At 34.8% G+C, this 69,114-nt stretch overlaps 5 protein-coding genes and 1 long non-coding RNA gene across 6 annotated transcripts; 3 read left to right on the top strand and 3 right to left on the bottom strand.

The window, feature by feature from the left end:
• Nucleotides 1-43,922: 43,922 nt before the first annotated feature.
• LOC129760066 (probable ATP-dependent RNA helicase kurz) lies at nucleotides 43,923-48,074 on the top strand. The gene is made up of 4 exons (XM_055757641.1): nucleotides 43,923-44,154; nucleotides 44,212-47,456; nucleotides 47,599-47,801; nucleotides 47,877-48,074. Exons 1-4 carry the CDS (start codon nucleotides 44,080-44,082, stop codon nucleotides 47,954-47,956), a joined length of 3,603 nt encoding a protein of 1,200 aa, XP_055613616.1. The 5' UTR covers nucleotides 43,923-44,079; the 3' UTR covers nucleotides 47,957-48,074.
• On the bottom strand, nucleotides 48,001-50,085 carry LOC129760067 (5'-AMP-activated protein kinase catalytic subunit alpha-2). Its single transcript, XM_055757643.1, has 3 exons — nucleotides 49,927-50,085; nucleotides 49,382-49,868; nucleotides 48,001-49,263 (listed from the first exon to the last, which is right to left on the bottom strand). Exons 2-3 carry the CDS (start codon nucleotides 49,841-49,843, stop codon nucleotides 48,097-48,099), a joined length of 1,629 nt encoding a protein of 542 aa, XP_055613618.1. The 5' UTR covers nucleotides 49,844-49,868; nucleotides 49,927-50,085; the 3' UTR covers nucleotides 48,001-48,096.
• Nucleotides 50,086-50,492: 407 nt separating this feature from the next.
• Nucleotides 50,493-52,458, top strand: LOC129760070 (gamma-aminobutyric acid receptor-associated protein). Its single transcript, XM_055757646.1, has 3 exons — nucleotides 50,493-50,716; nucleotides 51,865-52,062; nucleotides 52,134-52,458. The coding sequence occupies exons 1-3, from the start codon at nucleotides 50,627-50,629 to the stop codon at nucleotides 52,200-52,202; spliced, it is 357 nt and encodes a 118-aa protein (XP_055613621.1). The 5' UTR covers nucleotides 50,493-50,626; the 3' UTR covers nucleotides 52,203-52,458.
• LOC129760071 (uncharacterized) lies at nucleotides 52,307-55,096 on the bottom strand. The gene is made up of 3 exons (XR_008740297.1): nucleotides 54,683-55,096; nucleotides 53,599-53,783; nucleotides 52,307-53,495 (listed from the first exon to the last, which is right to left on the bottom strand). It is a non-coding gene; the product is annotated as an uncharacterized LOC129760071 (long non-coding RNA).
• Nucleotides 55,097-61,206: 6,110 nt separating this feature from the next.
• Nucleotides 61,207-64,224, top strand: LOC129760068 (ribosomal RNA processing protein 1 homolog). Its single transcript, XM_055757644.1, has 3 exons — nucleotides 61,207-61,544; nucleotides 61,610-61,833; nucleotides 62,545-64,224. Exons 1-3 carry the CDS (start codon nucleotides 61,283-61,285, stop codon nucleotides 64,102-64,104), a joined length of 2,046 nt encoding a protein of 681 aa, XP_055613619.1. The 5' UTR covers nucleotides 61,207-61,282; the 3' UTR covers nucleotides 64,105-64,224.
• Nucleotides 64,225-65,167: 943 nt separating this feature from the next.
• Nucleotides 65,168-67,960, bottom strand: LOC129760069 (dolichol kinase). Its single transcript, XM_055757645.1, has 4 exons — nucleotides 67,706-67,960; nucleotides 66,745-67,231; nucleotides 66,269-66,658; nucleotides 65,168-66,198 (listed from the first exon to the last, which is right to left on the bottom strand). The coding sequence occupies exons 1-4, from the start codon at nucleotides 67,777-67,779 to the stop codon at nucleotides 65,704-65,706; spliced, it is 1,446 nt and encodes a 481-aa protein (XP_055613620.1). The 5' UTR covers nucleotides 67,780-67,960; the 3' UTR covers nucleotides 65,168-65,703.
• Nucleotides 67,961-69,114: the final 1,154 nt, after the last annotated feature.

Genomic DNA, 69,114 nt, shown 5'->3' with positions numbered 1-69,114 from the left:
AAAAATTCAAGGTTTTTCGCGCGCCCCCCGACCGGAAAAAATCGAAAAAAATGATTTTTTGCCGAAAAATTTTCGAGTTTAAAATTTTGCAAGATTCAAAAAATTCAAGGTTTTTCGCGCGCCCCCCGACCGGAAAAAATCGAAAAAAATGATTTTTTGCCGAAAAATTTTCGAGTTTAAAATTTTGCAAGATTCAAAAAATTCAAGGTTGTTCGCGCGCCCCCCTACCGGAAAAAATCGAAAAAAATGATTTTTTGCCGAAAAATTTTCGAGTTTAAAATTTTGCAAGATTTAAAAAATTCAAGGTTTTTCGCGCGCCCCCCGACCGGAAAAAATCGAAAAAAATTATTTTTTGCCGAAAAATTTTCGAGTTTAAAATTTTGCAAGATTCAAAAAATTCAAGGTTTTTCGCGCGCCCCCCGAACGGAAAAAATCGAAAAAAATGATTTTTTGCCGAAAAATTTTCGAGTTTAAAATTTTGCAAGATTCAAAAAATTCAAGGTTTTTCGCGCGCCCCCCTACCGGAAAAAATCGAAAAAAATGATTTTTTGCCGAAAAATTTTCGAGTTTAAAATTTTGCAAAATTAAAAAAATTCAAGGTTTTTCGCGCGCCCGCCGACCGGAAAAAATCGAAAAAAATGATTTTTTGCCGAAAAATTTTCGAGTTTAAAATTTTGCAAGATTCAAAAAATTCAAGGTTTTTCACGCGCCCGCCGACCGGAAAAAATCGAAAAAAATGATTTTTTGCCGAAAAATTTTCGAGTTTAAAATTTTGCAAGATTCAAAAAATTCAAGGTTTTTCGCGCGCCCCCCGACCGGAAAAAATCGAAAAAAATGATTTTTTGCCGAAAAATTTTCGAGTTTAAAATTTTGCAAGATTCAAAAAATTCAAGGTTGTTCGCGCGCCCCCCTACCGGAAAAAATCGAAAAAAATGATTTTTTGCCGAAAAATTTTCGAGATTAAAATTTTGCAAGATTTAAAAAATTCAAGGTTTTTCGCGCGCCCCCCGACCGGAAAAAATCGAAAAAAATTATTTTTTGCCGAAAAATTTTCGAGTTTAAAATTTTGCAAGATTAAAAAAATTCAAGGTTTTTCGCGCGCCCCCCGAACGGAAAAAATCGAAAAAAGTGATTTTTTGCCGAAAAATTTTCGAGTTTAAAATTTTGCAAGATTCAAAAAATTCAAGGTTTTTCGCGCGCCCCCCGACCGGAAAAAATCGAAAAAAATTATTTTTTGCCGAAAAATTTTCGAGTTTAAAATTTTGCAAGATTCAAAAAATTCAAGGTTTTTCGCGCGCCCCCCGAACGGAAAAAATCGAAAAAAATGATTTTTTGCCGAAAAATTTTCGAGTTTAAAATTTTGCAAGATTCAAAAAATTCAAGGTTTTTCGCGCGCCCCCCTACCGGAAAAAATCGAAAAAAATGATTTTTTGCCGAAAAATTTTCGAGTTTAAAATTTTGCAAAATTAAAAAAATTCAAGGTTTTTCGCGCGCCCGCCGACCGGAAAAAATCGAAAAAAATGATTTTTTGCCGAAAAATTTTCGAGTTTAAAATTTTGCAAGATTCAAAAAATTCAAGGTTTTTCACGCGCCCGCCGACCGGAAAAAATCGAAAAAAATGATTTTTTGCCGAAAAATTTTCGAGTTTAAAATTTTGCAAGATTCAAAAAATTCAAGGTTTTTCGCGCGCCCCCCGACCGGAAAAAATCGAAAAAAATGATTTTTTGCCGAAAAATTTTCGAGTTTAAAATTTTGCAAGATTCAAAAAATTCAAGGTTGTTCGCGCGCCCCCCTACCGGAAAAAATCGAAAAAAATGATTTTTTGCCGAAAAATTTTCGAGTTTAAAATTTTGCAAGATTTAAAAAATTCAAGGTTTTTCGCGCGCCCCCCGACCGGAAAAAATCGAAAAAAATTATTTTTTGCCGAAAAATTTTCGAGTTTAAAATTTTGCAAGATTAAAAAAATTCAAGGTTTTTCGCGCGCCCCCCGAACGGAAAAAATCGAAAAAAATGATTTTTTGCCGAAAAATTTTCGAGTTTAAAATTTTGCAAGATTCAAAAAATTCAAGGTTTTTCGCGCGCCCCCTACCGGAAAAAATCGAAAAAAATGATTTTTTGCCGAAAAATTTTCGAGTTTAAAATTTTGCAAAATTAAAAAAATTCAAGGTTTTTCGCGCGCCCGCCGACCGGAAAAAATCGAAAAAAATGATTTTTTGCCGAAAAATTTTCGAGTTTAAAATTTTGCAAGATTCAAAAAATTCAAGGTTTTTCGCACGCCCCCCGACCGGAAAAAATCGAAAAAAATTATTTTTTGCCGAAAAATTTTCGAGTTTAAAATTTTGCAAGATTCAAAAAATTCAAGGTTTTTCGCGCGCCCCGCGACCGGAAAAAATTGAAAAAATGATTTTTTGCCGAAAAATTTTCGATTTTAAAATTTTGCAAGATTTAAAAAATTCAAGGTTTTTCGCGCGCCCGCCGACCGGAAAAAATCGAAAAAAATGATTTTTTGCCGAAAAATTTTCGAGTTTAAAATTTTGCAAGATTCAAAAAATTCAAGGTTTTTCGCACGCCCCCCGACCGGAAAAAATCGAAAAAAATTATTTTTTGCCGAAAAATTTTCGAGTTTAAAATTTTGCAAGATTCAAAAAATTCAAGGTTTTTCGCGCGCCCCGCGACCGGAAAAAATTGAAAAAATGATTTTTTGCCGAAAAATTTTCGATTTTAAAATTTTGCAAGATTTAAAAAATTCAAGGTTTTTCGCGCGCCCCCCGACCGGAAAAAATCGAAAAAAATGATTTTTTGCCGAAAAATTTTCGAGTTTAAAATTTTGCAAGATTCAAAAAATTCAAGGTTTTTCGCGAGCCCCCCGACCGGAAAAAATCGAAAAAAATGATTTTTTGCCGAAAAATTTTCGAGTTTAAAATTTTGCAAGATTCAAAAAATTCAAGGTTTTTCGCGCGCCCCGCGACCGGAAAAAATTGAAAAAAATGATTTTTTGCCGAAAAATTTTCGAGTTTAAAATTTTGCAAGATTCAAAAAATTCAAGGTTTTTCACGCGCCCCCCGATCGGAAAAAATCGAAAAAAAATGATTTTTTGCCGAAAAATTTTCGAGTTTAAAATTTTGCAAGATTAAAAAAATTCAAGGTTTTTCGCGCGCCCGCCGACCGGAAAAAATCGAAAAATATGATTTTTTGCCGACAAATTTTCGAGTTTAAAATTTTGCAAGATTCAAAAAATTCAAGGTTTTTCGCGCGCCCCCCGACCGGAAAAAATCGAAAAAAAATGATTTTTTGCCGAAAAATTTTCGAGTTTAAAATTTTGCAAGATTCAAAAAATTCAAGGTTTTTCGCGCGCCCCCCTACCGGAAAAAATCGAAAAAAATGATTTTTTGCCGAAAAATTTTCGAGTTTAAAATTTTGCAAAATTAAAAAAATTCAAGGTTTTTCGCGCGCCCGCCGACCGGAAAAAATCGAAAAAAATGATTTTTTGCAGAAAAATTTTCGAGTTTAAAATTTTGCAAGATTCAAAAAATTCAAGGTTTTTCACGCGCCCGCCGACCGGAAAAAATCGAAAAAAATGATTTTTTGCCGAAAAATTTTCGAGTTTAAAATTTTGCAAGATTCAAAAAATTCAAGGTTTTTCGCGCGCCCCCCTACCGGAAAAAATCGAAAAAAATGATTTTTTGCCGAAAAATTTTCGAGTTTAAAATTTTGCAAAATTAAAAAAATTCAAGGTTTTTCGCGCGCCCGCCGACCGGAAAAAATCGAAAAAAATGATTTTTTGCCGAAAAATTTTCGAGTTTAAAATTTTGCAAGATTCAAAAAATTTAAGGTTTTTCGCGCGCCCCCCGACCGGAAAAAATCGAAAAAAATGATTTTTCGCCGAAAAATTTTCGAGTTTAAAATTTTGCAAGATTCAAAAAATTCAAGGTTTTTCGCGCGCCCCGCGACCGGAAAAAATTGAAAAAAATGATTTTTTGCCGAAAAATTTTCGATTTTAAAATTTTGCAAGATTTAAAAAATTCAAGGTTTTCCGCGCGCCCCCCGACCGGAAAAAATCGATAAAAATGATTTTTTTGCCGAAAAATTTTCGAGTTTAAAATTTTGCAAGATTTAAAAAAATCAAGGTTTTTCGCGCGCCCTCGACCAGAAAAAATCGAAAAAAATGATTTTTTGCCGAAAAATTTTCGAGTTTAAAATTTTGCAAGATTCAAAAAATTCAAGGTTTTTCGCGAGCCCCCCGACCGGAAAAAATCGAAAAAAATGATTTTTTGCCGAAAAATTTTCGAGTTTAAAATTTTGCAAGATTCAAAAAATTCAAGGTTTTTCGCGCGCCCCCCGACCGGAAAAAATCGATAAAAATGATTTTTTGCCGAAAAATTTTCGAGTTTAAAATTTTGCAAGATTCAAAAAATTCAAGGTTTTTCGAGCGCCCGCCGACCGGAAAAAATCGAAAAAAATGATTTTTTGCCGAAAAATTTTCGAGTTTAAAATTTTGCAAGATTCAAAAAATTCAAGGTTTTTCGCGCGCCCCCCGACCGGAAAACATCGAAAAAAAAATGATTTTTTGCCGAAAAATTTTCGAGTTTAAAATTTTGCAAGATTCAAAAAATTCAAGATTTTTCGCGCGCCCGCCGACCGGAAAAATCGAAAAAAATCATTTTTTGCCGAAAAATTTTCGAGTTTAAAATTTTGCAAGATTCAAAAAATTCAAGGTTTTTCGCGCGCCCCCCGACCGGAAAAAATTGAAAAAATGATTTTTTGCCGAAAAATTTTCGAGTTTAAAATTTTGCAAGATTCAAAAAATTCAAGGTTTTTCGCGCGCCCCCCGACCGGAAAAAATCGAAAAAAAATGATTTTTTGCCGAAAAATTTTCGAGTTTAAAATTTTGCAAGATTCAAAAAATTCAAGGTTTTTCGCGCGCCCGCCGACCGGAAAAAATCGAAAAAAATGATTTTTTGCCGAAAAATTTTCGAGTTTAAAATTTTGCAAGATTCAAAAAATTCAAGGTTTTTCGCGCGCCCCCCTACCGGAAAAAATCGAAAAAAATGATTTTTTGCCGAAAAATTTTCGAGTTTAAAATTTTGCAAGATTCAAAAAATTCAAGGTTTTTCGCGCGCCCCGCGACCGGAAAAAATTGAAAAAAATGATTTTTTGCCGAAAAATTTTCGAGTTTAAAATTTTGCAAGATTCAAAAAATTCAAGGTTTTTCACGCGCCCCCCGATCGGAAAAAATCGAAAAAAAATGATTTTTTGCCGAAAAATTTTCGAGTTTAAAATTTTGCAAGATTAAAAAAATTCAAGGTTTTTCGCGCGCCCGCCGACCGGAAAAAATCGAAAAATATGATTTTTTGCCGACAAATTTTCGAGTTTAAAATTTTGCAAGATTCAAAAAATTCAAGGTTTTTCGCGCGCCCCCCGACCGGAAAAAATCGAAAAAAAATGATTTTTTGCCGAAAAATTTTCGAGTTTAAAATTTTGCAAGATTCAAAAAATTCAAGGTTTTTCGCGCACCCCCCGACCGGAAAAAATCGAAAAAAATGATTTTTTGCCGAAAAATTTTCGAGTTTAAAATTTTGCAAGATTAAAAAAATTCAAGGTTTTTCGCGCGCCCCCCGACCGGAAAAAATCGAAAAAAATGATTTTTTTGCCGAAAAATTTTCGAGTTTAAAATTTTGCAAGATTTAAAAAAATCAAGGTTTTTCGCGCGCCCCCGACCAGAAAAAATCGAAAAAAATGATTTTTTGCCGAAAAATTTTCGAGTTTAAAATTTTGCAAGATTCAAAAAATTCAAGGTTTTTCGCGTGCCCCCCGACCGGAAAAAATCGAAAAAAATGATTTTTTGCCGAAAAATTTTCGAGTTTAAAATTTTGCAAGATTCAAAAAATTCAAGGTTTTTCGCGCGCCCGCCGACCGGAAAAAATCGAAAAAAATGATTTTTTGCCGAAAAATTTTCGAGTTTAAAAATTTGCAAGATTCAAAAAATTCAAGGTTTTTCGCGCGCCCCCCGACCGGAAAAAATCGAAAAAAATGATTTTTTGCCGAAAAATTTTCGAGTTTAAAATTTTGCAAGATTCAAAAAATTCAAGGTTTTTCGCGCGCCCCCCTACCGGAAAAAATCGAAAAAAATGATTTTTTGCCGAAAAATTTTCGAGTTTAAAATTTTGCAAAATTAAAAAAATTCAAGGTTTTTCGCGCGCCCGCCGACCGGAAAAAATCGAAAAAAATGATTTTTTGCCGAAAAATTTTCGAGTTTAAAATTTTGCAAGATTCAAAAAATTCAAGGTTTTTCGCGCGCCCGCCGACCGGAAAAAATCGAAAAAAATGATTTTTTGCCGAAAAATTTTCGAGTTTAAAAATTTGCAAGATTCAAAAAATTCAAGGTTTTTCGCGCGCCCCCCGACCGGAAAAATTCGAAAAAAAATGATTTTTTGCCGAAAAATTTTCGAGTTTAAAATTTTGCAAGATTCAAAAAATTCAAGGTTTTTCGCGCGCCCTCCGACCGGAAAAAATCGAAAAAAAAAGATTTTTTGCCGAAAAATTTTCGAGTTTACAATTTTGCAAGATTTAAAAAATTCAAGGTTTTTCGCGCGCCCTCCGACCGGAAAAAATCGAAAAAAATGATTTTTTGCCGAAAAATTTTCGAGTTTAAAATTTTGCAAGATTCAAAAAATTCAAGGTTTTTCGCGCGCCCCCCGACCGGAAAAAATCGAAAAAAATGATTTTTTGCCGAAAAATTTTCGAGTTTAAAATTTTGCAAGATTCAAAAAATTCAAGGTTTTTCGCGCGCCCCCCGACCGGAAAAAATCGAAAAAAATGATTTTTTGCCGAAAAATTTTCGAGTTTAAAATTTTGCAAGATTCAAAAAATTCAAGGTTGTTCGCGCGCCCCCCTACCGGAAAAAATCGAAAAAAATGATTTTTTGCCGAAAAATTTTCGAGTTTAAAATTTTGCAAGATTTAAAAAATTCAAGGTTTTTCGCGCGCCCCCCGACCGGAAAAAATCGAAAAAAAATATTTTTTGCCGAAAAATTTTCGAGTTTAAAATTTTGCAAGATTCAAAAAATTCAAGGTTTTTCGCGCGCCCCCCGAACGGAAAAAATCGAAAAAAATGATTTTTTGCCGAAAAATTTTCGAGTTTAAAATTTTGCAAGATTCAAAAAATTCAAGGTTTTTCGCGCGCCCCCCTACCGGAAAAAATCGAAAAAAATGATTTTTTGCCGAAAAATTTTCGAGTTTAAAATTTTGCAAAATTAAAAAAATTCAAGGTTTTTCGCGCGCCCGCCGACCGGAAAAAATCGAAAAAAATGATTTTTTGCCGAAAAATTTTCGAGTTTAAAATTTTGCAAGATTCAAAAAATTCAAGGTTTTTCACGCGCCCGCCGACCGGAAAAAATCGAAAAAAATGATTTTTTGCCGAAAAATTTTCGAGTTTAAAATTTTGCAAGATTCAAAAAATTCAAGGTTTTTCGCGCGCCCCCCTACCGGAAAAAATCGAAAAAAATGATTTTTTGCCGAAAAATTTTCGAGTTTAAAATTTTGCAAAATTAAAAAAATTCAAGGATTTTCGCGCGCCCGCCGACCGGAAAAAATCGAAAAAAATGATTTTTTGCCGAAAAATTTTCGAGTTTAAAATTTTGCAAGATTCAAAAAATTTAAGGTTTTTCGCGCGCCCCCCGACCGGAAAAAATCGAAAAAAATGATTTTTTGCCGAAAAATTTTCGAGTTTAAAATTTTGCAAGATTCAAAAAATTCAAGGTTTTTCGCGCGCCCCGCGACCGGAAAAAATTGAAAAAAATGATTTTTTGCCGAAAAATTTTCGATTTTAAAATTTTGCAAGATTTAAAAAATTCAAGGTTTTCCGCGCGCCCCCCGACCGGAAAAAATCGATAAAAATGATTTTTTTGCCGAAAAATTTTCGAGTTTAAAATTTTGCAAGATTTAAAAAAATCAAGGTTTTTCGCGCGCCCCCCGACCGGAAAAATTCGAAAAAAAATGATTTTTTGCCGAAAAATTTTCGAGTTTAAAATTTTGCAAGATTCAAAAAATTCAAGGTTTTTCGCGCGCCCCCCGACCGGAAAAAATCGATAAAAATGATTTTTTGCCGAAAAATTTTCGAGTTTAAAATTTTGCAAGATTCAAAAAATTCAAGGTTTTTCGAGCGCCCGCCGACCGGAAAAAATCGAAAAAAATGATTTTTTGCCGAAAAATTTTCGAGTTTAAAATTTTGCAAGATTTAAAAAATTCAAGGTTTTTCGCGCGCCCCCCGACCGGAAAAAATCGAAAAAAAATATTTTTTGCCGAAAAATTTTCGAGTTTAAAATTTTGCAAGATTCAAAAAATTCAAGGTTTTTCGCGCGCCCCCCGAACGGAAAAAATCGAAAAAAATGATTTTTTGCCGAAAAATTTTCGAGTTTAAAATTTTGCAAGATTCAAAAAATTCAAGGTTTTTCGCGCGCCCCCCTACCGGAAAAAATCGAAAAAAATGATTTTTTGCCGAAAAATTTTCGAGTTTAAAATTTTGCAAAATTAAAAAAATTCAAGGTTTTTCGCGCGCCCGCCGACCGGAAAAAATCGAAAAAAATGATTTTTTGCCGAAAAATTTTCGAGTTTAAAATTTTGCAAGATTCAAAAAATTCAAGGTTTTTCACGCGCCCGCCGACCGGAAAAAATCGAAAAAAATGATTTTTTGCCGAAAAATTTTCGAGTTTAAAATTTTGCAAGATTCAAAAAATTCAAGGTTTTTCGCGCGCCCCCCTACCGGAAAAAATCGAAAAAAATGATTTTTTGCCGAAAAATTTTCGAGTTTAAAATTTTGCAAGATTCAAAAAATTCAAGGTTTTTCGCGAGCCCCCCGACCGGAAAAAATCGAAAAAAATGATTTTTTGCCGAAAAATTTTCGAGTTTAAAATTTTGCAAGATTCAAAAAATTCAAGGTTTTTCGCGCGCCCCCCGACCGGAAAAAATCGATAAAAATGATTTTTTGCCGAAAAATTTTCGAGTTTAAAATTTTGCAAGATTCAAAAAATTCAAGGTTTTTCGCGCGCCCCCCGACCGGAAAAAATCGAAAAAAATTATTTTTTGCCGAAAAATTTTCGAGTTTAAAATTTTGCAAGATTCAAAAAATTCAAGGTTTTTCGCGCGCCCCCCGACCGGAAAAAATCGAAAAAAATGATTTTTTGCCGAAAAATTTTCGAGTTTAAAATTTTGCAAGATTCAAAAAATTCAAGGTTTTTCGCGCGCCCCCCTACCGGAAAAAATCGAAAAAAAAATGATTTTTTGCCGAAAAATTTTCGAGTTTAAAATTTTGCAAAATTAAAAAAAATTCAAGGTTTTTCGCGCGCCCGCCGACCGGAAAAAATCGAAAAAAATGATTTTTTGCCGAAAAATTTTCGAGTTTAAAATTTTGCAAGATTCAAAAAATTCAAGGTTTTTCGCGCGCCCGCCGACCGGAAAAAATCGAAAAAAATGATTTTTTGCCGAAAAATTTTCGAGTTTAAAAATTTGCAAGATTCAAAAAATTCAAGGTTTTTCGCGCGCCCCCCGACCGGAAAAAATCGAAAAAAATGATTTTTTGCCGAAAAATTTTCGAGTTTAAAATTTTGCAAGATTCAAAAAATTCAAGGTTTTTCGCGCGCCCCCCGACCGGAAAACATCGAAAAAAAAATGATTTTTTGCCGAAAAATTTTCGAGTTTAAAATTTTGCAAGATTCAAAAAATTCAAGATTTTTCGCGCGCCCGCCGACCGGAAAAATCGAAAAAAATCATTTTTTGCCGAAAAATTTTCGAGTTTAAAATTTTGCAAGATTCAAAAAATTCAAGGTTTTTCGCGCGCCCCCCGACCGGAAAAAATTGAAAAAATGATTTTTTGCCGAAAAATTTTCGAGTTTAAAATTTTGCAAGATTCAAAAAATTCAAGGTTTTTCGCGCGCCCCCCGACCGGAAAAAATCGAAAAAAAATGATTTTTTGCCGAAAAATTTTCGAGTTTAAAATTTTGCAAGATTCAAAAAATTCAAGGTTTTTCGCGCTCCCGCCGACCGGAAAAAATCGAAAAAAATGATTTTTTGCCGAAAAATTTTCGAGTTTAAAATTTTGCAAGATTCAAAAAATTCAAGGTTTTTCGCGCGCCTCCCTACCGGAAAAAATCGAAAAAAATGATTTTTTGCCGAAAAATTTTCGAGTTTAAAATTTTGCAAGATTCAAAAAATTCAAGGTTTTTCGCGCGCCCCGCGACCGGAAAAAATTGAAAAAAATGATTTTTTGCCGAAAAATTTTCGAGTTTAAAATTTTGCAAGATTCAAAAAATTCAAGGTTTTTCACGCGCCCCCCGATCGGAAAAAATCGAAAAAAAATGATTTTTTGCCGAAAAATTTTCGAGTTTAAAATTTTGCAAGATTAAAAAAATTCAAGGTTTTTCGCGCGCCCGCCGACCGGAAAAAATCGAAAAATATGATTTTTTGCCGACAAATTTTCGAGTTTAAAATTTTGCAAGATTCAAAAAATTCAAGGTTTTTCGCGTGCCCCCCGACCGGAAAAAATCGAAAAAAAATGATTTTTTGCCGAAAAATTTTCGAGTTTAAAATTTTGCAAGATTCAAAAAATTCAAGGTTTTTCGCGCACCCCCCGACCGGAAAAAATCGAAAAAAATGATTTTTTGCCGAAAAATTTTCGAGTTTAAAATTTTGCAAGATTAAAAAAATTCAAGGTTTTTCGCGCGCCCCCCGACCGGAAAAAATCGAAAAAAATGATTTTTTTGCCGAAAAATTTTCGAGTTTAAAATTTTGCAAGATTTAAAAAAATCAAGGTTTTTCGCGCGCCCCCGACCAGAAAAAATCGAAAAAAATGATTTTTTGCCGAAAAATTTTCGAGTTTAAAATTTTGCAAGATTCAAAAAATTCAAGGTTTTTCGCGTGCCCCCCGACCGGAAAAAATCGAAAAAAATTATTTTTTGCCGAAAAATTTTCGAGTTTAAAATTTTGCAAGATTCAAAAAATTCAAGGTTTTTCGCGCGCCCCGCGACCGGAAAAAATTGAAAAAATGATTTTTTGCCGAAAAATTTTCGATTTTAAAATTTTGCAAGATTTAAAAAATTCAAGGTTTTTCGCGCGCCCCCCGACCGGAAAAAATCGAAAAAAATGATTTTTTGCCGAAAAATTTTCGAGTTTAAAATTTTGCAAGATTCAAAAAATTCAAGGTTTTTCGCGAGCCCCCCGACCGGAAAAAATCGAAAAAAATGATTTTTTGCCGAAAAATTTTCGAGTTTAAAATTTTGCAAGATTCAAAAAATTCAAGGTTTTTCGCGCGCCCCCCGACCGGAAAAAATCGATAAAAATGATTTTTTGCCGAAAAATTTTCGAGTTTAAAATTTTGCAAGATTCAAAAAATTCAAGGTTTTTCGCGCGCCCCCCGACCGGAAAAAATCGAAAAAAATTATTTTTTGCCGAAAAATTTTCGAGTTTAAAATTTTGCAAGATTCAAAAAATTCAAGGTTTTTCGCGCGCCCCCCGACCGGAAAAAATCGAAAAAAATGATTTTTTGCCGAAAAATTTTCGAGTTTAAAATTTTGCAAGATTCAAAAAATTCAAGGTTTTTCGCGCGCCCCCCTACCGGAAAAAATCGAAAAAAAAATGATTTTTTGCCGAAAAATTTTCGAGTTTAAAATTTTGCAAAATTAAAAAAAATTCAAGGTTTTTCGCGCGCCCGCCGACCGGAAAAAATCGAAAAAAATGATTTTTTGCCGAAAAATTTTCGAGTTTAAAATTTTGCAAGATTCAAAAAATTCAAGGTTTTTCGCGCGCCCGCCGACCGGAAAAAATCGAAAAAAATGATTTTTTGCCGAAAAATTTTCGAGTTTAAAAATTTGCAAGATTCAAAAAATTCAAGGTTTTTCGCGCGCCCCCCGACCGGAAAAAATCGAAAAAAATGATTTTTTGCCGAAAAATTTTCGAGTTTAAAATTTTGCAAGATTCAAAAAATTCAAGGTTTTTCGCGCGCCCCCCCTACCGGAAAAAATCGAAAAAAATGATTTTTTGCCGAAAAATTTTCGAGTTTAAAATTTTGCAAAATTAAAAAAATTCAAGGTTTTTCGCGCGCCCGCCGACCGGAAAAAATCGAAAAAAATGATTTTTTGCCGAAAAATTTTCGAGTTTAAAATTTTGCAAGATTCAAAAAATTCAAGGTTTTTCGCGCGCCCGCCGACCGGAAAAAATCGAAAAAAATGATTTTTTGCCGAAAAATTTTCGAGTTTAAAAATTTGCAAGATTCAAAAAATTCAAGGTTTTTCGAGCGCCCGCCGACCGGAAAAAATCGAAAAAAATGATTTTTTGCCGAAAAATTTTCGAGTTTAAAAATTTGCAAGATTCAAAAAATTCAAGGTTTTTCGCGCGCCCCCCGACCGGAAAAATTCGAAAAAAAATGATTTTTTGCCGAAAAATTTTCGAGTTTAAAATTTTGCAAGATTCAAAAAATTCAAGGTTTTTCGCGCGCCCTCCGACCGGAAAAAATCGAAAAAAAAAGATTTTTTGCCGAAAAATTTTCGAGTTTACAATTTTGCAAGATTTAAAAAATTCAAGGTTTTTCGCGCGCCCTCCGACCGGAAAAAATCGAAAAAAATGATTTTTTGCCGAAAAATTTTCGAGTTTAAAATTTTGCAAGATTCAAAAAATTCAAGGTTTTTCGCGCGCCCCCCGACCGGAAAAAATCGAAAAAAATGATTTTTTGCCGAAAAATTTTCGAGTTTAAAATTTCGCAAGATTCAAAAAATTCAAGGTTTTTCGCGCGCCCCCCGACCGGAAAAAATCGAAAAAAATGATTTTTTGCCGAAAAATTTTCGAGTTTAAAATTTTGCAAGATTCAAAAAATTCAAGGTTGTTCGCGCGCCCCCCTACCGGAAAAAATCGAAAAAAATGATTTTTTGCCGAAAAATTTTCGAGTTTAAAATTTTGCAAGATTTAAAAAATTCAAGGTTTTTCGCGCGCCCCCCGACCGGAAAAAATCGAAAAAAATTATTTTTTGCCGAAAAATTTTCGAGTTTAAAATTTTGCAAGATTCAAAAAATTCAAGGTTTTTCGCGCGCCCCCCGAACGGAAAAAATCGAAAAAAATGATTTTTTGCCGAAAAATTTTCGAGTTTAAAATTTTGCAAGATTCAAAAAATTCAAGGTTTTTCGCGCGCCCCCCTACCGGAAAAAATCGAAAAAAATGATTTTTTGCCGAAAAATTTTCGAGTTTAAAATTTTGCAAAATTAAAAAAATTCAAGGTTTTTCGCGCGCCCGCCGACCGGAAAAAATCGAAAAAAATGATTTTTTGCCGAAAAATTTTCGAGTTTAAAATTTTGCAAGATTCAAAAAATTCAAGGTTTTTCACGCGCCCGCCGACCGGAAAAAATCGAAAAAAATGATTTTTTGCCGAAAAATTTTCGAGTTTAAAATTTTGCAAGATTCAAAAAATTCAAGGTTTTTCGCGCGCCCCCCCGACCGGAAAAAATCGAAAAAAATGATTTTTTGCCGAAAAATTTTCGAGTTTAAAATTTTGCAAGATTCAAAAAATTCAAGGTTGTTCGCGCGCCCCCCTACCGGAAAAAATCGAAAAAAATGATTTTTTGCCGAAAAATTTTCGAGTTTAAAATTTTGCAAGATTTAAAAAATTCAAGGTTTTTCGCGCGCCCCCCGACCGGAAAAAATCGAAAAAAATTATTTTTTGCCGAAAAATTTTCGAGTTTAAAATTTTGCAAGATTAAAAAAATTCAAGGTTTTTCGCGCGCCCCCCGAACGGAAAAAATCGAAAAAAATGATTTTTTGCCGAAAAATTTTCGAGTTTAAAATTTTGCAAGATTCAAAAAATTCAAGGTTTTTCGCGCGCCCCCTACCGGAAAAAATCGAAAAAAATGATTTTTTGCCGAAAAATTTTCGAGTTTAAAATTTTGCAAAATTAAAAAAATTCAAGGTTTTTCGCGCGCCCGCCGACCGGAAAAAATCGAAAAAAATGATTTTTTGCCGAAAAATTTTCGAGTTTAAAATTTTGCAAGATTCAAAAAATTCAAGGTTTTTCGCGCGCCCGCCGACCGGAAAAAATCGAAAAAAATGATTTTTTGCCGAAAAATTTTCGAGTTTAAAATTTTGCAAGATTCAAAAAATTCAAGGTTTTTCGCGCGCCCCCCGACCGGAAAAAATCGAAAAAAATGATTTTTTGCCGAAAAATTTTCGAGTTTAAAATTTTGCAAGATTCAAAAAATTCAAGGTTTTTCGCGCGCCCCCCGACCGGAAAAAATTGAAAAAAATATTTTTTTGCCGAAAAATTTTCGATTTTAAAATTTTGCAAGATTAAAAAAATTCAAGGTTTTTCGCGCGCCCCCCGACCGGAAAAAATCGAAAAATATGATTTTTTGCCGAAAAATTTTCGAGTTTAAAATTTTGCAAGATTCAAAAAATTCAAGGTTTTTCGCGCGCCCCCCGACCGGAAAAAATCGAAAAAAAATGATTTTTTGCCGAAAAATTTTCGAGTTTAAAATTTTGCAAGATTAAAAAAATTCAAGGTTTTTCGCGCGCCCCCCGACCGGAAAAAATCGAAAAAAATGATTTTTTGCCGAAAAATTTCCGAGTTTAAAATTTTGCAAGATTCAAAAAATTCAAGGTTTTTCGCGCGCCCCCCGACCGGAAAAAATCGAAAAAAATGATTTTTTGCCGAAAAATTTTCGAGTTTAAAATTTTGCAAGATTCAAAAAATTCAAGGTTTTTCGCGCGCCCCCCGACCGGAAAAAATCGAATAAAATGATTTTTTGCCGAAAAATTTTCGAGTTTAAAATTTTGCAAGATTCAAAAAATTCAAGGTTTTTCGCGCGCCCCCGACCGGAAAAAATCGAAAAAAATGATTCGAGTTTAAAATTTTGCAAGATTCAAAAAATTCAAGGTATTTCGCGCGCCCCCCGACCGGAAAAAAATCGAAAAAAAATGATTTTTTGCCGAAAAATTTTCGAGTTTAAAATTTTGCAAGATTTAAAAAATTCATGGTTTTTCGCGCGCCCCCCGACCGGAAAAAATCAAAAAAAATGATTTTTTGCCGAAAAATTTTCGAGTTTAAAATTTTGCAAGATTTAAAAAATTCAAGATTTTTCACGCGCCCCCCGACCGGAAAAAATCGAAAAAATGATTTTTGGCCGAAAAATTTTCGAGTTTAAAATTTTGCAAGATTTAAAAAATTCAAGGTTTTTCACGCGCCCCCCGACCGGAAAAAATCGAAAAAAATGATTTTTTTGCCGAAAAATTTTCGAGTTTAAAATTTTGCAAGATTTAAACCAATCAAGGTTTTTCGCGCGCCCTCGACCAGAAAAAATCGAAAAAAATGATTTTTTGCCGAAAAATTTTCGAGTTTAAAATTTTGCAAGATTCAAAAAATTCAAGGTTTTTCGCGCGCCCCCCGACCGGAAAAAAATGAAAAAAATATTTTTTTGCCGAAAAATTTTCGATTTTAAAATTTTGCAAGATTTAAAAAATTCAAGGTTTTTCGCGCGCCCCCCGACCGGAAAAAATCGAAAAAAATGATTTTTTGCCGAAAAATTTTCGAGTTTAAAATTTTGCAAGATTCAAAAAAATTCAAGGTTTTTCGCGCGCCCCCCGACCGGAAAAAATCGAAAAAAAAATGATTTTTTGCCGAAAAATTTTCGAGTTTAAAATTTTGCAAGATTAAAAAAATTCAAGGTTTTTCGCGCGCCCCCCGACCGGAAAACATCGAAAAAAAATGATTTTTTGCCGAAAAATTTTCGAGTTTAAAATTTTGCAAGATTCAAAAAATTCAAGGTTTTTCGCGCGCCCCCCGACCGGAAAAAATCGATAAAAATGATTTTTTGCCGAAAAATTTTCGAGTTTAAAATTTTGCAAGATTCAAAAAATTCAAGGTTTTTCGCGCGCCCCCCGACCGGAAAAAATCGAAAAAAATGATTTTTTTGCCGAAAAATTTTCGAGTTTAAAATTTTGCAAGATTTAAAAAAATCAAGGTTTTTCGCGCGCCCCCCGACCGGAAAAAATCGAAAAAAATGATTTTTTGCCGAAAAATTTTCGAGTTTAAAATTTTGCAAGATTCAAAAAATTCAAGGTTTTTCGCGTGCCCCCCGACCGGAAAAAATCGAAAAAAATGATTTTTTGCCGAAAAATTTTCGATTTTAAAATTTTGCAAGATTTAAAAAATTCAAGGTTTTTCGCGCGCCCCCCGACCGGAAAAAATCGAAAAAAATGATTTTTTGCCGAAAAATTTTCGAGTTTAAAATTTTGCAAGATTCAAAAAATTCAAGGTTTTTCGCGCGCCCCCCGACCGGAAAAAATCGAAAAAAATGATTTTTTGCCGAAAAATTTTCGAGTTTAAAATTTTGCAAGATTCAAAAAAATTCAAGGTTTTTCGCGCGCCCCCCGACCGGAAAAAATCGAAAAAAAAATGATTTTTTGCCGAAAAATTTTCGAGTTTAAAATTTTGCAAGATTAAAAAAATTCAAGGTTTTTCGCGCGCCCCCCGACCGGAGAAAATCGAAAAAATTTATTTTTTGCCGAAAAATTTTCGAGTTTAAAATTTTGCAAGATTCAAAAAATTCAAGGTTTTTCGCGCGCCCCCCGACCGGAAAAAATCGAAAAAAATGATTTTTTGCCGAAAAATTTTCGAGTTTAAAATTTTGCAAGATTCAAAAAATTCAAGGTTTTTCGCGCGCCCTCCGACCGGAGAAAATCGAAAAAAATGATTTTTTGCCGAAAAATTTTCGAGTTTAAAATTTTGCAATATCAAAAAATTCAAGGTTTTTCGCGTGCCCCCCGACCGGAAAAAATTGAAAAAAATGATTTTTTGCCGAAAAATTTTCGAGTTTAAAATTTTGCAAGATTAAAAAAATTCAAGGTTTTTCGCGCGCCCCGCGACCGGAAAAAATTGAAAAAAATGATTTTTTGCCGAAAAATTTTCGATTTTAAAATTTTGCAAGATTTAAAAAATTCAAGGTTTTTCGCGCGCCCCCCGACCGGAAAAAATCGAAAAAAATGATTTTTTGCCGAAAAATTTTCGAGTTTAAAATTTTGCAAGATTCAAAAAATTCAAGGTTTTTCGCGCGCCCCCCGACCGGAAAAAATCGAAAAAAATGATTTTTTGCCGAAAAATTTTCGAGTTTAAAATTTTGCAAGATTCATAAAATTCAAGGTTTTTCGCGCGCCCCCCGACCGGAAAAAATCGATAAAAATGATTTTTTGCCCAAAAATTTTCGAGTTTAAAATTTTGCAAGATTCAAAAAATTCAAGGTTTTTCGCGAGCCCCCCGACCGGAAAAAATCGAAAAAAATGATTTTTTGCCGAAAAATTTTCGAGTTTAAAATTTTGCAAGATTCAAAAAATTCAAGGATTTTTTGCCGAAAAATTTTCGAGTTTAAAATTTTGCAAGATTCAAAAATTCAAGGTTTTTCGCGAGCCCCCCGACCGGAAAAAATCGAAAAAAATGATTTTTTGCCGAAAAATTTTCGAGTTTAAAATTTTGCAAGATTCAAAAAATTCAAGGTTTTTCGCGCGCCCCCCGACCGGAAAAAATCGATAAAAATGATTTTTTGCCGAAAAATTTTCGAGTTTAAAATTTTGCAAGATTCAAAAAATTCAAGGTTTTTCGCGCACCCGCCGACCGGAAAAAATCGAAAAAAATGATTTTTTGCCGAAAAATTTTCGAGTTTAAAATTTTGCAAGATTCAAAAAATTCAAGGTTTTTCGCGCGCCCCCCGACCGGAAAAAATCGATAAAAATGATTTTTTGCCGAAAAATTTTCGAGTTTAAAATTTTGCAAGATCAAAAAAATTCAAGGTTTTTCGCGCGCCCGCCGACCGGAAAAAATCGAAAAAAATGATTTTTTGCCGAAAAATTTTCGAGTTTAAAATTTTGCAAGATTCAAAAAATTCAAGGTTTTTCGCGCGCCCCCCGACCGGAAAACATCGAAAAAAAAAATGATTTTTTGCCGAAAAATTTTCGAGTTTAAAATTTTGCAAGATTCAAAAAATTCAAGGTTTTTCGCGCGCCCGCCGACCGGAAAAAATCGAAAAAAATGATTTTTTGCCGAAAAATTTTCGAGTTTAAAATTTTGCAAGATTCAAAAAATTCAAGGTTTTTCGCGCGCCCCCCGACCGGAAAAAATCGAAAAAAAATGATTTTTTGCCGAAAAATTTTCGAGTTTAAAATTTTGCAAGATTCAAAAAATTCAAGGTTTTTCGCGCGCCCCCCTACCGGAAAAAATCGAAAAAAATGATTTTTTGCCGAAAAATTTTCGAGTTTAAAATTTTGCAAAATTAAAAAAATTCAAGGTTTTTCGCGCGCCCGCCGACCGGAAAAAATCGAAAAAAATGATTTTTTGCCGAAAAATTTTCGAGTTTAAAATTTTGCAAGATTCAAAAAATTCAAGGTTTTTCGCGTGCCCCCCGACCGGAAAAAATCGAAAAAAATGATTTTTTGCCGAAAAATTTTCGAGTTTAAAAATTTGCAAGATTCAAAAAATTCAAGGTTTTTCGCGCGCCCGCCGACCGGAAAAAATCAAAAAAATGATTTTTTGCCGAAAAATTTTCGAGTTTAAAATTTTGCAAGATTCAAAAAATTCAAGGTTTTTCGCGCGCCCTCCGACCGGAAAAAATCGAAAAAAAATGATTTTTTGCCGAAAAATTTTCGAGTTTACAATTTTGCAAGATTTAAAAAATTCAAGGTTTTTCACGCGCCCCCCGACCGGAAAAAATCGAAAAAAATGATTTTTTTGCCGAAAAATTTTCGAGTTTAAAATTTTGCAAGATTTAAAAAAAATCAAGGTTTTTCGCGCGCCCTCGACCAGAAAAAATCGAAAAAAATGATTTTTTGCCGAAAAATTTTCGAGTTTAAAATTTTGCAAGATTCAAAAAATTTAAGGTTTTTCGCGCGCCCCCCGACCGGAAAAAATCGAAAAAAATGATTTTTTGCCGAAAAATTTTCGAGTTTAAAATTTTGCAAGATTCAAAAAATTCAAGGTTTTTCGCGCGCCCCGCGACCGGAAAAAATTGAAAAAAATGATTTTTTGCCGAAAAATTTTCGATTTTAAAATTTTGCAAGATTTAAAAAATTCAAGGTTTTCCGCGCGCCCCCCGACCGGAAAAAATCGATAAAAATGATTTTTTTGCCGAAAAATTTTCGAGTTTAAAATTTTGCAAGATTTAAAAAAATCAAGGTTTTTCGCGCGCCCTCGACCAGAAAAAATCGAAAAAAATGATTTTTTGCCGAAAAATTTTCGAGTTTAAAATTTTGCAAGATTCAAAAAATTCAAGGTTTTTCGCGAGCCCCCCGACCGGAAAAAATCGAAAAAAATGATTTTTTGCCGAAAAATTTTCGAGTTTAAAATTTTGCAAGATTCAAAAAATTCAAGGTTTTTCGCGCGCCCCCCGACCGGAAAAAATCGATAAAAATGATTTTTTGCCGAAAAATTTTCGAGTTTAAAATTTTGCAAGATTCAAAAAATTCAAGGTTTTTCGAGCGCCCGCCGACCGGAAAAAATCGAAAAAAATGATTTTTTGCCGAAAAATTTTCGAGTTTAAAATTTTGCAAGATTCAAAAAATTCAAGGTTTTTCGCGCGCCCCCCGACCGGAAAACATCGAAAAAAAAATGATTTTTTGCCGAAAAATTTTCGAGTTTAAAATTTTGCAAGATTCAAAAAATTCAAGATTTTTCGCGCGCCCGCCGACCGGAAAAAATCGAAAAAAATCATTTTTTGCCGAAAAATTTTCGAGTTTAAAATTTTGCAAGATTCAAAAAATTCAAGGTTTTTCGCGCGCCCCCCGACCGGAAAAAATTGAAAAAATGATTTTTTGCCGAAAAATTTTCGAGTTTAAAATTTTGCAAGATTCAAAAAATTCAAGGTTTTTCGCGCGCCCCCCGACCGGAAAAAATCGAAAAAAAATGATTTTTTGCCGAAAAATTTTCGAGTTTAAAATTTTGCAAGATTCAAAAAATTCAAGGTTTTTCGCGCGCCCCCCGACCGGAAAAAATCGAAAAAAATGATTTTTTGCCGAAAAATTTTCGAGTTTAAAATTTTGCAAGATTCAAAAAATTCAAGGTTTTTCGCGCGCCCCCCTACCGGAAAAAATCGAAAAAAATGATTTTTTGCCGAAAAATTTTCGAGTTTAAAATTTTGCAAGATTCAAAAAATTCAAGGTTTTTCGCGCGCCCCGCGACCGGAAAAAATTGAAAAAAATGATTTTTTGCCGAAAAATTTTCGAGTTTAAAATTTTGCAAGATTCAAAAAATTCAAGGTTTTTCGCGCGCCCCCCGACCGGAAAAAATCGAAAAAAAATGATTTTTTGCCGAAAAATTTTCGAGTTTAAAATTTTGCAAGATTAAAAAAATTCAAGGTTTTTCGCGCGCCCCCCGACCGGAAAAAATCGAAAAATATGATTTTTTGCCGACAAATTTTCGAGTTTAAAATTTTGCAAGATTCAAAAAATTCAAGGTTTTTCGCGCGCCCCCCGACCGGAAAAAATCGAAAAAAAATGATTTTTTGCCGAAAAATTTTCGAGTTTAAAATTTTGCAAGATTCAAAAAATTCAAGGTTTTTCGCGCACCCCCCGACCGGAAAAAATCGAAAAGAATGATTTTTTGCCGAAAAATTTTCGAGTTTAAAATTTTGCAAGATTAAAAAAATTCAAGGTTTTTCGCGCGCCCCCCGACCGGAAAAAATCGAAAAAAATGATTTTTTTGCCGAAAAATTTTCGAGTTTAAAATTTTGCAAGATTTAAAAAAATCAAGGTTTTTCGCGCGCCCCCGACCAGAAAAAATCGAAAAAAATGATTTTTTGCCGAAAAATTTTCGAGTTTAAAATTTTGCAAGATTCAAAAAATTCAAGGTTTTTCGCGTGCCCCCCGACCGGAAAAAATCGAAAAAAATTATTTTTTGCCGAAAAATTTTCGAGTTTAAAATTTTGCAAGATTCAAAAAATTCAAGGTTTTTCGCGCGCCCCCCTACCGGAAAAAATCGAAAAAAAAATGATTTTTTGCCGAAAAATTTTCGAGTTTAAAATTTTGCAAAATTAAAAAAATTCAAGGTTTTTCGCGCGCCCGCCGACCGGAAAAAATCGAAAAAAATGATTTTTTGCCGAAAAATTTTCGAGTTTAAAATTTTGCAAGATTCAAAAAATTCAAGGTTTTTCGCGCGCCCGCCGACCGGAAAAAATCGAAAAAAATGATTTTTTGCCGAAAAATTTTCGAGTTTAAAAATTTGCAAGATTCAAAAAATTCAAGGTTTTTCGCGCGCCCCCCGACCGGAAAAAATCGAAAAAAATGATTTTTTGCCGAAAAATTTTCGAGTTTAAAATTTTGCAAGATTCAAAAAATTCAAGGTTTTTCGCGCGCCCCCCTACCGGAAAAAATCGAAAAAAATGATTTTTTGCCGAAAAATTTTCGAGTTTAAAATTTTGCAAAATTAAAAAAATTCAAGGTTTTTCGCGCGCCCGCCGACCGGAAAAAATCGAAAAAAATGATTTTTTGCCGAAAAATTTTCGAGTTTAAAATTTTGCAAGATTCAAAAAATTCAAGGTTTTTCGCGCGCCCGCCGACCGGAAAAAATCGAAAAAAATGATTTTTTGCCGAAAAATTTTCGAGTTTAAAAATTTGCAAGATTCAAAAAATTCAAGGTTTTTCGCGCGCCCCCCGACCGGAAAAATTCGAAAAAAAATGATTTTTTGCCGAAAAATTTTCGAGTTTAAAATTTTGCAAGATTCAAAAAATTCAAGGTTTTTCGCGCGCCCTCCGACCGGAAAAAATCGAAAAAAAAAGATTTTTTGCCGAAAAATTTTCGAGTTTACAATTTTGCAAGATTTAAAAAATTCAAGGTTTTTCGCGCGCCCTCCGACCGGAAAAAATCGAAAAAAATGATTTTTTGCCGAAAAATTTTCGAGTTTAAAATTTTGCAAGATTCAAAAAATTCAAGGTTTTTCGCGCGCCCCCCGACCGGAAAAAATCGAAAAAAATGATTTTTTGCCGAAAAATTTTCGAGTTTAAAATTTTGCAAGATTCAAAAAATTCAAGGTTGTTCGCGCGCCCCCCTACCGGAAAAAATCGAAAAAAATGATTTTTTGCCGAAAAATTTTCGAGTTTAAAATTTTGCAAGATTTAAAAAATTCAAGGTTTTTCGCGCGCCCCCCGACCGGAAAAAATCGAAAAAAATTATTTTTTGCCGAAAAATTTTCGAGTTTAAAATTTTGCAAGATTCAAAAAATTCAAGGTTTTTCGCGCGCCCCCCGAACGGAAATAATCGAAAAAAATGATTTTTTGCCGAAAAATTTTCGAGTTTAAAATTTTGCAAGATTCAAAAAATTCAAGGTTTTTCGCGCGCCCCCCTACCGGAAAAAATCGAAAAAAATGATTTTTTGCCGAAAAATTTTCGAGTTTAAAATTTTGCAAAATTAAAAAAATTCAAGGTTTTTCGCGCGCCCGCCGACCGGAAAAAATCGAAAAAATGATTTTTTGCCGAAAAATTTTCGAGTTTAAAATTTTGCAAGATTCAAAAAATTCAAGGTTTTTCGCGCGCCCGCCGACCGGAAAAAATCGAAAAAAATGATTTTTTGCCGAAAAATTTTCGAGTTTAAAAATTTGCAAGATTCAAAAAATTCAAGGTTTTTCGCGCGCCCGCCGACCGGAAAAAATCAAAAAAATGATTTTTTGCCGAAAAATTTTCGAGTTTAAAATTTTGCAAGATTCAAAAAATTCAAGGTTTTTCGCGCGCCCTCCGACCGGAAAAAATCGAAAAAAAATGATTTTTTGCCGAAAAATTTTCGAGTTTACAATTTTGCAAGATTTAAAAAATTCAAGGTTTTTCACGCGCCCCCCGACCGGAAAAAATCGAAAAAAATGATTTTTTTGCCGAAAAATTTTCGAGTTTAAAATTTTGCAAGATTTAAACCAATCAAGGTTTTTCGCGCGCCCTCGACCAGAAAAAATCGAAAAAAATGATTTTTTGCCGAAAAATTTTCGAGTTTAAAATTTTGCAAGATTCAAAAAATTCAAGGTTTTTCGCGCGCCCCCCGACCGGAAAAAATTGAAAAAAAATGATTTTTTGCCGAAAAATTTTCGAGTTTAAAATTTTGCAAGATTTAAAAAATTCAAGGTTTTTTCGCGCGCCCCCCGACCGGAAAAAATCGAAAAAAATGATTTTTTGCCGAAAAATTTTCGAGTTTAAAATTTTGCAAGATTTAAAAAATTCAAGGTTTTTCGCGCGCCCCCCGACCGGAAAAAATCGAAAAAAATGATTTTTTGCCAAAAAATTTTCGAGTTTAAAATTTTGCAAGATTCAAAAAATTCAAGGTTTTTCGCGCGCCCCCCGACCGGAAAAAATCGAAAAAAATGATTTTTGCCAAAAATTTTCGAGTTTAAAATTTTGCAACATTCAAAAAATTCAAGGTTTTTCGCGCGCCCGCCGACCGGAAAAAATCGAAAAAAATGATTTTTTGCCGAAAAATTTTCGAGTTTAAAATTTTGCAAGATTCAAAAAATTCAAGGTTTTTCGCGCGCCCTCCGACCGGAAAAAATCGAAAAAAAATGATTTTTTGCCGAAAAATTTTCGAGTTTACAATTTTGCAAGATTTAAAAAATTCAAGGTTTTTCACGCGCCCCCCGACCGGAAAAAATCGAAAAAAATGATTTTTTTGCCGAAAAATTTTCGAGTTTAAAATTTTGCAAGATTTAAAAAAAATCAAGGTTTTTCGCGCGCCCTCGACCAGAAAAAATCGAAAAAAATGATTTTTTGCCGAAAAATTTTCGAGTTTAAAATTTTGCAAGATTCAAAAAATTTAAGGTTTTTCGCGCGCCCCCCGACCGGAAAAAATCGAAAAAAATGATTTTTTGCCGAAAAATTTTCGAGTTTAAAATTTTGCAAGATTCAAAAAATTCAAGGTTTTTCGCGCGCCCCGCGACCGGAAAAAATTGAAAAAAATGATTTTTTGCCGAAAAATTTTCGATTTTAAAATTTTGCAAGATTTAAAAAATTCAAGGTTTTCCGCGCGCCCCCCGACCGGAAAAAATCGATAAAAATGATTTTTTTGCCGAAAAATTTTCGAGTTTAAAATTTTGCAAGATTTAAAAAAATCAAGGTTTTTCGCGCGCCCTCGACCAGAAAAAATCGAAAAAAATGATTTTTTGCCGAAAAATTTTCGAGTTTAAAATTTTGCAAGATTCAAAAAATTCAAGGTTTTTCGCGAGCCCCCCGACCGGAAAAAATCGAAAAAAATGATTTTTTGCCGAAAAATTTTCGAGTTTAAAATTTTGCAAGATTCAAAAAATTCAAGGTTTTTCGCGCGCCCCCCGACCGGAAAAAATCGATAAAAATGATTTTTTGCCGAAAAATTTTCGAGTTTAAAATTTTGCAAGATTCAAAAAATTCAAGGTTTTTCGAGCGCCCGCCGACCGGAAAAAATCGAAAAAAATGATTTTTTGCCGAAAAATTTTCGAGTTTAAAATTTTGCAAGATTCAAAAAATTCAAGGTTTTTCGCGCGCCCCCCGACCGGAAAACATCGAAAAAAAAATGATTTTTTGCCGAAAAATTTTCGAGTTTAAAATTTTGCAAGATTCAAAAAATTCAAGATTTTTCGCGCGCCCGCCGACCGGAAAAAATCGAAAAAAATCATTTTTTGCCGAAAAATTTTCGAGTTTAAAATTTTGCAAGATTCAAAAAATTCAAGGTTTTTCGCGCGCCCCCCGACCGGAAAAAATTGAAAAAATGATTTTTTGCCGAAAAATTTTCGAGTTTAAAATTTTGCAAGATTCAAAAAATTCAAGGTTTTTCGCGCGCCCCCCGACCGGAAAAAATCGAAAAAAAATGATTTTTTGCCGAAAAATTTTCGAGTTTAAAATTTTGCAAGATTCAAAAAATTCAAGGTTTTTCGCGCGCCCCCCGACCGGAAAAAATCGAAAAAAATGATTTTTTGCCGAAAAATTTTCGAGTTTAAAATTTTGCAAGATTCAAAAAATTCAAGGTTTTTCGCGCGCCCCCCTACCGGAAAAAATCGAAAAAAATGATTTTTTGCCGAAAAATTTTCGAGTTTAAAATTTTGCAAGATTCAAAAAATTCAAGGTTTTTCGCGCGCCCCGCGACCGGAAAAAATTGAAAAAAATGATTTTTTGCCGAAAAATTTTCGAGTTTAAAATTTTGCAAGATTCAAAAAATTCAAGGTTTTTCGCGCGCCCCCCGACCGGAAAAAATCGAAAAAAAATGATTTTTTGCCGAAAAATTTTCGAGTTTAAAATTTTGCAAGATTAAAAAAATTCAAGGTTTTTCGCGCGCCCCCCGACCGGAAAAAATCGAAAAATATGATTTTTTGCCGACAAATTTTCGAGTTTAAAATTTTGCAAGATTCAAAAAATTCAAGGTTTTTCGCGCGCCCCCCGACCGGAAAAAATCGAAAAAAAATGATTTTTTGCCGAAAAATTTTCGAGTTTAAAATTTTGCAAGATTCAAAAAATTCAAGGTTTTTCGCGCACCCCCCGACCGGAAAAAATCGAAAAGAATGATTTTTTGCCGAAAAATTTTCGAGTTTAAAATTTTGCAAGATTAAAAAAATTCAAGGTTTTTCGCGCGCCCCCCGACCGGAAAAAATCGAAAAAAATGATTTTTTTGCCGAAAAATTTTCGAGTTTAAAATTTTGCAAGATTTAAAAAAATCAAGGTTTTTCGCGCGCCCCCGACCAGAAAAAATCGAAAAAAATGATTTTTTGCCGAAAAATTTTCGAGTTTAAAATTTTGCAAGATTCAAAAAATTCAAGGTTTTTCGCGTGCCCCCCGACCGGAAAAAATCGAAAAAAAATATTTTTTGCCGAAAAATTTTCGAGTTTAAAATTTTGCAAGATTCAAAAAATTCAAGGTTTTTCGCGCGCCCCCCTACCGGAAAAAATCGAAAAAAAAATGATTTTTTGCCGAAAAATTTTCGAGTTTAAAATTTTGCAAAATTAAAAAAATTCAAGGTTTTTCGCGCGCCCGCCGACCGGAAAAAATCGAAAAAAATGATTTTTTGCCGAAAAATTTTCGAGTTTAAAATTTTGCAAGATTCAAAAAATTCAAGGTTTTTCGCGCGCCCGCCGACCGGAAAAAATCGAAAAAAATGATTTTTTGCCGAAAAATTTTCGAGTTTAAAAATTTGCAAGATTCAAAAAATTCAAGGTTTTTCGCGCGCCCCCCGACCGGAAAAAATCGAAAAAAATGATTTTTTGCCGAAAATTTTTCGAGTTTAAAATTTTGCAAGATTCAAAAAATTCAAGGTTTTTCGCGCGCCCCCCTACCGGAAAAAATCGAAAAAAATGATTTTTTGCCGAAAAATTTTCGAGTTTAAAATTTTGCAAAATTAAAAAAATTCAAGGTTTTTCGCGCGCCCGCCGACCGGAAAAAATCGAAAAAAATGATTTTTTGCCGAAAAATTTTCGAGTTTAAAATTTTGCAAGATTCAAAAAATTCAAGGTTTTTCGCGCGCCCGCCGACCGGAAAAAATCGAAAAAAATGATTTTTTGCCGAAAAATTTTCGAGTTTAAAAATTTGCAAGATTCAAAAAATTCAAGGTTTTTCGCGCGCCCCCCGACCGGAAAAATTCGAAAAAAAATGATTTTTTGCCGAAAAATTTTCGAGTTTAAAATTTTGCAAGATTCAAAAAATTCAAGGTTTTTCGCGCGCCCTCCGACCGGAAAAAATCGAAAAAAAAAGATTTTTTGCCGAAAAATTTTCGAGTTTACAATTTTGCAAGATTTAAAAAATTCAAGGTTTTTCGCGCGCCCTCCGACCGGAAAAAATCGAAAAAAATGATTTTTTGCCGAAAAATTTTCGAGTTTAAAATTTTGCAAGATTCAAAAAATTCAAGGTTTTTCGCGCGCCCCCCGACCGGAAAAAATCGAAAAAAATGATTTTTTGCCGAAAAATTTTCGAGTTTAAAATTTTGCAAGATTCAAAAAATTCAAGGTTGTTCGCGCGCCCCCCTACCGGAAAAAATCGAAAAAAATGATTTTTTGCCGAAAAATTTTCGAGTTTAAAATTTTGCAAGATTTAAAAAATTCAAGGTTTTTCGCGCGCCCCCGACCGGAAAAAATCGAAAAAAATTATTTTTTGCCGAAAAATTTTCGAGTTTAAAATTTTGCAAGATTCAAAAAATTCAAGGTTTTTCGCGCGCCCCCCGAACGGAAATAATCGAAAAAAATGATTTTTTGCCGAAAAATTTTCGAGTTTAAAATTTTGCAAGATTCAAAAAATTCAAGGTTTTTCGCGCGCCCCCCTACCGGAAAAAATCGAAAAAAATGATTTTTTGCCGAAAAATTTTCGAGTTTAAAATTTTGCAAAATTAAAAAAATTCAAGGTTTTTCGCGCGCCCGCCGACCGGAAAAAATCGAAAAAATGATTTTTTGCCGAAAAATTTTCGAGTTTAAAATTTTGCAAGATTCAAAAAATTCAAGGTTTTTCGCGCGCCCGCCGACCGGAAAAAATCGAAAAAAATGATTTTTTGCCGAAAAATTTTCGAGTTTAAAAATTTGCAAGATTCAAAAAATTCAAGGTTTTTCGCGCGCCCGCCGACCGGAAAAAATCAAAAAAATGATTTTTTGCCGAAAAATTTTCGAGTTTAAAAATTTGCAAGATTCAAAAAATTCAAGGTTTTTCGCGCGCCCTCGACCAGAAAAAATCGAAAAAAATGATTTTTTGCCGAAAAATTTTCGAGTTTAAAATTTTGCAAGATTCAAAAAATTCAAGGTTTTTCGCGCGCCCCCCGACCGGAAAAAATTGAAAAAAAATGATTTTTTGCCGAAAAATTTTCGAGTTTAAAATTTTGCAAGATTTAAAAAATTCAAGGTTTTTTCGCGCGCCCCCCGACCGGAAAAAATCGAAAAAAATGATTTTTTGCCGAAAAATTTTCGAGTTTAAAATTTTGCAAGATTTAAAAAATTCAAGGTTTTTCGCGCGCCCCCCGACCGGAAAAAATCGAAAAAAATGATTTTTTGCCAAAAAATTTTCGAGTTTAAAATTTTGCAAGATTCAAAAAATTCAAGGTTTTTCGCGCGCCCCCCGACCGGAAAAAATCGAAAAAAATGATTTTTGCCAAAAATTTTCGAGTTTAAAATTTTGCAACATTCAAAAAATTCAAGGTTTTTCGCGCGCCCGCCGACCGGAAAAAATCGAAAAAAATGATTTTTTGCCGAAAAATTTTCGAGTTTAAAATTTTGCAAGATTCAAAAAATTCAAGGTTTTTCGCACGCCCCCCGACCGGAAAAAATCGAAAAAAAAATCATTTTTTCATTTTTTGCCGAAAAATTTTCGAGTTTAAAATTTTGCAAGATTCAAAAAATTCAAGGTTTTTCGCGCGCCCCCCGACCGGAAAAAATCGAAAAAAATGATTTTTTGCCGAAAAATTTTCGAGTTTAAAATTTTGCAAGATTCAAAAAATTCAAGGTTTTTCGCGCGCCCCCCGACCGGAAAAAATCGAAAAAAATGATTTTTTTGCCGAAAAATTTTTGAGTTTAAAATTTTGCAAGATTTAAAAAAATCAAGGTTTATCGCGCGCCCCCGACCAGAAAAAATCGAAAAAAAAATGATTTTTTGCCGAAAAATTTTCGAGTTTAAAATTTTGCAAGATTCAAAAAATTCAAGGTTTTTCGCGCGCCCCCCGACCGGAAAAAATCGAAAAAAATGATTTTTTGCCGAAAAATTTTCGAGTTTAAAATTTTGCAAGATTCAAAAAATTCAAGGTTTTTCGCGCGCCCCCCGACCGGAAAAAATCGAAAAAAATGATTTTTTTGCCGAAAAATTTTCGAGTTTAAAATTTTGCAAGATTTAAAAAAATCAAGCTTTTTCGCGCGCCCCCGACCAAAAAAAATCGAAAAAAATGATTTTTTGCCGAAAAATTTTCGAGTTTAAAATTTTGCAAGATTCAAAAAATTCAAGGTTTTTCACGCGCCCCCCGACCGGAAAAAATCTAAAAAAATGATTTTTTGCCGAAAAATTTTCGAGTTTAAAATTTTGCAAGATTCAAAAAATTCAAGGTTTTTCGCGCGCCCCCCGACCGGAAAAAATCGAAAAATATGATTTTTTGCCGAAAAATTTTCGAGTTTAAAATTTTGCAAGATTCAAAAAATTCAAGGTTTTTCGCGCGCTCCCCGACCGGAAAAAATCGAAAAAAAATGATTTTTTGCCGAAAAATTTTCGAGTTTAAAATTTTGCAAGATTCAAAAAATTCAAGGTTTTTCGCGCGCCCCCCGACCGGAAAAAATCGAAAAAAATGATTTTTTTGCCGAAAAATTTTTGAGTTTAAAATTTTGCAAGATTTAAAAAAATCAAGGTTTTTCGCGCGCCCCCGACCAGAAAAAATCGAAAAAAAATGATTTTTTGCCGAAAAATTTTCGAGTTTAAAATTTTGCAAGATTCAAAAAATTCAAGGTTTTTCGCGCGCCCCCCGACCGGAAAAAATCGAAAAAAATGATTTTTTGCCGAAAAATTTTCGAGTTTAAAATTTTGCAAGATTCAAAAAATTCAAGGTTTTTCGCGCGCCCCCCGACCGGAAAAAATCGAAAAAAATGATTTTTTTGCCGAAAAATTTTCGAGTTTAAAATTTTGCAAGATTTAAAAAAATCAAGCTTTTTCGCGCGCCCCCGACCAAAAAAAATCGAAAAAAATGATTTTTTGCCGAAAAATTTTCGAGTTTAAAATTTTGCAAGATTCAAAAAATTCAAGGTTTTTCACGCGCCCCCCGACCGGAAAAAATCTAAAAAAATGATTTTTTGCCGAAAAATTTTCGAGTTTAAAATTTTGCAAGATTCAAAAAATTCAAGGTTTTTCGCGCGCCCCCCGACCGGAAAAAATTGAAAAAAAAATGATTTTTTGCCGAAAAATTTTCGAGTTTAAAATTTTGCAAGATTTAAAAAATTCAAGGTTTTTCGCGAGCCCCCCGACCGGAAAAAATCGAAAAAAATGATTTTTTGCCGAAAAATTTTCGAGTTTAAAATTTTGCAAGATTCAAAAAATTCAAGGTTTTTCGCGCGCCCCCCGACCGGAAAAAATTGAAAAAAAAATGATTTTTTGCCGAAAAATTTTCGAGTTTAAAATTTTGCAAGATTTAAAAAATTCAAGGTTTTTCGCGAGCCCCCCGACCGGAAAAAATCGAAAAAAATGATTTTTTGCCGAAAAATTTTCGAGTTTAAAATTTTGCAAGATTAAAAAAATTCAAGGTTTTTCGCGCGCCCCCCGACCGGAAAAAATCGAAAAAAATGATTTTTTGCCGACAAATTTTCGAGTTTAAAATTTTGCAAGATTCAAAAAATTCAAGGTTTTTCGCGCGCCCCCCGACCGGAAAAAATCGAAAAAAATGATTTTTTGCCGAAAAATTTTCGAGTTTAAAATTTTGCAAAATTCAAAAAATTCAAGGTTTTTCGCCGCCGCCCGACCAGAAAAAATCGAAAAAAATGATTTTTTGCCGAAAAATTTTCGAGTTTAAAATTTTGCAAGATTCAAAAAATTCAAGGTTTTTCGCGCGCCCCCCGACCGGAAAAAATCGAAAAAAATTATTTTTTGCCGAAAAATTTTCGAGTTTAAAATTTTGCAAAATTCAAAAAATTCAAGGTTTTTCGCCGCCGCCCGACCGGAAAAAATCGATAAAAATGATTTTTTGCCGAAAAATTTTCGAGTTTAAAATTTTGCAAGATTCAAAAAATTCAAGGTTTTTCGCGCGCCCCCCGACCGGAAAAAATCGAAAAAAATGATTTTTTGCCGAAAAATTTTCGAGTTTAAAATTTTGCAAGATTCAAAAAATTCAAGGTTTTTTGCGCGCCCCCCGACCGGAAAAAATTGAAAAAAATGATTTTTTGCCGAAAAATTTTCGAGTTTAAAATTTTGCAAGATTCAAAAAATATCGAAAAAAATGATTTTTTGCCGAAAAATTTTCGAGTTTAAAATTTTGCAAGATTCAAAAAATTCAAGGTTTTTCGCGCGCCCCCCGACCGGAAAAAATCGAAAAAAATGATTTTTTGCCGAAAAATTTTCGAGTTTAAAATTTTGCAAGATTCAAAAAATTCAAGGTTTTTCGCGCGCCCCCCGACCGGAAAAAATCGAAAAAAATGATTTTTTGCCGAAAAATTTTCGAGTTTAAAATTTTGCAAAATTCAAAAAATTCAAGGTTTTTCGCCGCCGCCCGACCAGAAAAAATCGAAAAAAATGATTTTTTGCCGAAAAATTTTCGAGTTTAAAATTTTGCAAGATTCAAAAAATTCAAGGTTTTTCGCGCGCCCCCCGACCGGAAAAAATCGAAAAAAATTATTTTTTGCCGAAAAATTTTCGAGTTTAAAATTTTGCAAAATTCAAAAAATTCAAGGTTTTTCGCCGCCGCCCGACCGGAAAAAATCGATAAAAATGATTTTTTGCCGAAAAATTTTCGAGTTTAAAATTTTGCAAGATTCAAAAAATTCAAGGTTTTTCGCGCGCCCCCCGACCGGAAAAAATCGAAAAAAATGATTTTTTGCCGAAAAATTTTCGAGTTTAAAATTTTGCAAGATTCAAAAAATTCAAGGTTTTTTGCGCGCCCCCCGACCGGAAAAAATTGAAAAAAATGATTTTTTGCCGAAAAATTTTCGAGTTTAAAATTTTGCAAGATTCAAAAAATATCGAAAAAAATGATTTTTTGCCGAAAAATTTTCGAGTTTAAAATTTTGCAAGATTCAAAAAATTCAAGGTTTTTCGCGCGCCCCCCGACCGGAAAAAATCGAAAAAAATGATTTTTTGCCGAAAAATTTTCGAGTTTAAAATTTTGCAAGATTCAAAAAATTCAAGGTTTTTCGCGCGCCCCCCGACCGGAAAAAATCGAAAAAAATGATATTTTGCCGAAAAATTTTCGAGTTTAAAATTTTGCAAGATTCAAAAAATTCAAGGTTTTTCGCGCGCCCCCCGACCAAAAAATCGAAAAAAATGATTTTTTGCCGAAAAATTTTCGAGTTTAAAATTTTGCAAGATTAAAAAAATTCAAGGTTTTTCGCGCGCCCGCCAACCGGAAAAAATCAAAAAAATGATTTTTTGCCGAAAAATTTTCGAGTTTAAAATTTTGCAAGATTCAAAAAATTCAAGGTTTTTCGCGCGCCCTCCGACCGGAAAAAATCGAAAAAATATGATTTTTTGCCGAAAAATTTTCGAGTTTACAATTTTGCAAGATTTAAAAAATTCAAGGTTTTTCACGCGCCCCCCGACCGGAAAAAATCGAAAAAAATGATTTTTTTGCCGAAAAATTTTCGAGTTTAAAATTTTGCAAGATTCAAAAAAATCAAGGTTTTTAGCGCGCCCCCGACCAGAAAAAATCGAAAAAAATGATTTTTTGCCGAAAAATTTTCGAGTTTAAAATTTTGCAAGATTCAAAAAATTCAAGGTTTTTCACGCGCCCCCCGACCGGAAAAAATCGAAAAAAATGATTTTTTGCCGAAAAATTTTCGAGTTTAAAATTTTGCAAGATTAAAAAAATTCAAGGTTTTTCGCGCGCCCCCCGACCGGAAAAAATCGAAAAATATGATTTTTTGCCGAAAAATTTTCGAGTTTAAAATTTTGCAAGATTCAAAAAATTCAAGGTTTTTCGCGCGCCCCCCGACCGGAAAAAATCGAAAAAAATGATTTTTTGCCGAAAAATTTTCGAGTTTAAAATTTTGCAAGATTAAAAAAATTCAAGGTTTTTCGCGCGCCCCCCGACCGGAAAAAATCGAAAAAAATGATTTTTTGCCGAAAAATTTCCGAGTTTAAAATTTTGCAAGATTCAAAAAATTCAAGGTTTTTCGCGCGCCCCCCGACCGGAAAAAATCGAAAAAAATGATTTTTTGCCGAAAAATTTTCGAGTTTAAAATTTTGCAAGATTCAAAAAATTCAAGGTTTTTCGCGCGCCCCCCGACCGGAAAAAATCGAATAAAATGATTTTTTGCCGAAAAATTTTCGAGTTTAAAATTTTGCAAGATTCAAAAAATTCAAGGTTTTTCGCGCGCCCCCCGACCGGAAAAAATCGAAAAAAATGATTCGAGTTTAAAATTTTGCAAGATTCAAAAAATTCAAGGATTTTCGCGCGCCCCCCGACCGGAAAAAAATCGAAAAAAAATGATTTTTTGCCGAAAAATTTTCGAGTTTAAAATTTTGCAAGATTTAAAAAATTCATGGTTTTTCGCGCGCCCCCCGACCGGAAAAAATCAAAAAAATGATTTTTTGCCGAAAAATTTTCGAGTTTAAAATTTTGCAAGATTTAAAAAATTCAAGGTTTTTCACGCGCCCCCCGACCGGAAAAAATCGAAAAAATGATTTTTGGCCGAAAAATTTTCGAGTTTAAAATTTTGCAAGATTTAAAAAATTCAAGGTTTTTCACGCGCCTCCCGACCGGAAAAAATCGAAAAAAATGATTTTTTGCCGAAAAATTTTCGAGTTTAAAATTTTGCAAGATTAAAAAAATTCAAGGTTTTTCGCGCGCCCCCGACCGGAAAAAAACGAAAAAATGATTTTTTGCCGAAAAATTTTCGAGTTTAAAATTTTGCAAGATTTAAAAAATTCAAGGTTTTTCGCGCGCCCTCCGACCGGAAAAAATCGAAAAAAATAATTTTTTGCCGAAAAATTTTCGAGTTTAAAATTTTGCAAGATTCAAAAAATTCAAGGTTTTTCGCGCGCCCCCCGACCGGAAAAAAACCGAAAAAAATGTTTTTTTGCCGAAAAATTTTCGAGTTTAAAATTTTGCAAGATTTAAAAAATTCAAGGTTTTTAGCGCGCCCCCCGACCGGAAAAAATCGAAAAAAATGATTTTTTGCCGAAAAATTTTCGAGTTTAAAATTTTGCAAGATTCAAAAAATTCAAGGTGTTTCGTGCGCCCCCCGACCGGAAAAAATCGAAAAAAATGATTTTTTGCCGAAAAATTTTCGAGTTTAAAATTTAGCAAGATTCAAAAAATTCAAGGTTTTTCGCGCGCCCCCCGACCGGAAAAAATCGAAAAAAATGATTCGAGTTTAAAATTTTGCAAGATTAAAAAAATTCAAGGTTTTTCGCGCGCCCCCCGACCGGAAAAATCGAAAAAAATGATTTTTTGCCGAAAAATTTTCGAGTTTAAAATTTTGCAAGATTCAAAAAATTCAAGGTTTTTCGCGCGTCCCCCGAACGAAAAAAATCGATAAAAATGATTTTTTGCCGAAAAATTTTCGAGTTTAAAATTTTGCAATATTTAAAAAATTCAAGGTTTTTCGCGCGCCCCCCGACCGGAAAAAATCGAAAAAAATGATTTTTTGCCGAAAAATTTTCGACTTTAAAATTTTGCAAGATTTAAAAAAAATCAAGGTTTTTCGCGCGCCCCCCGACCGGAAAAAATCGAAAAAAATGATTTTTTGCCGAAAAATTTCCGAGTTTAAAATTTTGCAAGATTCAAAAAATTCAAGGTTTTTCGCGCGCTCCCCGACCGGAAAAAATCGAAAAATATGATTTTTTGCCGAAAAATTTTCGAGTTTAAAATTTAGCAAGATTCAAAAAATTCAAGGTTTTTCGCGCGCCCCCGACCGGAAAAAATCGAAAAAAATGATTCGAGTTTAAAATTTTGCAAGATTCAAAAAATTCAAGGTTTTTCGCGCGCCCCCCGACCGGAAAAAATCGAAAAAAATGATTCGAGTTTAAAATTTTGCAAGATTAAAAAAATTCAAGGTTTTTCGCGCGCCCCCCGACCGGAAAAATCGAAAAAAATGATTTTTTGCCGAAAAATTTTCGAGTTTAAAATTTTGCAAGATTTAAAAAAATCAAGGTTTTTCGCGCGCCCCCGACCGGAAAAAATCGAAAAAAATGATTTTTTGCCGAAAAATTTTCGAGTTTAAAATTTTGCAAGATTCAAAAAATTCAAGGTTTTTTGCGCGCCCCCCGACCGGAAAAAATTGAAAAAAATGATTTTTTGCCGAAAAATTTTCGAGTTTAAAATTTTGCAAGATTCAAAAAATATCGAAAAAAATGATTTTTTGCCGAAAAATTTTCGAGTTTAAAATTTTGCAAGATTCAAAAAATTCAAGGTTTTTCGCGCGCCCCCCGACCGGAAAAAATCGAAAAAAATTATTTTTTGCCGAAAAATTTTCGAGTTTAAAATTTTGCAAGATTCAAAAAATTCAAGGTTTTTCGCGCGCCCTCGACCAGAAAAAATCGAAAAAAATGATTTTTTGCCGAAAAATTTTCGAGTTTAAAATTTTGCAAGATTCAAAAAATTCAAGGTTTTTCGCGCGCCCCCCGACCGGAAAAAATCGAAAAAATGATTTTTTGCCGAAAAATTTTCGAGTTTAAAATTTTGCAAGATTCAAAAAATTCAAGGTTTTTCGCGCGCCCCCCGACCGGAAAAAATCGAAAAAAATGATTTTTTTGCCGAAAAATTTTCGAGTTTAAAATTTTGCAAGATTCAAAAAAATCAAGGTTTTTCGCGCGCCCCCGACCAGAAAAAATCGAAAAAAATGATTTTTTGCCGAAAAATTTTCGAGTTTAAAATTTTGCAAGATTCAAAAAATTCAAGGTTTTTCACGCGCCCCCCGACCGGAAAAAATCGAAAAAAATGAGTTTTTGCCGAAAAATTTTCGAGTTTAAAATTTTGCAAGATTAAAAAAATTCAAGGTTTTTCGCGCGCCCCCCGACCGGAAAAAATCGAAAAATATGATTTTTTGCCGAAAAATTTTCGAGTTTAAAATTTTGCAAGATTCAAAAAATTCAAGGTTTTTCGCGCGCCCCCCGACCGGAAAAAATCGAAAAAAATGATTTTTTGCCGAAAAATTTTCGAGTTTAAAATTTTGCAAGATTAAAAAAATTCAAGGTTTTTCGCGCGCCCCCCGACCGGAAAAAATCGAAAAAAATGATTTTTTGCCGAAAAATTTCCGAGTTTAAAATTTTGCAAGATTCAAAAAATTCAAGGTTTTTCGCGCGCCCCCCGACCGGAAAAAATCGAAAAAAATGATTTTTTGCCGAAAAATTTTCGAGTTTAAAATTTTGCAAGATTCAAAAAATTCAAGGTTTTTCGCGCGCCCCCCGACCGGAAAAAATCGAATAAAATGATTTTTTGCCGAAAAATTTTCGAGTTTAAAATTTTGCAAGATTCAAAAAATTCAAGGTTTTTCGCGCGCCCCCCGACCGGAAAAAATCGAAAAAAATGATTCGAGTTTAAAATTTTGCAAGATTCAAAAAATTCAAGGTTTTTCGCGCGCCCCCCGACCGGAAAAAAATCGAAAAAAAATGATTTTTTGCCGAAAAATTTTCGAGTTTAAAATTTTGCAAGATTTAAAAAATTCATGGTTTTTCGCGCGCCCCCCGACCGGAAAAAATCAAAAAAAAATGATTTTTTGCCGAAAAATTTTCGAGTTTAAAATTTTGCAAGATTTAAAAAATTCAAGGTTTTTCACGCGCCCCCCGACCGGAAAAAATCGAAAAAATGATTTTTGGCCGAAAAATTTTCGAGTTTAAAATTTTGCAAGATTTAAAAAATTCAAGGTTTTTCACGCGCCTCCCGACCGGAAAAAATCGAAAAAAATGATTTTTTGCCGAAAAATTTTCGAGTTTAAAATTTTGCAAGATTAAAAAAATTCAAGGTTTTTCGCGCGCCCCGACCGGAAAAAAACGAAAAAATGATTTTTTGCCGAAAAATTTTCGAGTTTAAAATTTTGCAAGATTCAAAAAATTCAAGGTTTTTCGCGCGCCCTCCGACCGGAAAAAATCGAAAAAAATAATTTTTTGCCGAAAAATTTTCGAGTTTAAAATTTTGCAAGATTCAAAAAATTCAAGGTTTTTCGCGCGCCCCCCGACCGGAAAAAAACCGAAAAAAATGTTTTTTTGCCGAAAAATTTTCGAGTTTAAAATTTTGCAAGATTTAAAAAATTCAAGGTTTTTCGCGCGCCCCCCGACCGGAAAAAATCGAAAAAAATTATTTTTTGCCGAAAAATTTTCGAGTTTAAAATTTTGCAAGATTCAAAAAATTCAAGGTGTTTCGTGCGCCCCCCGACCGGAAAAAATCGAAAAAAATGATTTTTTGCCGAAAAATTTTCGAGTTTAAAATTTAGCAAGATTCAAAAAATTCAAGGTTTTTCGCGCGCCCCCCAACCGGAAAAAATCGAAAAAAAATGATTCGAGTTTAAAATTTTGCAAGATTAAAAAAATTCAAGGTTTTTCGCGCGCCCCCCGACCGGAAAAATCGAAAAAAATGATTTTTTGCCGAAAAATTTTCGAGTTTAAAATTTTGCAAGATTCAAAAAATTCAAGGTTTTTCGCGCGCCCCCCGACCGGAAAAAATCGAAAAAAATGATTTTTTGCCGAAAAATTTTCGAGTTTAAAATTTTGCAATATTTAAAAAATTCAAGGTTTTTCGCGCGCCCCCCGACCGGAAAAAATCGAAAAAAATGATTTTTTGCCGAAAAATTTTCGAGTTTAAAATTTTGCAAGATTTAAAAAAAATCAAGGTTTTTCGCGCGCCCCCCGACCGGAAAAAATCGAAAAAAATGATTTTTTGCCGAAAAATTTTCGAGTTTAAAATTTTGCAAGATTTAAAAAAATCAAGGTTTTTCGCGCGCCCCCGACCGGAAAAAATCGAAAAAAATGATTTTTTGCCGAAAAATTTTCGAGTTTAAAATTTTGCAAGATTAAAAAAATTCAAGGTTTTTCGCGCGCCCCGACCGGAAAAAAACGAAAAAATGATTTTTTGCCGAAAAATTTTCGAGTTTAAAATTTTGCAAGATTCAAAAAATTCAAGGTTTTTCGCGCGCCCTCCGACCGGAAAAAATCGAAAAAAATAATTTTTTGCCGAAAAATTTTCGAGTTTAAAATTTTGCAAGATTCAAAAAATTCAAGGTTTTTCGCGCGCCCCCCGACCGGAAAAAAACCGAAAAAAATGTTTTTTTGCCGAAAAATTTTCGAGTTTAAAATTTTGCAAGATTTAAAAAATTCAAGGTTTTTCGCGCGCCCCCCGACCGGAAAAAATCGAAAAAAATGATTTTTTGCCGAAAAATTTTCGAGTTTAAAATTTTGCAAGATTCAAAAAATTCAAGGTGTTTCGTGCGCCCCCCGACCGGAAAAAATCGAAAAAAATGATTTTTTGCCGAAAAATTTTCGAGTTTAAAATTTAGCAAGATTCAAAAAATTCAAGGTTTTTCGCGCGCCCCCCAACCGGAAAAAATCGAAAAAAAATGATTCGAGTTTAAAATTTTGCAAGATTAAAAAAATTCAAGGTTTTTCGCGCGCCCCCCGACCGGAAAAATCGAAAAAAATGATTTTTTGCCGAAAAATTTTCGAGTTTAAAATTTTGCAAGATTCAAAAAATTCAAGGTTTTTCGCGCGCCCCCCGACCGGAAAAAATCGAAAAAAATGATTTTTTGCCGAAAAATTTTCGAGTTTAAAATTTTGCAATATTTAAAAAATTCAAGGTTTTTCGCGCGCCTCCCGACCGGAAAAAATCGAAAAAAATGATTTTTTGCCGAAAAATTTTCGAGTTTAAAATTTTGCAAGATTTAAAAAAAATCAAGGTTTTTCGCGCGCCCCCCGACCGGAAAAAATCGAAAAAAATGATTTTTTGCCGAAAAATTTCCGAGTTTAAAATTTTGCAAGATTCAAAAAATTCAAGGTTTTTCGCGCGCTCCCCGACCGGAAAAAATCGAAAAATATGATTTTTTGCCGAAAAATTTTCGAGTTTAAAATTTAGCAAGATTCAAAAAATTCAAGGTTTTTCGCGCGCCCCCCGACCGGAAAAAATCGAAAAAAATGATTCGAGTTTAAAATTTTGCAAGATTCAAAAAATTCAAGGTTTTTCGCGCGCCCCCCGACCGGAAAAAATCGAAAAAAATGATTCGAGTTTAAAATTTTGCAAGATTCAAAAAATTCAAGGTTTTTCGCGCGCCCCCCGACCGGAAAAATCGAAAAAAATGATTTTTTGCCGAAAAATTTTCGAGTTTAAAATTTTGCAAGATTTAAAAAAATCAAGGTTTTTCGCGCGCCCCCGACCGGAAAAAATCGAAAAAAATGATTTTTTGCCGAAAAATTTTTTCCTTGAATTTTTTGAATCTAGCAAAATTTTAAACTCGAAAATTTTTCGGCAAAAAATCACTTTTTCGATTTTTTTTCGGTCGGGGGTCAGGTGAAAAACCTTGAATTTTTTAAATCTTGCAAAATTTTAAACTCGAAAACATTTCGGCAAAAAATCATTTTTTTTTATTTTTTCTGGTCGGGGGTCGTGTGAAAAACCTTGATTTTTTTTTATCACGCAAAATTTTCAACTTGAAAATTTGTCGAGAAAAAATCGTTTTATTTTTCGATTTTTTCTGGGCGGGGTCGCGTGAAAAACCTTAAATTTTAAAATCACGCAAAATTTCCAACTTAAAATTTTTTCGGGAAAAAATCACTTTTTTTTTATTTTTTCTGGTCGGGGGTCGCGTGAAAAACCTTGATTTTTTTTAATCTTGCAAAATGTTCAGCTTGAAAATTTTCGGGAAAAAATCATTTATTTTCGAATTTTTCTGGTCGGGGGTCGCGCGAAAAACCTTGAATTTTTTTAATCACGCAAAATTTTAAACTCGAAAATTTTTCTGGAAAAAATCATTTTTTTTCGGTTTTTTCTGGTTGGGGGTCGTGCGAAAAACCTTGAATTTTTTGAATCTTGCAAAATTTTAAACTCGAAAATTTTTCGGCGAAAAATCAATTTTTTCGACTTTTTCCGGTCGGGGGGCGCGCGAAAAACCTTGATTTTTTTTAATCTTGCAATATTTTAAACTCGAAAATTTTTCAGCAAAAAATCTTTTTTTTCGATTTTTCCCGGTCGGGAGGCCCGCGAAAAGCCTTGAATTTTTTGAGTCTTGCTAAATTTTAAACTCGAAAATTTTTCGGCAAAAAATCGTTTTTTTTATATATTTTCCGGTCGGGGGACGCTTAAAAAACCTTGAATTTTTTGAATTACGCAAAATTTTCAACTTGAAAATTTTTCGGCAAAAAATCCTTTTTTTTATTTTTTCTGGTCGGGGGTCGTGCGAAAAACCTTGAATTATTTAAATCTTGCAAAATTTTTAACTCGAAAATTTTTCGGCAAAAAATAATTTTTTATCGATTTTTTTTCCGGTCGGGGGTGAATTTTTTGAATCTTGCAAAATTTTAAACTCGAAAATTTTTCGGCAAAAAATTATTTTTTTCGATTTTTTCCGGTGGGGGGCGCGCGAAAACCTTGAATTTTTTGAATCTTGCAAAATTTCAAACTCGAAAATTTTTCGGCAAAAAATCATTTTTTTCGATTTTTTCCGGTCGGGGGGCGCGCGAAAAACCTTGAATTTTTTGAATCTTGCAAAATTTTAAACTCGAAAATTTTTCGGCAAAAATTCATTTTTTTCGATTTTTTTCGGTCGGGGGGCGCGCGAAAAACCTTGAATTTTTTTAATCTTACAAAATTTTAAACTCGAAAATTTTTCGGCAAAAAATCATTTTTTTCGGCAGAAAATCTTTTTTTTCGTTTTTTTTTTCGGGGGTCGCGTGAAAAAGCTTGAATTTTTCGAATCACTAAAAATTTTCAACTTGAAATTTTTTGTAAAAAAAACATAATTTTCGATTTTTTCTGGTCGGTGGTCGCGTGAAAAACTTTGAATTTCTAAATCACTCAAAATCGAAGAAAAGCAGACACTGTTTAAACCTATTCACAAGGAAATGTAAATGTAGCATCTATATATATAAAAATGAATTTCTGTCTGTCTGTCTGTCTGTCTGTCTGTCTGTCTGTTCCCTATAGACTCGGAAACTACTGAACCGATTATCGTGAAACTTGGCAGGTGGGGGTATTGGAGGCAGGAGAAGGTTCCTATTGTGGTTTGAGACCCCTCCCTCTCTCATGAAGGGGGGGAGGGGCCTCCCAAACAAAAGACAATTTTTTGCATAACTCGAGAACCCATCAAGCAAATGGTATCATATTTGGCATGGCGTGGTATTTGGGAACGAGGAATATTTCTATGAATATTTGGTACCCCTCCCTCCTTTCAGTGGCGTGATAGGAAGGGGGGAGGGGGGCTACCTTACAATTTTTCATATAACTCGAGAACTAATCAAGATATTGGATCCAAATTTGGCATGTGAAGGTATTTGGATACGAAAAATATTTCAATGATTATTTAAGATCCCTCCCACTTTCCAGTTGAAAGGGGGGGGGGGGGCATGTTCCAATGATTGTTTGAGACCCCTTCCTTCTTACAGCGGAGAGGAAGGAAAGAGGGAGGGGAGTTTCATACAATTTTTACTGCATAACTCAAGAACTACAACAGCTAATGGAACCAAATTTGGCATGGAACGATATTTGGGTTCGAGAAATGCTTCTATGAATATTTGGTATCCCTCACTCTTTCGAAGAGGTGGATGAAAAGGGGGAGACGAGGTTTCCCTTACAATTTTCAGTATAACTGGAGAGCTGATCAAGCAAATTGAACCATATTTGACATGTGTGTGTATTTGTATATGAGAAATGTTTCTATTATAAATTGAAGCCGTACCTTTTAAGCGGTAAGATATAAAGGAAGAAGGGGGGGTTTCCATTTTTTTTTTTTGCATAACTCGAGAATTAATCGAGCAAATGAAACCAAATTTCATCATAATCATCAAAAAGTATTTGAGTACTAACAATACTTTTATGAATATTAAGTTATCACCCCTCTATTGAAAGAAGAGAACGGAAAGGGGGATGGTACTCCCCCCCATAACTCAAAAATTTACTACTTAAATAAAACCAAATTTGGCATGGCATGGAATATAGGAAGGGAAGAGGGAAGCTTACATTTAACTTTTATTTTACAAAATTCGAGAAATGGACAATACTTAACATGGAATATCATTTTGGTATGACTCTATGATTATTTGACACATCATCCTCCTTTCAGTGAGAAGGTACATGGGAGGAGGGAGGTGAGCCCAATAAAATTTTGTTAGCATATGTTCTAAATTTATGGTTACGAAACCAACAAATTTTTTTATGAAAGTTTAATGGCATTGCGGTGAACTTGATACTACGAAAATTCTTGATAGAAGAATTAAAGATTGAAATTAAATGACGGATAGACAAAGCAGATGCTTAATAGAAGAAAATTGAAAGATGTTGAAAATGAGCCAAGAGCATATTTTATGGAAAGCTTCAAAGGTGCGTTCTAGACCCTTTGTCCCACATCAATTGAATGGCTGAGAGAAGTAATAGCGAGAGGCGCAATTACGTTCACCCATACATCCAACCCGATGGATTGGTAAAGCACGTGCTTCCCAATCGGACAAAAAGTCTAGACCGCATGGCTCTGGTGAAGCTTCCCTTTTGCTTAACCAGTTCAAGCGATGTGTTATTGGTTGTTTCGGATTCCGTTTTTATCGGCAGCGCTACTTATTGTTTTCACGCAAATACCGTAAACGTCCCTACTTTTGCCAACTATTTAATTTTTTGAACTGTATTTCGAAATATTTACCCCTTATTTAAACCCCCCAAAGCCAAATGATTTTATTCTTTTTAACGAATAGTCACCGTTGATTATTATTTTATGAAAGTAATTTCTTCTTACAGCGGAGAGGAAGGAAAGAGGGAGGGGAGTTTCATACAATTTTTACTGCATAACTCAAGAACTACAACAGCAAATGGAACCAAATTTGGCATGGAACGATATTGAGGTACGAGAAATGCTTCTATGAATATTTGGTATCCCTCATTCTTTCGAAGAGGTGGATGAAAAGGTGGAGGCGAGGTCTCCCTTACAATTTTCAGTATAACTGGAGAGCTGATCAAGCAAATTGAACCATATTTGACATGTGAGTGTATTTGGATAGGAGAAATGTTTCTATTATAATATGAAGCCGTATAGCTCAAAAATTTACTACTTAAATAAAACCAAATTTGGCATGGCATGGAATATAGGAAGGGAAGAGGGAAGCTTACATTTAACTTTTATTTTACAAAATCCGAGAAATTGACAATACTTAACATGGAAAATCATTTTGGTATGACTCTATGATTGTTTGACACATCATCCTCCTTTCAGTGAGAAGGTACATGGGAGGAGGGAGGTGAGCCCAATACAATTTTGTTAGCATATGTTCTCAATTTATGCTTACGAAGCCAACAAATGGAAACAAATATGGCATGGAAAGGTACTTGGTTACGAGATATGTTTCTACGATTGTTATAGACTCTTATGTTTTACAGTGTAGAGAGGAAAAGAAAGAAAGGGGCTCCATACAATTTTTGTTGTAAAGCTTAAATACTTATCAACCAATGGAACTATATTTGATATAAGAGGATTTTTGGGAACGAAAAAAATGTTTATTCAAGATTATTCAGCAGGGGGTGAAGGGAAGGTCAGGGGGGGCTCTCTAATCAGTTTTTTAGCATAAATCCAGTACATATCAAGCAAAAACAACCATACTTTATAAGTTAGATTATTTGCGAACGATTAATTTGGGACCCTTCTTTTTTAGGGCGAAACTTAAGGAAACAGATGAAAATTATCAGATCTTTAAAACAAATTTATAAATCAAGATTCAGAATATAAGTTATGGTTTGTGTTGCAATTTGAAACTCCAGCTGAAGCTCTCATTTTATAGTGGTTGCTTATTAATTTCGTCATAATTTGATTTAAAATAATACCAAAAACAATAAAAATTTGAATGATTTCTGAAAATATCATTTGATTCTGAAAGGTGTAGCAAAGCACACCGCGGGTCAGCTAGTAAATAAATAAAAAAAAACCTTTCAAGTGTTCCGCCAAATGAGTGTGTAGATTCATCATGCTTCAGCCAGCTGTCAAAACTTTTTTCATTATGACTGAACGAGCGATTTGGCATTTGAGATCACCATACTAGAGTTATCATGGTCTCCCTGATAAAATCTCAAACAAAACTGTGTGAATACAGAGTTAGCGAATACCTGTTTCTGAGTGATTTTTTCAAACGATGTATACAAGTTAAAAGCACGTGTTGATTGTTTCTTTTGTTTTGATTTCAGCAAAGTGAAACTTCTAAAATTTCGACAATTTTACCTTGCTTGTTGAGTAGTGTGATTTATTATTGGAATATAAGTTTTACTATTTCCTATCTATTTTTATTAAATAATAACTCATTATGGGTAAAAGGCGTTTTAACGAAAAAGGTCGCCAGAAGGTGGAAACAATCATCGATAACTCATCAACAAAACAAGTATCTAGCTAGAATAAGCCAACTATCAGGCATAGTTTTAATAATATTTTATTTCAGATCAAGCTTGACTTCGAAACTGCAGACGACTATTGTAAAGGTACCGACGACGCTAATTTACTGGTACTGCCATCGCAAAAACGCCCAACAAAAGTTAAGCGAGATAAAACAACTGTCACAAAAATCCTTTCAAAGAAGCAACGGAAACGGCTTGAGAAGATAGTTGATCAAAAAAGAAAAAAGGAACAACGATCTTCTTTGCTTAGCGCTTTGGCAGAAGTTCAGGCTACACCTGATGAATTGAACAATTTTACTAAGCTAAGTTCAGTTCAAACCAAAGGCTTGAAGCAGTTGTTTAAAGAGCAGAAATTTGGTAAAATAATAATAGAAAAAAAGATCGAACAGAATGATTTAGATTCCGGAAGATTGAAATTGAAAAGTCTGGTAGGTATGCGTAAACAAAGGTTAGCATTGCTGCGAGCTCAAAACATAAGTACCGAAAATGAAAACGACAAATCTAAGAATTTGAACATTATTGGTATAGAAGAAGAAAGTTTTGAGTCGGAATCAGAAGTGGATTCAACTAATGATCGCGAGGCTTTTGAAGAGGTTGAAAATTCCGATACTGATATATCTCAAGAAAAAGAAAAACCAGAAGAGAAGGTCACTGGATGCCTGGAATTTAAACAGAACTTGAGTTCTGTGAAAATAGAAAATCCAAGTCAGCAGAATGTAGCGAGAAACACTACAATTTCTGTAGAGCGAAAAACGGCGACATACGTATACGTGGAACGGGATCCAGAAATGCAAGCAGCACGATTGAAACTGCCGATTCTAGCAGAGGAGCAGATAATCATGGAAACTATAAGTGACAACTCGATAATAATTTTGGCTGGTGAAACCGGAAGTGGGAAAACTACTCAGGTTCCTCAATTCCTCTACGAAGCCGGCTATGCACTCCCAGAACGCGGGATTATCGCTATCACCGAGCCCCGTCGAGTAGCTGCAATATCGATGTCTAAACGAGTAGCAGAAGAAATGAATCTTTCTACCAATATAGTTTCCTATTTAATTCGATTTGAAGGGAATGTAACAGAAAAAACTAGAATAAAATTTGTTACAGATGGTGTGCTGTTGAAGGAAGTGGAAAGCGATTTCTTGTTGAGCGCATACTCGGTTATTATTCTAGATGAAGCTCATGAGCGTAGTATATACACAGATATCCTAGTTGGTTTACTATCGAGAATAGTAAGGCTGCGTTTGAAAAAAGGCAACCCTCTGAAACTTATTATTATGTCAGCTACTTTACGTGTTAAAGATTTTACTGAAAATAAAACTCTATTCAACAGTGTTCCACCTGTTATCAATGTGGAATCCAGACAGTTTCCAGTTACAGTACATTTTAACAAAACAACGCCAGAAGATTATGTCAGAGAAGCTTATACGAAAGCTGTTAAAATACATACTAAACTTCCAGAAGGAGGAATTTTAATATTCCTTACCGGACAAAAAGAAGTAAATTACATCGTTAAGAGACTCAGAAAAGCCTTCCCATTTTCCGGTAATGTTGTAACAAATTCAAATGAAAAAACCGTTAAAGCGAATATTGATTCTGATGACGAGGATCAACAGCTTGAGCGAGCAGTAAACCCTAAAAAGGCTGCAAAACTAGTCAAAAAGAAAATTGTCAAACAGTCTGAACCATTGATGAAATTACCGGCGATAGATCTCGATAAATATCAGATGCCTTGGGATGACGCTGAAGCCGATCAGGTAGAAAATGAACATGACGAAATGTCAGATGATGAAATGGAAAGTGACTTGGATTCAGACTTTGAAGAGGCTTTGAGTACATCCGTATTGAACAGAAGCCAACCGCTGCATGTACTGCCGCTTTATTCCATTTTACCGTCAGAAAACCAGGAAAAAGTATTTCAACCACCGCCAAATGGAACACGACTGTGCGTTGTGGCCACCAATGTAGCTGAAACATCACTTACTATTCCAGGGATTAAGTATGTTATCGATTGTGGTCGTCAAAAAACAAAACTCTACGATAAAGTAACTGGAGTAACGGCATTTGTAGTAACATACATCAGTAAAGCTTCAGCAAATCAGAGAGCTGGACGAGCTGGTCGTGTAGGCCCTGGCCACTGTTATCGACTGTACTCAAGTGCCGTGTATAACAATGATTTCATTGATTTCGCGGTTCCTGAAATCCAAAAAAAACCAGTTGATGATCTTATGCTACAAATGAAATGCATGGGAATAGATAAAGTTGTAAATTTTCCTTTTCCTTCGCCACCTGACCGTACGCAGTTGGAAACGGCCGAAAAAAGGTTGATCCTTTTAGACGCTCTTCAAGAAAACGTGATTAACGATGGAGGAAAATCACAGACTATTTGCCGAATCACTGATCTTGGTAAAACAATAGCCGCGTTTCCTGTAGCTCCTCGTTTCGGCAAAATTCTTGCGCTCAGTCAACAGCACAATTTGTTGCCTTATGCAATATGTCTGGTGGCTGCATTGTCAGTTCAAGAAGTCTTTCAAGAGGTTTCACTTTCTGAGGACACAGCAGAACACAAACATTGGAGAACCAAGCGAAAAAGTTGGGCTGGTCATGGTCACTCTCTTTTGCTCGGAGATCCCATGATTTTAATGCGAGCAGTGGGTGCAGCAGAATTTGCAAATAGTAAAGGAACAATTGCCGAATTCTGTAACGAAAATGGCATCCGATTGAAAGCACTAAAAGAAATCAGAAAACTCCGAGTACAGTTAACGAACGAGGTGAACGCTAATATGAAAAACCTTAATCTTTCCGTTGATCCAAAAATGATTCCTCCGTCCGATGAGCAGGCCAAACTGCTTAGACAGTTAATTCTTATAGGCATGGCCGATCAAGTAGCTCGCAAAATACCATCGGACGAAGTGAAAACAAAAACCGATAAAATCAAGTATAAGCACGCTTACCTTCTCCCAAACATGGAAACTCCAGTGTTTGTCCATTCAAGCTCAGTTCTGAAAAAGCGAGATCCTGAGTGGATCTGCTACCAGGAAGCCTTCGAAGTTGTACAAGACGGCAATGCCAAAATGTTTCTACGCGGTATCACGGCCATTGAACCAGAATGGTTACTTCAGTTAGTCCCAAAACAGTGCAATGTGCTCAGTGTCCTCGATGACCCAGAACCAAGCTATAACAAAGTTGATGATAGTATCAAGTGCTACGTCAAGGCAACTATTGGGAAAGCCGGTTGGGAATTACCGATAACGGAGGTTGAAATGCCGCGGGATATGCGACGTTGTCAGTAAGTTAAATTTGAATATTCACTTAGCAGTTTCAATAAGTTCTGCTTAAATTGGCCATTTTTTGAGATATGTTGAATCAAAACGTTGTTTGAGAAGCTACATAATCTTTTTTTTTAATAATTGAGTTTTTTTATCCTACAGATATCTTTTGAAATTCCTTCTGCTTGGGAAAGTTTATACTCAACTGAACAAATTCAGGAAAATCTTACTGATAACTCCTGATTCGGTGCTTAAACAGTACTCTTCTTCAATTCCCCGCATCAATTCACTTTTGAATTTACTTTACCAAAACCAAATTTATGATCGGAGGCGACTTACGGAGCTTTGGAAAACGAATCCAGATTGTAAGTATTGTTTATTGAAACCAGAGCTGCTACATAAAACATACACAATTTTATACAATATATTTGTAATTCCAGTTCTACTCGACGAATACAAACAAATATTACCTGTTTCAAGTCATAAAGATGTGCAAAAACTTTGGCCACCACAGGATTAGAAAGAATTCTTCAAGAGTTATTATTGAATAAAAACAACCTGATGTTATTTTTATATCGTTTGTACAGTTACATTTTATTCAATAAAATATAAACTTTGGATACTGATCTAGCAACGAATATTGGAAATCTGTTTCAGTTTTCAACGGGCTAATTGAATTATCAAGGCGGCACACATTTCGAAGAACTCCATAGTGTGATGACCGGTAGGTTGATTGGGAATTCCCATTCCTCCAAAACCAACCGGTGGTGGAGGTGTAAGACTTTCCATGATCACATCATCGCCTTGCTCTACTTCATCATTGGTTAAAGATTTAAAATCCAAGAGATAACTTTTTGCATCCACCTGATAAAGCTGTAAAGACATTTTTACATGTTTATCGTTACGTTCGTTATACTTTCTAACACGAACATGATAAGGATTGATAATTTTCCACTCAAAATCAAGTGCTTTCATTGCTCGGTAAACTTCCAGCATGATGTCGTTTGGCTTCGACTGGGATCGAATACCCAAATGCCATTTGGCTCGTTTGACTGGCGTTCCGCGATGTTTATCCAGCGGTAGTGCCGTAGCTGTTATGTTCGGTGATGGAACCGGAACACTTCCAGTGGTAGCAGGTCTTTCCCTCAGTGGAGCAATACGTTCGGGGTGAATTTGGGGTGATTTAAACTGATCGTTTACAGGCGTTACCTTCTCGCTTGGAACTGGAGCCGGTGGTGGACTACCAGCAACATAAAAATCTTTCAATTCTGCTTTCGCTGCTTCATCAGCGATACGTTTGTTATCAATAATCAAATGGTATGCAATAGCCAGTTGATCATGGGGATCACCACTTAAAAGTGCGTTATGTACTTCTTGTTCTTTGACGCCGAATTTGTCACAAACCTCGGTAACGGCATGAGTATCGATAACACTTGAATCTTGCTCTACTGGAGATGGAAAAAGATAGGCTGGTAACTCTTTTTGGAACCATTCGTGTTTCTTGATTTCCTCTACTGTAGCTCTTTTCAATGGATCCACTTGAAGCATCTGACAAAGCAAACTGACCACCTGTTTGTTTAGATATTCAGGAATGGGAAATATTCCGGACTTAATTTTTCTGAACAAGGTAGGAACATGCTCGTCGTCAAATGGAAGGGTTCCGCACAGCAAAGCATATAAAATAACACCACATGACCAAATATCAACCTCGGGACCAGCGTAAAGTTTTCCTGAAATAACTTCGGGCGCGGCATAATTCGGTGATCCACATGATGTTCTTAAAAATTCTCCATCTAGCATCATATTCGAAAGTCCGAAATCAGCAATCTGAAAAAGACAATTTATATCATGCATATACAAAAGTAAAAAGGCTCTAGTATTTTCAATGAAATATTCAGTTCAAATCTAATAACAAATAAGCATATAAGACTTAAGAAGTGCTTACTTTAACGTGTCGATTATGATCCAATAGGAGATTCTCGGGTTTCAAATCACGATGTACAATCATGTGTCTGTGGCAATAATCGACACCGGAAATTATCTGTTGGAAGAATCGACGGGCCTCCGACTCCTGCAGCTTCCCATTGTTGACAATATAATCGAACAATTCACCTCCACTAACATATTCCATAATCATGAAAATATCTGTCGGCGTCGAAATAACCTGGTACAGTTTGATGATGTGTGGATGTCGGAACAACTTAAGATTTTGGATTTCCCTACGGATCTTGCCCACCACATCGAGGCTTTTGATTTTTTGTCGATTCAAGATCTTGACGGCCACTTTGTGTTTCGTAAGTTGATGTTCTCCGATTTTAACCTTGCCAAAAGTTCCAGTTCCAAGGGTAGCACCGAGGATATAGTGACCGATTTTGACGAGAGGCTGGATTGTACCTTTGTCTGACATTGTATTTTTTTTTGTTTAACCTTGCCTGAGAACATAAATATATTTTAAATATTTCTCCCATCATTGTTGAAGGCAAAACTTACCAATCACATTAAAATATGTTGTTGAAATATAAGAATTTACTTTGTTTTAGATTGGTTTAGCCAGTGTAAACAGTATTCTAGCATAAATTTGATAAAATTTGTAAGATGAAAATTTTCATCACGTCACGAATCACGATTCACAAAATACGGGCTGTCAATTTTACTATCATACACACTCGACCATATTCAACCATTGTTGCTTGGAAATCAACCTTAATGGTTACTCGTTTTATGACTTTTCAGCGAAATCATATAATAATAGAAATATATGTGAAAAAGAACTGAGAGAATATTAAATTCAATTTTAATTTTGATTTATTTTATTTGATTAAATCTCATTTAATAAAACTGTTATAAATTAGAATGATTGTTCTTTGAACAACAGAATTCAATCCACAGTTTTTTTTTCATAAAAAGGAGTTTTCTCTGCCCAGCACAGTTAAATTGAGTAACCGCAAACGCATAACGTAATTTCTCGGAAGGGTTCGTGAAGGGTGCTTTTTAGCTGTTCAAAAGCTCCCTCTATCAAAACAAAAAGTTGCTGGACAGCTGATTTTTTTTCATTCTGCGTTTTAAAGAAATACAGCGCAGTAGCTTGAGAAATATTGTGAGCATTGGACGCATTTAACGATTGTGTATTTCGCAACAAAAGGATTATAATATTTAATTTTTTGCTGGTAACACCTTACTGTTTTTGAAAATGAAATTCCAATATAAAGAGGAGCACCCATTCGAGAAGCGTAAGGCGGAGGGCGATAAAATCAGACGAAAATATCCGGATCGAGTTCCTGTAAGTATATTTTTTTTGCTTAGTATACATAAGACGGGAATGATTCATGGCTAGCTTAAAATTCAAAATGGCGAATAAATTTTCCAAATCAATTTCTGGTGTCATTTTGGTAGACACTTCGCCAATAAATAACAAACAAAATATTTTTTATGCAGTTGTTATTTTGGATTATGTTCCTACAAACAGCAATTATTAAGGAAAAGGCGAAATCCAGTACAACGAAATATTTTTTCTATTGTTCGATTGCGTAGTTTATTGAGTGTTCAGTATGTATAAACTTATTATTCAACAGAGCTTTGGCATTCAATCAATACTAAGATGCTACTAACATAAAAAAAAATTAACAAAAAATCATGTATTTTTTCCAACTTAAATATAAATAAAGAAAAATTGGCCGAAAATAACAGCTTTGTTCAGGTTGATAAACATTGCCTACCATTCAATACAATAACAAGCTGCGCGTTAAACTTGTTGTGTTGTAGGTTGTTCAAGGTGAAGGTGCTCCACATTACTTTGCGATTTACGAATGGCTAATGGCGGATTACATACACACTACTTGGCTGATTTTCAAACAGTATTTGTGGGTGTAAGAGTGCTTTGTTGCTTTTAAAGAATTTGCTTCCTGTTCTTTCTTTTTTTATATATCTGTAAAATTTGAACGCCTAAAGGTGTTTATTAAACTTGATACATTTTAATCAATATTGAAGAAGAAACTTTCAATCTACAAATTTAGGTGAAGAAATATGATGAAAAAATAGTTTAAAAACAGGTTTATTACACTTGAATTAATGTAATGTGATGTGATTCCTCTAAATAGATTTTCTAAACAACCATTCACCAGCATTTTTCCCATTTCATGATCAAATGCGTGCGGATAAACCATCATTTTATAAAATTGAGATAGATGTAAATAATCAAAGGGATAGAAACTCAAATAGTTTATGAAATTCAAGCTTAGAAATTTGCAATCTTTAGAAGAAAACTTTACAATCATTTTGATAATCTTATAGCAACTAGATAACAATGTTTGGGAATCATTTTGTACAGAATAATAATTACATATACTTATACAATTTAAAACTATTCACACAATCTTATACTATGTTATTTTTTTTTTCATTTATTTCTAAAAATTTTATTCAACACAGGTTATCGTTGAAAAAGCTCCAAAAGCAAGAATCGGTGACCTCGACAAGAAAAAATATCTAGTTCCGTCGGACTTGACCGTAGGCCAGTTTTATTTCTTAATTCGCAAACGTATTCATCTTAGACCCGAAGATGCTCTGTTTTTCTTTGTGAACAACGTCATTCCACCGACATCCGCCACCATGGGTTCCTTATATCAGGTAAGTCTCCTAATGTTTTTTTCTTGATAACTTGAACATCTTTTATCTCTGATATTTTCGCTCATTTACAGGAACATCATGAAGAGGACTATTTCTTGTATATCGCTTATTCCGATGAAAATGTTTATGGAAATAACTAAACAAGTGGTGTGGTACCCAAGTCATAGCGATTTTTTTTATTCCCAGTGGCAACCTAGTGGTGAACTCAGTTGCAACCTATCTGCTGTCAATTTTTTTTATTCCACCAGTGCCCCATGTCAGGGTGCTATTGAGTGTGTGAGTAGATGAACATGACACCAAGTCAGGCAGTCTTGATTTTTTTTAATATGAGTGATAGGTCGTCACTGAGCCAGTGGAATAAAAAAAACTGCTATAAATGACTGCTCTGGAAATGTATTTTGTCTGTATATTTTTTATGAACTGACATGCTTGTATCAATACCTTTTAAAAATTCCTTTTCACAACACTTCTTCAGCCATTCTTGTTTATTTATTGCTATCCCTTTACAGATGCGCAAGAGAAGTCAATCTTTACATTTGCGCATTTTGTTCAGTTTTCAATGGTGATATTTGTTCTGCTTTCATGGAATGATGAATATATGCACTTGCATCAGTATGAATTAAAACTATTTGTTCTTTCAAAATTATGTGGAAAAATCATTGCTTTTTTAGTTTACTCGTTTTAAAAATCGTTAAAAAGGTATCCACAGTTAAAAATATAAAATAAATATAAAAAATGTATTAAATGTGTTAAATCACAAACCAAAAACACTTAAAATATATCTTTTAGTTTTAAATTTTATTGATTTACTGTACACGAATAAATATCTTATAAGTAGGAATAGAATTGTATTATTATTCCGAACTATCCGAGCTTGATTAGTGTAGCGAAAAAAACTTATAAAATTATTGTTTTTGATATCTCAAAATTTTTGTATTCTTATCTCTCATTGTCTTGAACTAGTTCAGGGTAGCAGGGTGCATGATGTTAAGTGTAGGTATCTCTCGTATTCGACGGTATCGCTATTTCGTCTTTTCCCTGATGTTCCACTGGATTCGGCGGTTCGTGTTAAATGGCTGGCTTATGTGGCTTATTAATCGCATGACGCAGTTCGTATAGAATCAACTACAAATTCATCTGTGTGTATTTGTCGTTCCTAAGGTGAATTTACAGTTCTTGTGAACGTGAAAATGGAAATATTTATATTCGTCAAAAACTCGACTATTCTACATTTCATGGTTGTGAAACTAGGTGGAATAGATCGGAAATGGTTGATCTGTGGGTAAATTGAGGCTGGGTCATTCCGCCGAAAGCCATTCGGCCGAAGGTCATTCGCTTCACACCTTATCTTTACGCTCCGATAGTCATCAACGTAGAAAAAACCGATCCAGTTTTTCTGCATCCGCATTATCGGTAGGGGTCGTAGCCGTAGCCTACAAATAAAGTGATTTACTTTGTTATTTTATTGAAATAATATGAGTCTTCGCATGCGTTGCAAAGACTGAAGAGACTGACAAAAACCCCACATTTACTAACCTGTAGTTTTTATAGGCGTCTTCCATCCAGGTAATATTTTCCGCGGGTTCTGGATGTTTTTAGGTATCATGAGGAATCCATTCTTTTTGGATCGTTTTCCTTTTCGTCGCTTTCTCCATCAATTGAACTTTTCCTGATCCTTGTTCAGCGAATCTTAACTTGAGAACGGCGGCGCTCGTCGAACACTATAAGAGATTATAGAAAACAATCGCAGTTATAATTTCAAATTTATTCTATCAACGGAGGAAATGCAACGGGAGTAGCTTAAAAAATTTAACATTTATTCACCCGATTATTTTACCGATTTCCGATATTTAAATTAACCGGAACCTCAAATAAAAACAATCAGCAAACGATCAATCAATTAATGTTTCAACTTAGCGACTTCGGAAACAATTCAAAACGAAATTCTTTCAATTTTTACTTGCGGCGGTAACTTCTGCCACCATCGACATCGGGAAGCTTTTGCAATTTGAATAGGCGTAACTTCACGTTCCAACGAAAATGCATCGATAGGAAGTTTCGCCCAATTGAATTTTATCAATTCTTTTTTTTTTTTTTTTTTTAAACAGATTTATTGGCTTTTTTTTTTTGTAAATTATTTATTTGAAACGGCTCATACCTTTAGGCTTTAAGGAGCCAAACTCGTTTTATTTGATTACAATTGTGTACTTAGATCTAGTTCACTTTTTTTTTTTTTTGAAGAAAAAGAAAGATAGAAAGGGAAATATGAAAATAAAGAGAATTATAGTCTAAGATCGATAGCTTTTAGGAAAAGGTATATCTCGAACATATAGTCCAAGTCCATCATACCTAATACATCCCTCACTGGAACGTCGGGTGGTTTTCCTCGGGCCCGAAGGGAATCTATAAAGTTCGCTCTGGCGAATAGGTGGTCCTCACACGACCAAACAATATGCTCGATGTCATGGTAACCTAGACCACATCCGCATAAATTGCTGCCAGCAATATTTAAACGATAGAGTACCGCATTCATGGAATAATGATTGGACATGAGACGGGAAAATATACGAATAAAATCCCGAGTCAGGTTCAATCTATTAAACCAGGGTTTAAGGCTTACCTTTGGGATAATCGAGTGGAACCACCGACCCAACTCATCCTCGTCCCATCTACGCTGCCAGTTGACAAGAGAGTTTCTTCGAGCCAAGAAGTAAAATTCGTTGAATACGATTTCACGCTGGTAAATGTTGCCTTCCATCGCACCCACTTTTGCAAGGGAATCTGCCCTCTCATTGCCTGCTATTGAGCAATGTGAGGGGACCCAGATAAAGGTGATAGAAAAGCAACGTCTTGATAAAGTGGTCAATATATCTCGTATCATTTCGAGGAAGTACGGCGTGAATTTTCCTGGTTTTATAGAGCGGATTGCTTCAACAGAGCTGAGACTATCAGTTATAATCAACCCCCTGGCAACTTGACAGTTCTGGCGAGTTTCGTGTGCCATGATTGAAATCCGCAGGTGTCGCTTGTGTACCGCTTGTTTACATACTTTTCGAGCCATGCGTATGGAAAGGGCAGATCATCAAATGTGGTGCAAATCATAAAATTCGAATGAATGAAAAAAAATTTCAACCGAAATTATTATTCTCATTGAATATTCTACATATTAATTTATTGTATAGGAACAGTTTTCCATAAACCGAGAAATGTTCTGCTATAATTTGAAAGTTTTGTTATACTAAAATTATCATATGTATCGCAGTTTATAAAAATCATTCGATGATTGTTGTGGTAATGTTTTGTTTTACATTTATTTTGTACGATCGTCATCAATAGTTTTGGTGGAAGGGGTTCTTTTCCCAAAAATCTGCCGTATATCAGTGAATTATTTTGATCAGTCCAATAGTTTTAAACGTAATAAAGGACATACAGATTTACGCCTGTTAGCCCTTTATTCGACTGAACTTTTGAAAACAGATTCACTTTACGTATAACTGAACTAATTTTCAATTCTGAACGTTTTTTTCATTTGTTGAATCGGTTAAAAGAAAACATATTTCCATATGCGTCCTTCCGACATGTTAAGTCGCTTGATTTTCGATTTGACAGAACCAGAGAACCAGAAAAAACTGGCACACGCGATTTGTATGGGAAACGTCAAGTTGCCAGGGGGTTGGGTTCGATATAAGCGACCCCGAGGCACTCAACCAAACGTTGAGGTATAAAAAATCTAACCTCATTGCTTGAATTGATGCTAGCTATCTTATTAGCAGCATCTCTCGATTGCATCAAAATCTTCATCTTCGTCTTCGAAACCGGCATTGCGCGAATAAAGTTTTCTCCGAATTTCTTCACGAGACTCTTCGCTATTTTTGTTACGGCCAAATTTCCAGTAATCGATTCTGCCATTACTAGATATGGCCCAACGTGGCTATCATGATATTTTCGCACTCTAGCATCATTTCTCGATGACCTTGACGTATCGATGGGATTCATTGCACAGCTCGACAAAGGCGTGTGAAGAGAAGAAAAAAAGATATTAGTTTTCTGCAAGCTCACACAAAAGCGATGTGCAACGTACCGAGGTACAAGCGAGACTGTTTTTATCAATTTTTTGAAAGTTTTAAGAAATTTTAAAATGAAACCACGTTTAATAGGTAAAGTGCAACCGCGTGCATCCGGAATGACCGTTAACTCGATTTGTTTACATTTGGCAGTTTCGCCCTTTTTAAATGTTACGCTAGAAATCAGGATTTTTCCGATTTAGGACACCACCAAGGTGGGTATATATTCAGGAGGTGTTCCCGAATATCGAATTTCCGATTCAGCCATTTTGGCTATGTAGGCTATGCAACTAAACGGAACTCATGAAGTTTGTTTACCAACAAACCACCGAAAAGCTGAACAAAAAATAAACAAACTCATTGAGAGCCCCGCTCACTCCTCGCCTACTTACTGTGAAAGTCAGAGAACCTAGTGTATCTAAGAACCTTGGACACCACCAAATTTGTGAAAACAAAATGCAGATCTGCTAAGATTGCATAACTAAAGGCGAAATATAGGTGCTGAAGACGCCTCGAATTATGCGCAACTGAAGCGAGAATAACCTTGGCTGGCCTGCAGTTAATATCGAAAAACCTCATTTAAATGTCATTTGAATCAAAGAATCTCATTGGTTTAACGGTTAAACTATTTTATTTAAGATTCGTTTGATGTTCTCATCATTCAACAATCAATTTATTTATGATTAGGATATTTTTGGAAAATCCGGACAAATCAGGAAATTTTAAGGGCCATTTTTCAAAAATCAGGACAATTCAAGCATTTTTGAAAAATCAGGACGGTCTCTCGAAAATCAGGACAAATCCTGATAAATCAGGACACCTGACACCCCTGCTACCTCAAGACTTTAGGACACACGCTCTTTTTTTTAAACTCAAAATTAAGTACACCGAAAATAATTTTCACTTTAAAGGTAAGTGACATCTGGAGTGAATTTGCGCCATACGTAAATTCATGTGAATTTTAAGTGACCGTCAAGTGAAATCACTTAAGTGAGCGATCAAGTGAATTTCAAGTGAATGGCAAAGTCAATTTAAAATGTTTGCTCAGGTCATTAATATCTTTCGTTGTAGAGGTTTTTAGGTGAAATTTCGGAATATCAAACATTAATCAACTTTGTTTCTACAAAACAATTATTTATTTAAAAAAAATACAACGTAAAAAACGTCACTTTTTCTCCTCATTTGGGTTCAAAAAGATTTTTCGGCTTCGAAAAATCATTGACTTCCTCACTTTGACGAGACATTCGGGTTGATATTTTCTGAAATAGTAATAAAAAAAATTAAATTTAACTAGTATTTATTAATTGTTTTGCATGATACTTACTTTAATTGCACTTGAATATTTCCAAAATAAATCATCATCGGAAAACGTATCCGAAACCTGATTGCTTCAAAAAGGTCTCTGCGACGTGTTAACCGGTTCACACGATGTTTCTGTCGGTCGACCTATGGAAAATATCATTGTTTAATAACATATAAATTACTTTAATTCTGCACCTACCAACTCAAACAAACCTCTGTTGTTTCTTTTCCAAACAACAATGAAATAATCAATACTGACATTGTTGACATTCGCTATGTAAAAAATCACTTGAATTTTAAGTGATGGGCAAGTGAATATTGGCTTAAGTGACCGGTCAAGTGGATTTCAAGTGAGCATCGAAGACATTCAATGCCGGTCACTTAAAACTCAAGTGATGAGCTAGTGTATATTGATTCGGTCACTTAAAATTCAAGTGAGAGGCAAGTGAAATGTACATGAGCCACTTGAAATGAAGAAATTCACTGAGTTTTCACTTTTAAGTGAATCTTCTAGTGTTTTTTAAGTGTGATTTTGGGTTCAGTGTAGTTTTGGTTCAAAACAGCACTTCAGTGGCATCCCTCAACTTTGAGTTTGTCTGGGCAATAGCAAAACTAAGTTCAGATAGGCATACTCAATACTAAGTTCGGCTGCGGAGCTCGAATTTATCCTTTTTTTCGAGGGTATATAGCTTATTTTCAGGGAATTAAAGGATGATTAAAATTTGTTGTACCCGGATGTTGCTGTTCCGGTACATTGCATTGCAATTACAGAGCGGTGGAAAATTTGGACACTCCCGGTCAAAGAAAACTTCCGGATGTTACTTCCTACGGGAAGTAAACAACATCCGGAAGTTTCCGGACATTCCAAGCCGCTCGCCAAATGATGACAATGACGGGCAGAATTTTACGCTGACACGGTGAACATGCATTTCATTATAAATAGTCTTCCGGTAATTGTTCCGGAACGACAAAATTTTGCGACGTGTTCGTTGGTTGCTGTTCCGGTTCGAACTGAACGCTAAGTGTTTTCAGTCCAACAAAGTGAGTTCAATTTTTAGTTCATAAGGTCGAACTCAGCTTTGCTCCCTCGCCGAAGGAAAAAAAGGATCAATTTTGAGTTCGCAGTTCGAACTCCATTTGGAACCATCGCAAAGAGGAAAAAGGGTATTTAACTTTAAGTTCATATATTTAATCGAACTATGTTTTGAACCTCGGTCGTACTTAATTTTGAGTTAAAAAAAAGAGCGTGCAGAATGTGGGCAGTTGGTGTTTACATTTTTTAAAACCAATTTTGAGTTTGAAATTAAAATCGTGAATATAACTAACGCTAAAATCATTAAGCGTAAATAAGCGTACACGGTAAACAAAGTTACTCTGTTCTGTATAAAAATCCATACAGATTCGAGAAAAGTGTCTCCACTTAGTTTTATGTTTGGGCGCTTTACACATAGCGTGAGCAAAAAGCTTTTACACATTTGAAAGCTTTCAGCCAGTTAGTCAATTCTGTATATTTTGACATGGGGATGCCCATGCATTTTCAAGATCTCTTCAGAAAAGTCAAAATAAATGAAATTTCGCCAAAAAAACACAAAAATAAATTTATTTGCGTCGCATTCAAATCTTTATTGAATATTCATGACTGCATGGTCATCACTGACACCGGCTAGAGGTCGGAATATTTTTTTTTTTTTAATTTTACTGAATAACTATCATGGCTCAACCAACATGGAACATCCAACATCCGGTACTGATTACGTCTATGCTGCCCATCCCAGAGGGGAACGAAGAATCTGTAAAGAGAATTTAATTAAATTTTTGTCAAAGCACACAAATTAGTTAGAATTGTAACGAACTAATTATTTAAAAAAAACAGTGCTATTTGAATTGAAATTTTAACAAAAATTCTAAAATTTTGTTACACTGGAATCTTAAGTTATGTCTTATTGAAAATCAAAATTATCCACTTAAGTTTCTTGAGATACCTTTTAGAATTAAACGGCTGTTCCCTCAAGCTTTTGGTAGGACTTTTTGATGCACATCTACCGAAGGTTCAACTGGATAGGCTCCGAGAATTTTTCCATTCAGACCCACTATCTCATGGTCCAGGTAGTTCCCCAGCATGTTCTGCAGTGTCTGCGCTTCCTCAGCACTGGTTCGCACTTTCAAACATTCGTGCTAAAGTTTAAAAAAAAAACCAATGAGGAGAATCTATTGTAGTAAAAAAAAGCATAATAATTACCTTTTGAAAAATTTCTATTGAAAGCCTCTTTTCCTGTCCTACAAGCTTCCGCTGTCAGCAGATTCCAATGCTGTTTTCTGCTGTCCTCACAGGACTCTCTTTTTTAGCAGCTCCTTGTCATGTTTACTCGAACCGGGATGTTTCTGACTGATTCCTCCTGGATGTATTCCTCTAGATTGTAGAGTTCGACTCGAACCACCTATTTCAGGACTTTTTCTGTACGGTTTCGGCCGTCCACTTTTTCACTGCGACCTCGGACCGTCGCATATTTTTCAATGTCCTTGAACACCCAGGTTCTTCCAGTGGATGCACTAAAAACATAACGGATAGCTTTGAGTAATTCAATTATTGCATTCAATATTTTTATTTATCTCACTGAATCATCGGGAGCAGCCGTCTAGCTGCAGCTCAAGTAAAACGGGATAACCTTATCTTGCACTCCCTTTCTTGTTTTCTTATGCATATGGAACAGCTCCGGGGTAGAGATTTTTCTTCTTCCAAATCAATAACATCTGAGCACTACATGAAAATAATAAAGAAAATGAAAGTGTTCGAAGAAATTATACATCTACTCACCAGTTTCCGAAGCTTAGATGAAGAGAAGCTACATATCCAGCTAACAAAAATAAATTTTGTTTAACTTGTTATCAATTTACAGTTTCTTTGAGGAAAAAATGGTTGGATTGTTCCTCCGTAACCATCCAAAAGTTTAAATATTTTTTCTTTTTTTCGCTTTGACATCCCTTTGAATGGATTCCAACAACAACAACATTTTATACAGAGATGAATAATTGAATTTTAGTTCACATCTGCATATTGACTACCTACACACTCATTTGGCGCAACACCTTAAACTTGTAAAATTGACCCATTATTGCGAACAGCCGAGATCTGTCAAAAAAAGTGTCGTTTCATCGAGTCAATTTTACACATTATTTAGAAAAGCTGGCTTACTAAATAAAGGGTAGTCTTCTAACTTGTCATTCAATCCGAGAGTGATGGTATATACGGTTTCCATTGTGGATTAAGCAATAAGTTTAAAAATTGTGTTTGAGTTTAAATGTGAGTTGTTGAAATGGAATCGCTAAAACCTATATTTTATAACACCAGCATGAAAATAAATAAATGACCAGCATGAATAAAGAAATTCAAAATCAGTTTTATTTTTATTATTTTCTTTCCATCCTTCTGACACTTTAAAGGGCTAACATCAAAGGGCTGACATCGCCATGCAGAGCGGGCTTCCAAAATAATGTGTAGATTTTACATGTTTACATTACTAATTTTCACCTCTGTTTGACGTACAAGCTGTGTACACTATAAAGGGTACAAGGCCTTTACATGAAAAAGGAGTTAACCCAGTCTTTTCCGATAACGGGTCAAAACTACATTATAAGGGGTTGCGCCAGATGAGTGTGTAAAACTACTCAGATTTGAATCGGGGTTATACAAATTTTGAACAACAACGGATTAGATAAAATGAAAGTGTAATTGCAATACATTTTATGCATAACTCAATTTTTCCGTGTATATGCATGCGACATGCGCTTGTTTACTTTTTTATTTTACGGCGCTGCATGCATGCGACGGACGGGTTAGTTCATTATTGTGAAAAATGGTGGTTAAGATGATCGGCAAATCAAGTCCACGTGCTGAAAAGAAGGCATCCGGTGTTACATTGGTCACAAGCAAACGGCGTTTCCAGAAGCAGGCTGAAATAGTTACGAACACCAGCAATGGCGCCGAGGAAAAAGCTATCCTCGTGGCTAAAGAGCTGAAATTCGTCAAAACCCTAGCTGGTAACGATCCGAAACTTCGCCGAAAAGTTTTAAAAAATCTGAAAATATGGTTGGCCACTCGGAGTCGGAGCACTTTTTGTAAGATTAATGCGATAATGATCTTTGTTTTTCTACTAACTACTGTTATTGGGGTACGATTTTAGCATTTACCGACACCGATTTTCTGCGTCTTTGGAAGGGTTTGTTCTACTGTATGTGGATGTCAGATAAGCCATTGATACAGGAAAGCTTGGCAGATGAAATAGCGAGTTTAGTGCGCTGCTTTGACCAACTATCGGTGGCTTTGAAGTACTTTGGCGCTTTTCTGCAAACGATGTGTAATGAATGGTTCGGGATTGATCATTGGCGGATGGATAAATTCATGATGGTAAGCACTCCCTCAATATTCAACTTGCGAACTGGTCAACAACTTTCCATTTTTCCAAACCTGTTAGTTTTTCAAAATTCAAAAAACTACGGCATAAAAGCCATTTGCTATAATTTCAGCTACCGTGCGGTGGCTATACAAGTAAACTTGTAAGATTTCTTTTTAATTTTTGCGGCGTTACCGCAAACGTCTAGGATGCAGGAGGTGAGACGGCCCGTAGTCGCCGAGGTGGTCGCCGACCGGCCGTCGGAAGCGGCGGCCTTATTACATTGGTCTAGGCCTAATGTGGCCTCCTAGGTTTACGTGAACGCTAGAAGTGATCCCTTAGCCCGGTCCGCCGCGCGATAACGCAAGGACAATATTTCATGAAAGTTTAAACGCTCAGGGAAGCCTCACCCCTTGCATACTCGATGTTTGCGGCAATGCCGCATAAACTCGCAACTTTGTCTGAAATGTGAGTCTCGTAGTGATAACACAAAAAAATGAAATTATAGCCAATGGCGTTTATGCCAAATGACTGTTATGCCAAATTGCCGTTATGCCAATCGGTATTATGCCAAATGGCTTTATATGAAATGTCACAATCCCCATATAAGTTTCTGAGAATGAAGATGGTGTTGAGAAACACGCATAATGTTTCTGTATTGCCCAATTTCCTTGTACTTTTAGTAAAGTTAATAAAATTTAATAATATTAAAATTTGTTCTACAGTTGGTACGTCGTTGCACCCGGCAAATGCTTTTAGTGTTACATGAATCTAATTGGCCGGAAAGTAATGTTCGGGAAATGATGGAACATGTAGAAAAGACTATCCTCAATGCCGATGTTTGCACGTTTGGACTGACAAAGCATTTCAATGATTTAATACTGGAGGAGCTGGCCAAAGTAAGTGAAGGAGAAGTTGACCCAACTATTGTTCATATTTTTCTCAAATCATATGCCCAAGCCCTTATCAGCACAAATGATATGCGATTAATTAAACAAATCACATCAAGTATTTTCCATTCACTACTGTATCAGTCAGCATTAGGACAGGACTATCAAGAAAAGTTTGATCTTTGGAAAAAAAATAATTTTGTGACTGGAAACATCGATGATGTTGATTTCGATGTAATGTACGAAGACGATGACCAAGAAGAGGATGTTGTTGACGACGCAATAGAAAGTGATGATGAAGAATCTGATACACAGGAAAAAATTTACGATCCCCGAGCTGGTCAAGTAGACGTTGTGATCAACGAAATTCAATTTGATCCATTAAAAGTGATAGAGATGCTGGAATGTGATCGTTTCAAAACCACTTCAACGTCGAAAGGCAAAAAACATATGAAAATGTTGGTTAAACAATACAAAAAATATGCCGCCGGGTTATTCCCATTAGGTGTTCAATCTGTGGAAAGCATTGATAAAAAAGATTACGCTGTAGATTTGGATGAGCAGATTAAAGAAATAGATGAGTATGAAAAGGAGTTGTTTGGCGATAAAATTGATAAAAAGAAAAAGAAGAAAGATAATAAAAAAGCGAGTGTTGTTCAAAGCAGTGAAGAAACTACAACTCTATCAGAAAACAACGAAAAACATACTTCAGATAAAAAATCGGGGTCTAAAAAAAAGAAGAAGAAGTTAACTAGAGCGCAACTGAAAGAAGAAAAGCTGAAGCAATTGACGCTCAAAAGAGAAGCTAAACTGAAAGACTTGAAAGAACAGAAGCAAGCCAAACTGACAAAGAAATCTAAAACGACAGTTGAAATTAAAACTAAAATCAAAAAATCATCAAACGTAGAAAAATCTGACAATGTTACGGATACGCCTCCAGCCGTCAGTAATAACGTATCCGTACAAACTTTTGCAGTTCAAGATGACTGGTCTCAGCCATTGAAAGAAGGCGAAAATGAATATTTTGTACCCTCGCGTAAATCTAAACTTCAAGAAGCTAACCAGTCACTCAAAGAAGAAGACAATGGAAAAACATTGGTTAAAAATCCTTTTGCCACTCCTAAAAATAGCGCCCGAGCCTTGAAACGAGTTTTAGGAACCGCGAACACTGTGGGTAATTCGGCGACCAAAAAGAAACGTGTGCAAATCGCTCTCAACAAGAACATTTCCCAGGAGCTACAGCAGCATATTCAACAGGTTAAAAGTTCACCGCAGTTACCGTATGATTCAAACAAGAAGCCTGCGAAAGGAGTGCTGAAACAAAACCTGATGCCAAGCCCGATCAATCCGTTTTACAGGAAGAAAATCGGGTTAAGGTTAAACGAAACTTTATGAATCGGTTTATTGATACAAAAATAACAGTTGTACAGAAGCGATAAGGAGTTATTAGTTTATTAAATGCTACAAAATGTCGCAGGAAAATATTATCCAATAAAAGTTTCTCTCAGATTTTTATTTGCGTTATTTTTTTTCTTCTCTGTTGTGAACTGGCCGTTGACATTTGCAATCTAACGGCGTGTTCGTAAATTGATTTTTTCTATCGAAGTGATTTTTTCTATCGATGTTGGCGTTCGTGAATTAAACAAACTGTATGCAAAAGCATTGGAAGGTGATTTGACATCTACCAAACAAATCGATGCATCACCCAAACAAATCAGTTTACGAACACGCCGTAAATCATAGCTATGATGTTTTTGTTTGTGATCATTAACTACTGCACGAAAGATAATCTAATTAGCTGATTGGGGGATAGGCGACGATCCGTTGCATGTTTTTTCGCTGCGTCATTTATTTATTTAATTTATTTAATATAAACTGGTTAAGATAGTACAAAATAAAAAATAATAATTTAAGAACACCAGTGCCCTAGGTGTTATAAGTGGATGGTCAGCGTAAGAAAGCAACTGTTATTCGCCGGAGAAGAAGAAATTTGTGCCTGTGATGGCTTTTGATAGCCTGATGTTGCAGAAGTAACTACATACATACATACATTTTTCAAATTGTTCCCATTCTATATTTTAAGTACAAGTAGATTGCATAATCATGTTCATATTTCCGACTTTTTATTTTAAGGATTTCTAAGTTAATTCCAGGCTTTTAATTACATTTTTTACGCATCTTTCATGCAGAATAAATGTAAGAGTTACCACAAGAGTAAATTAAAGAAAAACCTTTCGATTCCTAAACAGATCTCGAAAGGTTTTATGTTCTACTAATAGTTTCCGTTTCTCTTTTTTTATTTTCAAGAGCGAATAAAAGTGCTTAATCCTTGGCCAATGAAAAGACATGATTGTACACAGAAATCCGAAACAGTTAAACGAAGAAAAATAAAAATAATCAAGAGATGATCCAACTGAAAGCTGAAAATCTCTATAATAGACATTAAAAAAAAAAATAATCATTTTAAAATATTTTTATTTGTTACATTAAATTCTTCAAAACGCTTCTATTCCAAGGTTTTGTGATTCCGTTGTACATTTCCAGCCTCTGAAAAATGGTCCAAAAGATTGGCGAAGTTACTTTACATAACGCTTGGTTTTTTTCATCAAGAAGCATTTTTCTTAACATGCTTCCAATGATATTGCCCATTTGAAACGGATGGTACTGGTGGTCCACGTTTCTTCTGTTTCTGCGTTCTCTGCTCCATGGTAGTGGTAGGCCCAACCATTTCATGTTTTTGGTCATTTTAATGATTTTATGTTTAGGCAAGAATAATTACACATCTTTATCATTCTTTGGGACTCAGACATAAGTTCTGGCTGTGGAAGTACGATTAGTGGTTATTGATCATTAATAACTGCACGAAGTAATAGTTCAGCCAGAATTGATGAGTGGTAGGAAAAAAAATAATTAGAGAAAGTGATAATTTCATCATTCTGAAACGCATTGTTAGAGCTATGTGCTTTTTACATTTATTCTATTCTCATTACTGAATCAAACTGTAGCCAAAATAATATACGTCACAATGGGCAGCACCAGATTGTCCACTTGGTTGGTTTTAGCTTCGACTAGAGCGTTAATGATAATGGCACAGCCAACGGTTGCTGACTTCAGAGTGTTAAGATTGAGGTAGTTCAGCCAGTACAGAGCGTAGACTGCTGCAAACTGCGAAATCACACTGGCCAAAGTGCCCTCGACAGATTTCTTCGTACCAGGCCAGGGATGTTTACCGAAATAGTAACCAATGAAGCTGGCCATAGTGTCACCAATCCCGACGGATAAAAGTCCGCTTGAAAGTTTCAATAGATTGATACCCGCAGAGTCCGTGATATCACACGGGTCTGGGTGGAGCCAGAGTGGAATGGAACAACCCACTAGTAAGTAGATATGCGTTAGGGCAACGACTCCGCAATCTTTATCATCAATGAAACAATGGATAGTTCTATTGAGCGCTTCATGAAAGGGTTTCAGTTGGATTACCCGAGCAGTCTGCAAATAGGTTAACATTTTAGATTAAGTCCAGTCAAGCAGTTAAGCAGACAATGGGAACAAAATTTACCTCAAGCACTACCAGTAGTGATAACATCAATATTGATGCGACGAATAACAATTTACACTGATACCACAATCCAGGCAAATATACCATTAACATGAGGATATGGAACATTTTTCTTGTCACGGTGTTGGTTTGGCTATTTCTATTTATTTGCCAACACACAAAAACGCTGGTTAAACATAACATCGCACAATAGACAGCTATAATCATTAAGCGCTGGGTATCTGATAGCATGAATTTTATCAATATAATTATAATCGACTCTCCATATATAGGAAACAAGGCGCAGCAAATGGATATCGTTAAGGCGACAAACCAAAATACATAACTTCTGCGGAAGAAGTAGAAAAAGTGAGGTAACACTACAATGAGTAGTACACCCAGAAGGATTACCTGGAAATTATAAACAAAAGCTTAATAGTATATTCTCCCGAAAATTGAGATCTTAAATCTGTTGATCATGGAAGTAAATATCTCACCTCTAGTACATTAAAAATCCTATCAAATTTAATTCGGTTTTGGTCATGTATCACAATCCTCGGTAGTTGAAGGAAAGCATTGTACAGGAACAACACCGTCCCTTGGCATACCACAGTTGCTTCTCCCAATGTAAATGATCTAGGCAAGTGCTTTAAGACCCGAAACAGCAGTCCATTGTACAGGATAATGCCTAAAGATGCACTTATAAAAGAAAATATAATATTCTCATTCAAGCAGACCCAAAATAGGAAACCAGTAGAAAATATGCTCAAAACAATGGTTGAAATCTTATTCAAGAAGCCCGGTGGAGTTCTTCGCGCCAGTGATAGGAACACAACTGCCGAATGAACCAATAGTCCAAAACAAAGAATTGTTGTCCGCTTATAGTCAAGATGCACCGTTTGCTGATTTCTGCGGAACCAAACGTTGACAGCCAGCGAAATAGTCAGCATGGGAGTCAACCATAATCCATTGCTGGCTGGCGTCCTGGAAAAAGACAAATTTACTTTAGAAATAGTTCTAAGTTTTGTAGTATTGGGTAAAACAACTTAAATGAACTTGCAAAGTATGTATGAAGTTACAATTGTTAATAAAAAAAAAGAAAAAATAAATATTTTAAAATATACAGGATAGGTATGTCAATTGAATTATTAGAATCGAATTCATTTTTCGTTATTTGTGATATTCGCTCATAATTTGTTCTAGCTTGCCCTAATGTAACGATTATCCAACATGTTATTAACATGTTACTTTAATGCTTACGAATATTATTGAATAAACTTAATTAATAAAAAAAATCGAAACTTAACTTATTCAACAATACTATTACAGAAAGATTTCTTTTCCGTTATTACAGTCATTTCAAAATGATGCTCATTATAATCACCCCGCAAAATAATACCACCTATAATGCGATATCCGTTGAATGCTCGCCGGACATTAGTACCGCAATAAACTCACCGGGTAAGAATTCCAATGTTTTTGCAGTTCTCTGAAATGCATTTCTGTTTTGATTTGAGTTCAGTTCTGTCCATTTTTAACAGCAGACCAAGTTGAAGGTAGATAAATATTTCACATAATGTTTAAATAATCTAGTATATTTAAATGATTTAGTGATCTTCAAAGTAACTGGCATAACACTGAACGAAATTCGTAAAATTAACGTATACGTACATTTAATGTGAAATTTATAAAAATGTAAATAAAAGGACATACCGCAATGCCAGGTGCACAGTTTTTTTTTGGGGATTTGCACACCTGTGAAGTGTGGTTATTTTTGATAAATATCAGCTTTATTTTGAAATAGTGAGTAATTCCTCTAATTTGCCGCATGATAAATTATTTTACTTTATGAACCAAAATAAGCCTTGTGCAGAAACCATTTAAATTTTTTTTTTTTCGATAAAGATCATAGCAAAATACTGTCATCGCTGTATTATTTTTGGCCAAACCGCCTGCCTGGCATCACTAGAATACTTTACACGTTATACACGCTAAATGCACAAGCTACAAAATGATGTATTCACAATCGGCCTTTTGTACGAAAATGAATATTATTCAGAATTTTGCACCACAAATTCTTCCACCCATTTACAGGCAGTTAAAAGCAACATTACACGCTAGAAATTATTAAACCATTTATGATGCAAAAATAACCATTTTCTTGGTTTCCCTGTAAAACTGCCAATATGGTTATTTTTTAAGAAAGATTATGGTTGAATTTTTAACCATATTCGAAGTTTAAAAGCGTTAACCAAAAAATGGTAGAAAATTTAACCTCAACTCTTGGACTTAAATTTTATTGAATTCTGGAAGTCGACATGTTGTTTTTTTTGTGGTGCAGGTAGCCCGTTTATTATTTTGTTTTTAATCCGGAATTCAATAATACAATTTCGAAAAAGTGTTTGTTCTAACAGCCTAACGAAAATTATGACCAATCACGCGGAGAACACGGAAAGTAGCTCGGAGTTAATCAATCATCCGGTGAAACCACCCAGCCAGCAACAGATATTTGACGACCCGGTGAATCAACCTTTATTGAGCTGCACCCGAGTGTATCCCAGCGGACAAGATTAGAGCCGAGCGGCATTTTCCAAATCAAGAGATATTTACACAATCTACCAGTAAGTCTTTCTAGTATTTTAGAATAGAATTATGACCTTCGGCATCCTTTTCAGCTCCACTGATTGGGCGGATCCAAAACTACGTTCAGTTTCACCTCAAAGGCTTTTCCTGCAATCAATGCGTGTAACAATCTCCGGCGGAAGATCTGATGCTGGATCAAAATGGACTTGTAGCATCAATTATTACAATAATTGTAATAATCATAATTATAATATCATGTTCACAGCAAGAAAAAATAGTTTAGC

Source organism: Uranotaenia lowii, unplaced genomic scaffold (genome assembly GCF_029784155.1).
Source record: "Uranotaenia lowii strain MFRU-FL unplaced genomic scaffold, ASM2978415v1 HiC_scaffold_40, whole genome shotgun sequence".
Lineage (NCBI taxonomy): Eukaryota > Metazoa > Arthropoda > Insecta > Diptera > Culicidae > Uranotaenia > Uranotaenia lowii.
The sequence above is the reverse complement of the archived record's forward strand: the minus strand, read 5'-3'. Positions and strand labels throughout refer to the sequence as shown.

Coding starts and splice junctions, on each gene's coding strand:
- LOC129760066 (XM_055757641.1), top strand. CDS start 44,080: ATGGGTAAAAGGCGTTTTAACGAAAAAGGTCGCCAGAAGGTGGAAACA. Junction 44,155..44,211: donor ATAACTCATCAACAAAACAA/GTATCTAGCTAG, acceptor ATTTTATTTCAG/ATCAAGCTTGACTTCGAAAC. Junction 47,457..47,598: donor CGGGATATGCGACGTTGTCA/GTAAGTTAAATT, acceptor TTTATCCTACAG/ATATCTTTTGAAATTCCTTC.
- LOC129760067 (XM_055757643.1), bottom strand. CDS start 49,843: ATGTCAGACAAAGGTACAATCCAGCCTCTCGTCAAAATCGGTCACTAT. Junction 49,264..49,381: donor ATCATAATCGACACGTTAAA/GTAAGCACTTCT, acceptor TGTCTTTTTCAG/ATTGCTGATTTCGGACTTTC.
- LOC129760070 (XM_055757646.1), top strand. CDS start 50,627: ATGAAATTCCAATATAAAGAGGAGCACCCATTCGAGAAGCGTAAGGCG. Junction 50,717..51,864: donor AATATCCGGATCGAGTTCCT/GTAAGTATATTT, acceptor TATTCAACACAG/GTTATCGTTGAAAAAGCTCC. Junction 52,063..52,133: donor CCATGGGTTCCTTATATCAG/GTAAGTCTCCTA, acceptor GCTCATTTACAG/GAACATCATGAAGAGGACTA.
- LOC129760068 (XM_055757644.1), top strand. CDS start 61,283: ATGGTGGTTAAGATGATCGGCAAATCAAGTCCACGTGCTGAAAAGAAG. Junction 61,545..61,609: donor TCGGAGTCGGAGCACTTTTT/GTAAGATTAATG, acceptor GTACGATTTTAG/CATTTACCGACACCGATTTT. Junction 61,834..62,544: donor GGATGGATAAATTCATGATG/GTAAGCACTCCC, acceptor TTTGTTCTACAG/TTGGTACGTCGTTGCACCCG.
- LOC129760069 (XM_055757645.1), bottom strand. CDS start 67,779: ATGGACAGAACTGAACTCAAATCAAAACAGAAATGCATTTCAGAGAAC. Junction 67,232..67,705: donor AACATTGGAATTCTTACCCG/GTGAGTTTATTG, acceptor GTCTTTTTCCAG/GACGCCAGCCAGCAATGGAT. Junction 66,199..66,268: donor CACTACTGGTAGTGCTTGAG/GTAAATTTTGTT, acceptor ACCTATTTGCAG/ACTGCTCGGGTAATCCAACT.